Genomic DNA, 72,089 nt, shown 5'->3' with positions numbered 1-72,089 from the left:
CGTATGAACATTTAGAGTAGAGATGTCTCTAAATATACATATCTCACATTTCTTTTGAGCTACTGCAATTCTGCTTTGCTTATAGAGCACAGTTCCCTCTTTGATGCAAGCATGACATGATGGGAAGTCCTTTGCCAGTCTCTCCCATGTCACACAATTGATTCCAAAGCTCTTCAGAGACATCTTGAGAGCGTCCTTTATTGCTTCTTCTGACCTCCATGTGAGTTCTCTCCATATAACCTTCTTATGTGAGTTTTCCATAGAATATTCTTTTAGGCAAATGCACACTTGGCATTCAAATAACATGGCCAGTCCATCCAGAGTTGCTCTCTCTGCAGCAGAGTTTGAACGTCTGGCAGTTCAGCTCAAGAAAAGACCATAGTGTCCAGTACCTTATCTTTCCAGGTGATCTGCAGAATCTTTCTAAGACAATTCAAATGGAAGTGATACAATTTCCTGGCATAGTGTTGGTAGACTGCCCAAGTTTCACAGGCATACAACAATGAAGTCAGCACAATGGCTCTGTATACCTTCAGTTGGGTTGGCAGTCTTGATACATCTTCTCTCCCACACTTTTCTTCAGAGCCTCCCAAATACTAAGCTAGCTCTGGCAATGCAGGTTGAGGATAACTGACTAGCCTCAAGCCCATGGGTGAATTGGAGGATGTCTACCCCAAGCATGTGAAGACTTCCCTTGGCAGAATGGGCAGATGTGAACAATTTTTTCCAATGACCGTGAATGTAGCTGAAGCAGGCACTGTGGAGGGCTTAGAGCTTGATTAGACATTGAAGGCAGCAGGTCATCTACTGCATCCTGAGATACTGCCAGCCATCTTGACTTTTGTCTTGCCACTACATTCTGATGGCTCGGGAAGAAAGTAAAGCCAGTGACTTCAAGCAACCCAGCCTTCACTTAAATGCAATTTAGTCTCAAGTCAAAAGGCATCACTCATATGACTGTGTACTCAATGCAGCCTCTGAAGCTGAGATACCACAGAGCATGGGTCAAGTCTCTGTTGCTTGTACTAATTTTGGTCTAACAATTAACACCACGAAAACACAGATTCGCCAGCAACCAGCACCACAGTATCCATCCATGGAATCACTGGTTACTACAAATGGAGAAATTTTGAATGCTGTGGATAAACTCACTTACCTTGGTAATTGTTGTTTTTTGTCCTTCATTCTCAATGGGTTCGAGATCTGTTGGTTACCCTCAACCTGGTTTAGCCTGTTTGCCAAGACAGTTTACTAGGGTGTGGTATAAAAAGTTGAGTTCAAATCTAGCCTCAGAAATGTGCTATGTAATCCTAGGCAAGCCTTAGTTTCTTGATCTCTGAAACTAAGATAGTAATAGTGTTTACTACATAGGTTTGTGATAAAGATCAAGAAGAGATAATTTATGCAAAATGCTTTAGAAATCTTAATAAATGCTACCTATTATTATTTATCATTTCAAATGACCACAAGGATTGTGTCTAATTCACAGCTTCAGCAAGAGTGCCTGTCTTTCCACAATGCTTCTAACATTAACTGACTCCATCTTTTGTCATTATTTCCAATTTGCCAGGGACGAGGTGAAATCCAAGAGTTGTTTTATTTGGGCATTTCTCTTATTAGTGATTTGGAGTAAACTTTCACATGGTTGTTAATGATTTGCTATTCTTTTGAGAACTGTTCATTTATGTCCTTTGTCTCCTGAGGTAAGATAAGAACAACAAAAAGGTGTTTTAAAACTCTTGTGGCTTTTTAAAAAGCTGAATTGGTAGAAAAAAGAAAAAAGACAGATGAAAGAAAGGACAAGACCTTTACTTCAAGTGGTTGGGACAGGAAAGTTTGACAACACAGACAAGGCAAAGCTGTTAGTCTTATTATTTTGTTTCTATTTTCTCTGCAAAGGAGAATGACCTTTACATAAACAACTAACAGGAGTGAGCTCCATCATTGGGTCCTGGAAAAACTGACAAATGTGATTGCTAAACCACTATATGCAACATGTTAAAGATCAGTCATCAAAAGAGGTTCCATAAGTTTGGAACAAGCTAAATGTCCAGATTTTTAAAGAAGGAAAAGGAATGAACTCTGCCAGCTAACAAGAAGCTTTAATGTCTACAGCTAGAGATGCGTTCCCAGCACTTGGGGAGCTGCTAGGAAGTTTGCGTTCCTATCTTCTTGAGCTGGAACGCAGAATTGCATTTCCCTACAGAAACAGCATTATAATTTGTGCTTCAGTCATCCAGTACCCCCCATACTTGGTTTAGTTCCATTAAGGAATACCCGGAATTTTGTGGACTAGCTTGGAGACCAAGCTAGATCCCATGTATAACATTATTTTCCAAGTCTCCCCATCTTAAAAAAAAATTACTAGATTCTACCATTTACTCAAGAACTTATCCAACATTTCTCCTTTTTTTCTCAGCCAAATCCCTAGAAAAAGCTATCTACAGTCACTTCAACTTTCTCTCCTCTTATTTGGTTTTCCACTTTTTAAAATGTGTCTTCTGACCTCATAATTCAACTGAAACCACTCTTTCCAAAGTTACTAATAGTCTCTTAATTACTAAATCTGGTGGCTTTTCCTTGATCTTCAACTTTCTTGACCTCTTTGACACTGTTGGTCTTGACCATATTTGACACTAGCAAATTACCTTCTCCTCCTGGAGGCTCTCTCCTTTCTGGTTTTTTTTATTTCACTGCTTTTAGTTTTCTTCCTATCTGAATATTCCTTCTCAGTCTCTTTTGCTGATTCGTCATCTATATCTCAATTTATTTTTTACTGTGGGTATACTCCAAGGCTCTCTTTTTACTTAGACATTATCAGTTTCCAAGGATTTAATTATGACCTATATATACAGGAACAGATGCATATACATATATATTATATATATATATATATAAAATACATATTATATATATATAAATAATATATATTATATATATAATATATATGTGTATGTATAAAATATATAAGCATGAGTGTGTATGAGTGATCTGATAATTAAATATGTGTATGTATGACACATATCTACATATATGTGTGCATGTATGTGTTTTGTATATGTGTGTGTATACATACACACACGCACACACACACACACATATGTATATATCCAGCCCATCTCTTTCTCCTGAGCTCCAATCCCAAATCTACAACTCTCTATCAGACATTTTGAACTAGATGTCCCACAGGAACCTCAAACTCAGGAGGTTCCAAACAGAACTAATTATCTTTTCCCCCAAACCCACCCCTCTTCCAAACCTCATTATTTCTGTTGAGGGTACCATCATCCTTCTAGTCACTCAGGTTCACAACCTAGGTATGATTCCATGCTCAATCTCCATTACCCCACTTATCAATCAGTTGTGCAATCCTGTTTCTACCTCTGCAATAATGTTCCCATCTGTTAGCTCCTCTCCACTCATACAGCTTCCACCTAGTTCAGTCTCTCATTACCTTTATCCTGGATTATTGCAATAGCAACATATTGCTATATATAATTGCACTTTCTAGACCAAGTATCTCTCCACTCCAATCTATTCTCCACTGCTAAAGCTGCTGAAGTCATTTCCTAAAGCCCATGTCTGATCACTCTCATACTCAAGTAAACTCTAGTGGTTCTTTATTGCCTCTAAGATCAAATATAAACTCTTCCATTTGGGTTTTAAAGAGTTTTCTAACCTATCTTTCCAGCCTTTTTGTATTACTCCCCTTCCCTCACCAAGTCAAGTCACCTCAGTCAATCCAAACTGTTCCTCACACGCAACATCCCACTTCTCATTGCTATGTCTTTGTACTGGCTATACCCCTTGCATGCATTTCCTTCTCACCTTTACCTCTTAGAATAATCCCTTGTTTCTTCAAAACTCAGCTCAAGTTCCACCTTCTATATGAAGCCTTTCTTCTCCCTCCCAATTACTTTGAGTATATTGTATCTGTGTATGTGTGCAATATACAACGTACATGCATGCTTACACATATGTACACACAACATACACATGTATGCTTACACATATATATGATAAAATATAAGCTCTCAAGGGCAGATATTGTTTGATTTTTGTCTTTGTATCCTCAGCACTTAGCATTGGACCTGGTGCATTTGATAAATACTTGGTTGATTGATTCCATACAAAAATGTGTTCAAAAATTCTAAACAATTTCCTCACAAATGAACTTATAGAGGATCTCTTATTTCAGTGCTGTGGACTGCTTGAACTCCCTTACACTGCTTTTTGATATATTTATATTCTCTCCCCAGATAGACTGAAACTATCACATATGTGACTTTAGACAAGGCACTTTACCTCAGTTACCTCATTTGTAAAATCAGAGAGTTGAGGTGGATGATCTCTAAGATCTCTTCCAGGTTTCAGACCTTCCATCCTTTGGATCTTGGTATCTCCCATAGCCCTAATCCCATTGTCTTTTACAAATACAATAAGGGTAATCAAAGGAATCTCCCTGGTCTGTTGCACTTGGGAACTTCCCATGGAACTGAGAGGCTCGTTGGCTTCTTTTGGTGGGCTCCATGCTTGAGCCCTTGCCCAAAGCATATTTAGAAACAGAGGCTGGATTCCACGGTCCCCATAGCTTGGGGGGGCCATGCAGAATATAATTGTTGACTGAAACAAGTTCTCTTACTGTCTCTCTCTTTTGAATGTGGCTTGTCATATGGCTTGGGACTCCGCGCTTGCGTGATTTCTAGCAGTAATTAGAGCAGTGGCATGCACATGTACTCAATACATATGCTTGCCCAGATGAGTATGAGACTGGATCTCAAACCCCTGGCTGCCTCTTACCCTTTGTGTTTCTTTTCCTCAGCACAAGTGACCAAATGGTAATTCTGAGAGGGGAAGCTTCTAGCCCTGGAGGCTACCTCGTGAGTTTGAATGGTCAGGAGCTCCTGACTTGCCAACCAGAAGCAAGAGGTACTTCCTACAATTAGATGTTTCTCAGAGCAAAAGATGTCCATTGTAAGGAAGATAAGCTATTCCCTGAGTGGTCAGGATATCTGGACCTTGAGTTGATGCTTGGAGAGTAAGATTCAAAGTGAATGTGGAATAACTGAATAATGGTTCTATTTGTCTCAGGAATTTTTTCTATCAGAATACAATAGAGGTGATGGGCAATGTGTTTCTGTATCTGTTTATGGGTTCCTGTGGCTTCTTTGTGATTGGTTACTACTTCATGTTCTAAATATTTGATGGTGTATTCTTATGAGTCTTTCGTACGTCAAGCATTTCTTTCATGGTGGAAGAAATAAATAACTGTCCCATACCTGATATCTACTACTTTGTACATTGAATACTTTTCTAAAAGGGACATCTGCTCATTCCTTTTGTGAAGACCCTAGACATAAGCTATACCTAAGCTTCTGCTTAAAAAATTTCCCCAGAGTTCTACAGTGGGCAGCAGCAGGGGTTATAATAAGCCAGAGAGTGTAAGAAAAGCCTTTTCTCCTCTCTTTGGGGTCAGGGTCCCCCAGGACTGAACCTAAGTTCGCTTGATCTCAAGAACCAGAGTACTTTGTGGAAAAGGGCCCTTTAGGCCTCAGGTAACAAAAAGAAATAATTTAATATTAATGTTCTTCATTTGCTTCTCTTATCCTAAAAAAGCCTTTCACATCTACTCATGAATTTCCTATTTCTCTAAATGTGCAACATGGAGCTGGCAATAGGCAAAGCAGTATGTCAATTCTTAACAACAGATAATAGAATCCAAATGGGTTAGATCAAATGAGATACTGTATATAAAGTGTTTTGTAAATCTTAAAAGTACTACATAAATGTCAGCTAGTAATAGTAGTAATAGTAAGGGAAATTAAAGATGTTTTCAAGGATTAGGAGATGGTGGTAAATTCCCAATGTTTTAAGACTGACATTGTGCTGTCTCATAAGCTGTCCCCTGGTACAACTCTCAGACTGAACACTGGGCAAAGGGAATAATAAGTGGGATGATTCTAGGTGGAATTACATAGATTTTAAGAGCTGGAAGGCCTCATAAAGACCATCTAGCTCAATCCCTAATTTACAGATGAGGAATAGTTTTATCCCTTACTGTTAATCCTTGAGATGTGCTGGAACATAGGAACCTAGGTGTGCATAGAACAAAGTGGTAGGTATTGACATTCTTTAAATGATCTTTAAGGAGATTATAAAGTGTTCTTTGGTTTTTAAATTTGGGATGCTCTGAGGAACTACTTTTAATAAATATACAAATAATGCTAGTGGACGTTCTTTAAAGCAAATTATTCTTGGCAATACATCGCATTCCTATTTAATCCACCGCCTTCTGTGTCAGGTCCTGCCCAATGTCCTTCGGGGAAACTTTGACTTTGATTCTTTTGTTATTATGACATTGCATGAGTTACAGTTTAAATAACATCACGGGGAAAATGGTGAATGAACTTTTGTAGCAATGAACAGCTTGGAATTATTGAAAGTGCTAGTGATTCCATAGGCAATACCAGTCTAGGATGTGTGTGTGTGTGTGTGTGTGTGTGTGTGTGTGTGTATGTGTATGTGTGTTCAGTCAACTATATGGGTCCCTCTTTCAATTGAATGTCATAATCTGGGCAATACAACTTTTTTTCATCCACTTAAGTTTTTGAATATTAGCAAATGAATCTCTCTCTTTTTCTTTTTTTTCTTTCTTTTTTTCTTTCCTTCTTTCTTTCTTTTTTTTTTTTTTTTGCTTTCTAGTGAGGCAATTGGTGTTAAGTGACTTGCTCAGCCTCACACAGCTAGTTATGTGTCTCAGACCGGATTTGAACTCAGGTCCTCCTGACTCCATGGCCAGAACTCTATCCACCGAGCCACCTAGCTGCCTCTAGGTGAATCTCTTTTAAATGAATTTGGATTTCATTGAGGAGACTTCGGAATGTTCCAATGCAGATAGTACAATATCACCAGCAAATAGGAACATTTGGAGAATCTGGAGATAGGAAATCCTTCCTACTTAGATTCCCTGCAGGACATCCTCTAACATCCTGAGAAACACCTGAACTTAGGTATATTGCTTCCCTATTTTATACTTGGCACAGGAGCGTAAACTTAGACCTGGAAGCCTCCCCTGAAATCCCTTTCTAGTCTTCTTACATTTAACCTTCCCTTCACCTCCATGTACTCTTTGATCAAGTGACACTTTGCTTTTTCATTTTATCTCTCAGCTCAGAGCATTTTTTTTCCTGGCCAAACCCCATGCTTAGAATGTTCCTCCTCTTCATCTTTACCTCCTACCTCCCTGGCTTCCTTCAAGGTCCAACTGAAATCTCACCGTCTATAGTAAGCCTTTCCCAATTCCTCTTACTTCTAAAGTCTTCTCTCTGTTGATTATTTCATTTTTATCTGATACATAGTTTCTTGTACAGATTTATCTCTGTCCTTATATTGTAAGCTCCTTGAGAACCGGAACTCTCTTTTTTTTTTTGGTTTTGTTTGTTTGTTTGCTTGTTTTGGTGAGGCAATCATGTTTAAGTGACTTGCCCAGAGTCACACAGCTAGTAAGTGTCAAGTGTGTCAGGCCAGATTTGAACAGAAACTCTCTTTTACCTTTCTTTGCATCCCCAGTGCTTAGCACAGTTCCCAATGCATAGTAGGCACTTCAATAAATGCTTATTGAGGGGCAGGTAGGTGGCCCTGTGGATAGAGCACTGGCCCTGAAGTCAGGAGGAACTGAGTTCAAATCTGGCCTCAGACCAAACACTTGACACTTATTAACTGTGTGACCCTGGGCAAGTCACTTAACCCCAATTGCCTTAAAAAAATAAATAAATAAAAATAAATAAATGCTGATTGATTGATTGACTGGTTTAAAAGAGAAATAAGAATAAGAACTGTGAATGCAGAATTTATGGTCTACACAGCAGATTTACTTGACAAAGTAGAAAAACTTGAATCTATGGTTGCAAATCCATCAAAGGAAGTAAGAGAGATGATAAGTGATTGAGAATTCAACTGCATGGAAGTAAAAGACAATCTGAAAAAAAAAGAGGCAAAAAACAACTTTGAAAGAAAACATGATCTCCATACAGTCAAAACTATTGATCTCAAAGACAGGCTGCACAGACAATCTAAGGATTACAGAACTTCCAGAATAACATAAGAAGTCAAAAAATCTGAATACTATAATGCAAGAAATAATACAAGAAAACTGCCCAGAACTTCTGAACACATGAAACAAAGTGCCAGTTGAAAGAATCCATAGATCACCTCCAGGAAAAAAAAAAAAAACAAAAGCAAAAGCAAAAACATGCTTCAAACTCTAAAACACACTTGAGAGAGCTGTAGAAAATTTGAAGAAGGATGCCACTCTGATAAATTGGATAGTGAATCAATTATAAATATAAAAAGGTTGCCATGCTGCAGTGAAGACCCAGCTCTAATCATCTAACACAAATTTGTAGTGGATTCAGTGGGCAGGGTTTCATGATTTTCTCCAGCTCCATTCAACGGCATGAAAATGGGAGTGAAAGTAGCTGATCATGGGAGTAATCCAAGTTTGGGGCTCAAAAGGGCATGATAGGATAAAGCAGTAAGGGACTTGAGAGTAGAAGATAGTATGAAGTATAAACTATGCCAATTTTCCTCTCTGTATATTTGGTTGTGTAGCTATTCATCCCATCCACAACTTTCAAAGCGCCATTTGTGCTTCTTTGCATGGCATATTGGATATCGAATTGGTAGAGTCCAAATGTTTCATTTATTATCATTTCTGAGAAGATTTCACTCTAGAAACATCAGCAGATCTTTTTCATTTCACATTTACTTGCTGTTCATCCAATTCTATCTGTAATTACTCTTAGGATGACCTGACTTAATTGGATTTCATGTCAAACTCTCTATAACCTTGTTTCCCCGTTAACAGTTGTTTTTTGAGAAGCAAAAGCTCATAATATTCTATCAGCCCTCCCTGAAATGTTTTTTAAATGACCTTGTATTCTAAGCCAGGGTTGCTTTTGCCTGTCATCTCTCTGCTTGGCAAGAAGATCAAGTATTTGCCATCTAAGTTTTGCAGAGCTCCCTCGGCTTCTCCACAGTGGCAACTGCTTTGCATCAATTAAACTTTCCTAAGAAATGATGACTGAGTTGTATCCTTTCATTTATTTCCTGGTCTTCATTGCCAAAACCTGGTTTAAGAAGAGAGGGAGCTTCTGCAATCACATGCATTGTCTTCTAATCATTATTCTGTCTTCTAAGTCGATATTGATTTTGACCTTTGCTCTAACCAGTTGATACACCCACCATACATTTTTTCCATTATGATTTGAGTCACTTGAAATTTTGATTCTTTTGATAATTAAGCATTTTATGATTCATAATCACATGGAGTCCCTTGCAGAATAGCAATGCTAATATGCTTTGGCATCAGTGAGAAGCTTGCTATCATTATTACATTATTATATTATTTTAATGACATATTAACATATTCAATAATATTATTAGCTTTAATTAGTATTAACTATGTTTATTAACAATAATATTATTAATTATCAATATATTAATACTTTATTCTATTCTAATATATTATATGCATTATTGCATATTGCATTCATACTAAAAACCAATGGTGTTTTCCTATAGTGCCTTAAGGAAGACATTGAACCTCTCAGATCTGTGAGAGATACTAGGAAATTACATGCACAGATATCTGGTCTTCTGTCTTAAGCACTTTGCTGGCTCCATTATATTGTGAGCTCCTTGAGAGCATAATTTTTGCCTTTTTTTTTGTATCAGCCCTTAGCACAGTGTCTGTCATATAGACACTTAATAAATGTTTGTTGACTAGCTGTCTACTGAATCTCTGATGTACTACCTAGTTGGCACCAGCAAAGACTCTAGGTTTTTATATTCTAGAAATAGTCCTCTGGAGAGTTGGGATGTGAATGTGCTCAGTTACTCCCGTTTGAGGATGATTCAAGGTAGTCAGGACCTTGCACTGGAACTTATGTTGACTTCCTATTGGCCACTGGCTTGAATCCAACCTATCAGGCTAGCTTTCAAAACCCTTCAATAATCAGCTCCTCTATGCCGGTCTCTCTCGCTTTATCTCCGTTTACTCAGGTTCTGCTGATTATCTCCAATATTTGACTTGGTAGTTTTCACTTTCCTGTCTTTGTTTCTCTTGATCTAATCTGGACCTCTCCGGTCTATTCTGCCATTAACCAGACCTTCTCCCTCCCCTCCTCCTCCTCCTCCTTCTCCCTCCCCTGTCATGTGTCTCCTCCTTGCTCTCCTGGCCCGGCCAGCACCAAGCCACTTCTACCCCTTCTATCCGTGGAAAGAGAGGGGATTCATGAGGCAAGAAAGCCATTCTCTTTCTATTTTCTCCCAGCTCCAGCATCTCCAGGGGTTGAGGTTCGGGCTAAGGACAAGAGTCTTACTCCCTGGCTGTGGAATTTCCATTGAGGACGTTTTTGTCTACAGCAGTTGTTCAGCACAACTTATTTTCAGAAGTTCCATAATCCCCGAGGGTCAGGGGGTGGCATTGTGGGACTATATTGGGCAAAGGAGGTGAGCCAGCCAAGGAAGGCCTGGCTGGTGGGGAGGGAGGAGGGAAATGAGCTAGCAGGGGCCTTCTGGAGAAGGGAGGGCTTCAGAACTCTGGGGAAATGTAAGGCCTTTCAGTCGAGGTCCTTAGGGGAGAGTACCTACCGGTCTTGACATGAGTAATGATGCCTCCAAAGAAATCTTGGTACTATTCCTGATTCACACATTCATGTGCAGAGGGATATGGCTATAGTATGAAAGTATTTTTCTATTTTTTCCTCAGTTTATCCCTGTGCACCAAGAGCACCTGTTGTTAGACAAACAATATCTGTTTCTCTGTTTCCACTCTTATTTTTAGTCCATTCCACTCTCCTCCTCCCCTCCCCCCACAAGATGCTATGCATTAAAATTGAGCCAGGCATGCAGATCTTAGGGTCTGTCATAATTTCCATTATCAAAGGGAAACATCTGGCTCACCTATTTCCCTTGGTATGGGGCTGTCCTGTTCCAAATTTATACAGAGACATGCAGACTGCTTGAAAGCCTCTCTCTTTGTCCACTCCTATAGGTCCCTTCCCATTCCTAATCCACCCCCACCATCTCCACCCCGCAAAAAGTAAAAGAATCCAGAAGTTTGGCTCCATAACACTGCTGACATGCCTGGCTAAGTCAACTGTGCCTTTACCTTATTTCTCATGGCTCCCTAAAGGTCTCCTCTGCAGGGGCGTGGCACAGGGGGCAGGGAGTAGAAAGAATATTGGCCTGTGTCAGTTGGTGTGAAGATATGCAATGTTTGAAAAGCCCAGGGTACTTTCCTTTGAAATTTGCCACCCATGGCTATAACACACAATCAGCTCTGTCAACTTAAAGGCCAAGATGTCAGAGGAAGCCTTTTGCCCTCTCTCTCTCTCAACAGCTGAAGTACTTTTAACTGTCTTGAACTCAACACCTCAGTTCAGCTGCTAAGGCAATGGGAAAGGGTGGCAGCTGGTTCCAGTTGATTAGCCCTAGAAGGTCCTTTGAATGAAAGGATGCCTATCTCCCTAAAAGATTAGAGCCAAGATTTTTGGTCTTTCTGCAGAGAAGGGGCACTTTCCGTTGCCCTGAAGCTTAAGGTTTCCAGGGACTGGGATGGGTGCTTTGCAATATTATTGTTGTTGTTTGTCCTTTATTAATTTATTAATTTATTTATTTATCTATTCATTCATTCATTCATTTATTTGTTTGTTTATTTATTTATTTATTTTTAGGTGATTGGGGTTAAGTGACTTGCCCACGGTCACACAGCTAGTTAAGTGTCAAGTGTTTGGTCTGAGGCCAGATTTGAACTCAGGTCCTGTGCTCTATCCACTCTTCCACCTATCTGCCCCGTTTGTTCTTTATTCTTGAAGAGGGCCATGACATCAGGGAGGTGATGTCAGGACATGCAAGTGAATTGAATTTAAGTGAGGGAGGGCTGTGCACAATCACCATGTCAGACAAAGTCAGACATGTAGAGATTGAAGGGAACTCAGAGGTTGAAAACTAGCATGGTTGACTATGGAACCTATGAGCAAGATTTTGGGCAGGGGGGGATGTTTAACTAGATTATGTTGTTACCACAAAAGATTTAGTCAAAATCCTGTTGCCATCAGCCTCAGATTTCTACTGTCCCAAGTAGTTGCTACTGTTGTTATTCTATCTAATGGGAATTGACCAAGGGGAGGAGGAAGGCATGACTTCTAGGCAAGTGAGGTTGGACAGAAGGAAGGAACAGAAGCTATGCAAATGAATGTGGCCACTTAGACTCCAGAGAAAGAGGAGATTGGGAATCCAGTCCAATTCAATTATTGAACATCTTTTGTTGGGATCTCAAAAATGATCCTGGATCTAAAAATTTGAGCTTCTGACCTCAAGGAGTTATAGTCTAGCTTGGTTGACAAAACTAATCCAGATCAAAAGATTAGGGAATAAGACATGATGGTAGTTCACTAGGGCTGAGCTAAAAATAACAAAAAGCACAAAAAAGGTCATCTAGTAAATGCCCTGTAGGGGCAGCTAGGTAGCAGAGTGGATAGAGTGCTGAGTCTGAAGTCAAGAAGACTCATCTTCATGAGTTTAAATCTAGATTTAGACACTTACTAGCTGTGTGATCCTGGGCAAGTTACCTAACCCTGTTTGCCTCAGTTTCCTCATCTATAAAATGAGATGGAGAAGGACATGGCAAACCACTCCAGTATCTCTGCCAAGAAAACCCCAGATGGGGTCACAAAGAGTCAAACATGACTAAAAGGTGACTGAACAATAACAAAAGTGCCCTGATCAGTCAGGAAAGGGAGAAATCAGTGCTGGCTGTCATTATCTAGAGAGATTTCATGGAAAAGGTAGGACATGAGATTGCCTGGGAAAAACAGGTAGGATTCAGAAAGTTCATTAAAGGGGAAGACATCGGGGGGAATGAGGTAGGGAGAGAAGGTGGAAATGAGCATGGCAGAACCTCAAATGAAGGGCTGAAAACAGAACCAAGATCTCTTGACTTCTGGTCCAATTCCTTGATGATTCTACCATTCTGTCTTCTGTTAGTGGTAGAATATTTTGGGGCAAAATCATAGGATCATAGATTTAGAGCAAAAAGAGACCATCTAATCCCTCCCTCTTATTTTGCAAATGGGGAAACTGAGGCAATAAGGATTAAGTGATTTGTTCAGCATCACACAGTTAGTAAGTGCCATAGGTGAGACTTGAACCCACCCATGGAGTCAGGCTTTCCTGATTCAAAGTCCAGTACCCTAGCCACTATATCATACTGCCATTCACATTCTAATACAGGGTGTCCCAAAAATTTTGGTGCAGTTTTAAGATGTGCTGTATTAACTTATGTGTAGGAATACATGTGCGTGTACATGGATTTGCTAGTTTTATATCTCTCTGATTATTAACAAGTAACTGTCTTTAAGAATGTAAATGCTTTGCAACCTGAATCTGCTCAGTTTTTATCAATGTATATACTTTTTGGAAATTGGAAACCCTAGAGACCATATCTGTGCTTTTGCACATATACTCAGTTCCTAATTAGATAAGAACTGCCTTTCCATTTTGTGGGATTATCCAATGCATGGGGGGTTTTGGGGGGTTTTTTTGTTGTTGTTGTTTTGATGAAGTAATCAGGGTTAAGTGACTTGTCAAGGGTCACACAACTAATAAGTGTCAAGTGTCTGAGGCCAGATTTGAATTCAGGTCCTCCTGACTCCAAGGCCCAATGCATGTTTTGTTCCTTCTCTCTGTCTACTATTTGTGTCATAGAATCATAGAGCTGTAGGGTTGGAAAGGAACTCAGAGGTCATCTAGTCTAGCCCATACCCAAGGCAGGAATTCTGTCTCTCATGTCCTCTACAAGGGATCATTTCATGCTTTGCTCAAGGACTGCTAATGATTGGAAAACCATCACCTCCCAAGAAGCCCCATTATTTGGAGCAGCTTTCATGATAGAATCATGTAATGTTTAGAATTGGAAGGGATTTCACTGACCCTCTAGTCTAAACTTAACCCCTCCCCCCAACCCCTTGGTTTAAAAAAAAGTTTTTATTAATATTTTCTTTCTTTTATCCTCATAGTTATTCCCCTCCTCTTTTCAGAGAGCAGTTTCATTTGATAAATAATGTTTTTAGAGAGAAAAAAAGTTGGTGCAACTGATCAATATATTGAAAAAGTCCAAAAACATGTGCAATGTGTAATATCTGTGGACCTCCCACCTCCATGAAGGGGTAGATTGGGGGGGTCTTCTTATCTCTCCTCGTTCAAGTCCTCTTTGATCTTTATAATTTTGTTATATTCACTTTTGATTTATTAGTGTGTCGTCCTTCTTTCCACTGACATTGTTGTAGTTGCTGTGTAGATGGTTTTCTTGGCTCTGCTCATTTCATTCTGCATCAGTTCATATAGATTTTTCCATACTTCTCTGTATTCATCATACACATTTCTTACAGCACAGTAACATTCCATTCCATTGATGTACCGAAATTTGTTTAGCCATTCCCCCAATCAATTAATGTACATCTACTTTGTTTCCAATTTTTAGCTATCACAAAAGGTGCTGATATAAATATTTTGGTGTATATGGGGACTTTTTTCTTATTGTTGACTTCCCTGAGGTACAAGCCCAGTAATGGAGTCTCTGGTTCAAAGGCTATAGATATTTTAATCATTTTATTTGCATAGTTCCAAATTGCTTTTCAAACTAGTCCTACCATTTCACAGCTCCACCAACAATGTATTAGTGTGCTAAATCCCTGTTATAACACAACTGACAAGTGGTTGGGCAGCCTCTCACTTGGAGACCTCCAATGACACAGCAAGCATTCACTCTGGAGGCTGCCCATTCCCCTTTCCCAATGGTTAGGAAACTTTTCTTGATACCAAGCTTAAGTTTTCCTCTTTGCCACTTCTGTCATTACTTCTGGTTTTGCTCTTTGGGCCTAAACAGGACACATCTTATCTGAGAGGCAGCAATACATGGTAGGTAGGACACTGATTGGACCTGGAATCAAGAAGACCTGGGTTCAAGAAGACCTGGGTTCAAATCCTGTCTCAGATGCCAGATGTGTAACCCTGAGCAATTCGCTTAATCTTTCTTTGTCTGTTTCCTCCTCTATGAAATGAGGACATTGGACTTGGTAGCTCCAAACTCTCTTCTAGCTCTACATCTTTGACCCCATGACCCTACTTCCTCTTCCATGTGACCACCCCTGAAATGCTTGAACATAACTCCTGTGGTCTTCTCTTTTCTAGGTTAAAAACTTGCAGTTTCCTCAACATCCTCAAATAACATGGACTCAAGGCTCAACACCATGGTGGTGCTTAGTATAATCTGCACAGTCACCATCTTCTTACACTATGGCTCCCCAATGTGAACACATTGCTCTAGATATAGTCTGACCAGGCAAAATGCAAAGGGATTGTCGGCACATTTTTTGAAAAATACTTTTATAATGAACTTAAGAATCATCAACAAACATGAGCATTCCAATATATTTAGAAATATGTGTGTGTGTGTGTGTGTGTGTGTGTGTGTGCGCGTGTGTGTGTGTGACAGAGTTTACAGGGATATGTATATGAAGCTCAAGCTCACTTTAGCTTTTGGAAGCTCCTGCAGCATCCTACTGACTCATATCAAGCTTGCAGATCACTAAGACCTCTAGGTCTTCTTTAGACAAGCTGCTGTCTAACTGAGCCTCCCTCATCTTGTCCTTGTGAAACTGATTTTTTTAACATGAGGGTAAGACTTTTTATTTTGCCCTAATAAATTTCATCTTATTAGATTCAGCCCAGTGTTCTAATCGGTAAAGATCTTTTTGAATTCTGTTACCCAGTGAACCAGATATCTTTCCCAAAGGTGTGTAACCTCCAAATTTGATAAGCATGCTATCTAGGACTTTATTGAATTCATTGATCAAAATCCCTAGGGCACCTGAATGGAGGCTTATTGCTAAATTAACAATGACCCATTAGTGACTACCCTTTGAGTCTGGCCATCCACTAATTCGAAATCCACCCATCCGTTTCTATCACCTAGCTCACATCTTTCCATCTTTTCATGAGGTAACTCATGAAATGTCTTGCTAAAATCTAGGTGAACTATGTCTTAGAATTCCTTTGATCTACCAGTTCAGTAACCCTGACCAAAATGGAAACATACTTGGTCTGGCATCACCTGGTCTGGATGAAACCCTGCTTGTTTTGTTAGAAAATTTTGTCTCATAATGAGAAAAAAATCTTCCTCCTTGTAACTTTCAGTCTTTGGTCCTGGTTTTGCCCTGCAGGGTCAATCAGAAGAAGTCTAATACTTGTGCACATGACAGCTCTTCACATATTTGAAGACAGCTATCTCTGTCCCAGGGCTATTTTTGCTAAAAGGAGCAATGCAAAGCCTCCTATGCTGCTATTTGTTATCAGGTCTGGATTTGAAAAAAAGGCTTGTTAGAAGAAGAGGTGGGATGTATTGACTGGTGTAGCAAAAAGAAAGCCTGCCAAGAGCTGAGTCACTAGCTAGTTCTATCCGCTTACGAAAGCCACTTCAACTCACAGGGAAAATGAAGAAGTTGGACTAGTCAGGGGTTCTTAACATGGAGTTTATGAACTTTTAAATATACATTTCAATAACTTCAGTATAAGTGGTTTCCTCTGTAATCCTATGGATTTTATTTCATGCAATTAAAAACATTAGTACGAAGAGAGGTCCGGGGTCTTTATTAGACTGCCCAGAGTCCATGACACAAAAAAGGTTAAGAATCACTGGACTAAATGACCTTAGCGAGATGAGTAGGGCAGGTTTTATTTTAGATACTATGTTATATTACATTATATCATATCATATTATATCACATCACACTATACTATACTATACTATACTATACTATACTATACTATACTATACTATACTATACTATACCATACTATACTATACCATACCACACTATACTATACCGTACCCTACTGTACCATACCATACCGTACCATACCATACCATACCATATCATACCATACCATACCATACCATACCATACTATACTATACTATATCATATGATGTTCTATGATCATTTTGGGGGCAGCTAGGTGACACAGCGGGTGATGTGCCATGCCTGAAGTCAGGAAGACCTGAATTCAAATTCAGCCTTGGATACTTACTAGCTGAGTAACCCTGGACAAGTCACTTAACTTCCATTCGCCTCAGTTTCCTCATCTGTGAAATGGAAATAATAATAGCATTTACTTTCCAGGGCTGTTGTGAGGATCAAATGAGATATCTGTAAAAGCGCTTAGCACAGTGTCTGGCATGCAGTGAGCGCTGTATCAGTGTTAGTTGTTATTATTATCATTGTTATTCCCATTTGACAAACTGGATCTCAAAAAAGATCAAGTGATTTTGCAATAAAAACAACAATAATAGTGTTAATAAAAGCTAGCATTTGCATAGCAGCTCAAGGTTTGCAAAGCGCTTTACAAATATTATCTCCTTTAATCCTCATAATGACTCCGGAGATAGATGCTATTATTATTCCAATTTTACAAGTAAGGAAACTGAGGCAAACAGAATCCCAGGGTCACACAGTTAGTAAGTGTCCGAGGCCAGCTTTGAACTTGATCCAAATACCCTCTGGCTTTGTGTTTCAGAGTACATTTCAGTTGATCTGTGAATTAATTCCCCACCTTATTCTCACTGTCCCTTATGTGTATAGATAGCTAAGAGTTAGGGTGTACATTTAAACCCTAGGCTTGTCTGCTGGGCTGGGGGGAAGGCAATGTGATGGCTTAAGAAGGATTTTTTTAAAAGTCTTTTTAAATCCCTCTCTACAGCGTGTGCTGTTCCCAGAGGTAAGCAGCTGGCATAGCATCTGCTTTCAGAAGCAAGCGTCCCTGGGACCCCATCCTGGCTGACTCCCCTGCTAATCTTATTCCTTTTAAGGGTGGGAGCCACAGACCCAAAAAAAGAAAAAGTTCCAAGGCATGACTATCCCGGAGATGGAGAGCTGGCTAGCTGGCTCCCCCGGGGGACACTAAATTTAGACCAAATGTTGAACTTGAATATTCCTTATAAACCAGCTGTACGTTTAAGTTTCACAGAGAACTACCTCTTAGAAATGTTAGCCACTAGAAGGGACCCGGACTTCATCTTGGCTGGCTGTTCCCGAAGGCAGTGAACACACCTGAGAGGGACTCAAAATTATGCTTTGTTCCAACAATCCTTGTTATTTGGCTTTCTCTGATAAGGGCCATTCTGTGCCTCAGTTTCTTCAACCCTAAAATGAGGGGGTTGGACTCAGTGGCCCCTAAGATCCCTTCCAGCACTGATCCATGGTCTCATGTCACCCCTTAATCTTCTCCAAGCTGAACACTGCTGGTTCTTTAACCAATCCTTATATGGAGCACTGTGGTTGTTCTCCAGTTTGTCACTGTCTTTTGAAATGCCTTTAGTGCCCCAACAGCCTTTAAGTTCCTTATTTGTCTAGCCTGGGTCACCTAATCAGTGTCAGAGCTGGGAATAGCATCTAGGCCTTCTGATTCATGCTTCTGTTCTCTTTCGGCTAAATTGTACTTGACTTGATGCATTTAGCCCACAGATATTTACCGGTGCCCACTACAGACAAAGTACCAGGACAGCCATGAGAGAAAGTATAATTCCACAAACCCAACGGGTACGTGGGTTATTCATTATCAATAATAGTCTGCCGCCCCTCTGCTTCCACCATGCAGCTTTCCAATGCTTTTGATGAGACCTCCACTCTTCCATTGTTTCTTCTCTTGCCTCTTCTGTTGACTCATTGTGGTGTGGAGGGGATGCTAAGCTAATACAATCTGAGCTCAGTCAGTTGGTACTAAGCCAGAATGGCTTCGAGTGGAGTTCTGACAACAGACTGTGTTTCTGTCCAAGGACTGGCCCAGCTAAATGTGGAGAGGCCCATCCCCAGCTGTTTGGACAAGGAATAAATCTTTTGTATGTGGCAACCCATGTGAGAGACAAAGACACAAAATGGCTCTGGGTCCTACAGCCAAAGTGATGGTGGTGGAGTGGTAGAAATGGGAACCAAGGGTACGAAAAGCCACAGTTATTAAATGGACACTAATGTAGCTGTTGGTACACAAAGTGTACGCGTTCCAACAAAAGATATACAAACTACATTTGGAAATGTTCTGTGTACACATATCACAATTCAGTAAACAAACAAAAAATCAAAACAAAACTTCAATGGGTCCTCCTTTCCCTTCGTTCCAATTTCATAAGTGTATAAGACCAAGCATTTATTTAGAGACAATTGTGAGAGTTAGAAGATTTGATGAAGGCCTGCCTCCAAGAAGCTTATGGAGTACTAAAGGGGAAAAACACCATAGCAAATGACTGTAATGCGCAGTATTACAGGATATGTGCAACAGAGAATTGCAAAGTGATAGATGAGGTCTGAGAGGGAATCATGAAAGGTTTCCAGGAGGAGGTGGCAGAATTTGAGCTGGGCTTGTTTATTTTATTTGCTTATGTGATAATTGGCTGAACATTAAATATAAATGTTATTATAAACATTAAGTATAAAATGTAAACATTATATATAATTTATTTTTTTAATATACAATTTTTAAAAAGATGAGTAGGAATTCAACAGGCCAAGATGGGGAAGGGATATTCTAGGTATAAGGAGAAGCATGACCAAGGCCCACAGGGATAGAAGGACTATATATATTGGGGCAGGATCGGATGGAGAGGCAAAGATTAGTTCGGTCTGGCTGGAGTGAAGTGTTAAGAAGATAATATAAGCTTGGAAAGGCAGGGAAGGTGGAGCAAAGTTGTGTAAGGCCTTGAACACCAGACAAGGAGCATGTACTTTTCTCCCTGTCAACAAGCACTGGGCACCTCCTAGATACAAGCACTGTACCATTTGCAAGAATATTTGGGTCTAATGCTAGCTGCCCTCATGGAGCTTACATTCTAACAGAAGAAACAATATGCACATTGATAAGTATATATAGAAGACATTCCAAACAGGTATAAGGTAACCTGAGGGAAAAGGGAGAGAGGCTCATCCAGTGGAGGGATGCAGAAAAATGTCATTCAGTAGATGGTGCTTGGGCTGAATGGTGAAGGAAGCCAGGGATTTCAAAAGGTGGAGATTAGAAGGGAGTGCATTCCAGGCATGGTGGGGCACCTAGTGCAAGAGGCCAGTCTGGCTGCACCAAAGAAACAATATCAGTGTCACAAGTAGTAATAATGTAACAAGTCTGGAAAGGTAAGATTGGGCCAGGTGGGGAAGAGCTTTAAAAGACAAACAGAGGAATTTATAGTTATCCTTGTAGGAAGTGGGCAGCTAGATGGCACAGTGGATAGAGCACTGGGCTTGGAATTAGGAAGACTCATCTTCATGAGTTCAACTCCAGCCTCAGATACTTCCTAGCTGTGTGACCCTAGACAAGTCACTTAACCCTGTTTGCCTCAGTTTCCTCATCTGTAAAACTGAGCTGGAGAAAGAAATGGGAAACCACTCCAGGATCTTTGCAAAGAAAACTCCAAATTGGGGTCATGAAGAGTCAAACATGACTGAAAATGACTGAACAACACGTAGGTAATAGGGAACCACTGGAATTTACTGAGCAGGAATATTACATGGTCAAGTCTGAGTGTTAGCATATCAGGGCCCTGCCCAAGCACCACTTAATGGTTATTTTTTGGGTCCTCCTGGCTCAGAGTGAATATGAATAGTGACTGTTTTTCTTTTGGCCAGTAACCCTGAGAGTCTCCCCTCCAAGTGTGATTTTTTTTTAGAGGGGCCACCCCTTGACTCACTTCTTAAAGAGGCATGTTCACTGAATGGGTGTTGCCTCACTCAAAATGAAAACCTGAAAAGACCTTAGCTTAAAAGGGCCAGGGTCTCCCAGTGCATCCTGAGCTATCTCCAGTCATCCTGATGAATATCTGGCCACTGGACCCAGCTGGCTCTGGAGGAGAAAGTGAGGCTGGTGACCTTGCACAGCCCTTCCTCACTCAAAACGAAGTCAATTATAAGTCATGTCATCATCTCCCTGATGTCATGGTCCTATTGGAGAACAAAGAACAAACAAAAATAACATGGAGGATGAGATGGAGTGGGGAGAGATTGGAGGTGGGGAGGTCAGTTAGGAGGCCATTGCAACAGTCCAGGTAAGAGATGATGAGGATGATGTTCAGAAGAGTGGAGAAAAGTATTCTTTTTGTCAGAGTCCTTTATGTTAAGATATAAAGAGGACAAAAAGCTAATAAGATTTGGCAACTGATTGAAAATGAAGAGTGAGGGAGAGTGAGGAGTGTAGGATGGCACCAAGTCTGTGATCCTGGGTGACCAGGGAGATGGTGGTACCCTCAACAATAACAGGGAATTTGAAGAAAGGAGTAGCTGGGGGCGTGGCAGGGAGGTAATGAGTTCTCTTCTGAACATGTTAAATTTCAGACATCCATGGGGCATCTAGTTAGAAATGTCCAGTAGGCAATTGGTGATATCAGTCTAGAACTCAGGAGAAAGAGTCTAGGAACAGATTTAGAGATCTGAGAGTCCTTTGTGTAGATATGATTACTGAACTCATGATGCCACATAGTTATGTCACCAAGTGAGAAAGCATAGAGAGAAAAGAAAAGAGGGCCCAGGACAGAACCTTGGGGCAAACCTATGGTTCAAATATGTAAGCAATGCTCTGTGAACAATTGCACATTTTGGAGATAAGGAATGACATCATATCACAGACCTGCATAAAGCAAATTATTCTGTAAGTGATACGCAGGATGGATGCAAAGAGTGGAGGCTATTGCAAGAGGCAGGTGGGAGATGATGAGGACCTGCCCTAGGGTGGATGAGTGATGCTTAGAAAGTCTATTAAGAGGACTAGTTAACTGGTCACATAGGAAAGGCAAGGGAGAAAAAAGAATTATAGGAAACTTCAGGATCACAAACATGAGAGACAGGTCATACTCCACTAGAATTCAACTCAATTTAACTAGCATGTATTAATTATATGTCAAATACTGGGGACACAAAGGCAAAAATGAAAGTAGTTCCTGCCCTCACGGAGCTTATATTCTGATAGGGAAGACATAGGTGGGGAGAACACAACATGAATCAAATGAAATACAAAGACTCTACAGAAGTAAATGCAAGGTAATTTCATGTGCGCAAACTAAGAGGGATCGAGACAGGCCTTGTGTAGACACCTGAGTATGATACCTTAAAAGGGGCCAAGAATTCCAAGAGGGGAAGAGGGAGAGCATTTCAGGCATGGGACACAGTCCATGCAAATGGCTTGGAGATGGGATCATGAGTTCTATTGGAGAAAGGGATTGTGTCTTAATTAAATTTTATATCTAACTGAATTGAATATTGATGCCTAAAAATGCTTGTTGAATTGAATTAATCCTTTTGAAGATAGAATTATGTGAATATCTTTTTTTTAATTTTTAATTTATGGAATACAACAAGCATTTCCATGACATAGTACAATAAAAAGATGATTGCATATAAAACTACAAATCTACTATCCTTCCTTTCAAATATACAACAAAATTATCATCTAAATTGCTTTTTGTTTCTTCCTTCCCTGCCTCCCTGCCCTAGAGATGACTACCATAGGACATAAATAGGTATATGTATATATGTGTGTGTGTGTGTATATATATATATACACATATATATGTATATATATGTGTATATATATATGCACACATACATACATATATATATACATACATATATGCACACATATATACATGCATGTGTGTAAAATTATTCTAAGTGTACTTCTATTTATCAGTTCTTTCTCTGGATGCAGATAGCATCTTTCTTCACATGTCCTCCATAGTTAATTTGGTCATTTATGATAGTCAAAATAATCCATTCACTTTCTTAAAACAATATTGTTGGGGCAGCTAAGTGGCACAGTAGATAAAGGTCTGGCCTTGGAGTCAGAAGGACCTGAGTTCAAATACGGCCTCAGATACTTTACACTGACTAGCTGTGTTACCCTGGGCAAGTCACTTAACCCCAACTGCCTCACCAAAAAGCAATATTGCCATTACTGTACACAGTGTTCTCTTGGTTCTGCTCATTTCACTCTTCTTTATTTCATGCAAGCCTTTCCATGTTTGTCTAAGATCATCAAGTTCATCATTGCTTATAGCACAATAGTATTCCATCACAATCATATACCACAACTTGTTCAGCCATTTCCCATTTGACAGGCATCCCTGCAATTTCCAGTTCTTTGCCACCACAGAGAAAGCTGCTATAAATATTTTAGAACATCTAGGGTCTTTTCCTTTTTCCTTAATCATCTTTGGAAATAGAGCTAGTAGTGGTATTGCTGGGTCAAAGTCAATTTAATAACTCCTTGGGCATAATTTCAGATTGCTCTCCAAATGGTTGGATCTGTTGTGAATATTCTTAAACCCTGTGGAAAGTACATGATTGTTGGAAAGGGCTGCTCAAAACCAGCCCGTTATTGTAAGGAGGACACCTGGAAACTTCCAAGACAATAAGGAACATGCAAGTATATCTCATAGACTCAGAGCTGGAAAGGACCTTTGAGCTTATGAAGTTTGGCTCCCTCATTTTATAGATGAGGAAATAAGTCTAGAGAGGGCTAGTGACTTGTCCAGAGTCACATAATTAGTAAATATCTTGAGGCAGGATCTGAATCCAGGTGCCCAGGGTGGGGTGGGGGAGGTGTTTGAAAACAAAGGGAAAGTTGTTTGGGCTATCATGGTTGAAGAACTGGACAAATAAGGTTGAATCATCCCAGAATTATTGGGACAAGGTGCCAGCATGACACAAAGGACCTTTTGAGCAATGCTTATTGGAATTTTGAGAAGAGAACAATCCTGTAAAGCAGAATTCTTTTCTGAAGATTTCATGCACTACCCATTATCACACAAGTCCTCTGTTTCTCCATGAAATATTGATGATGGTGATAGCTGATATTTATATAACGCTTTCAAATTTGCAAAAGACTTTGGATACATTATGCCCTTTGCTCCTGACAACATTCTTGGGAGGTGGGTGCTATTATTACAGATGGGGAAACTAAGGAAACTAAGTGATCCCCACATACCCTTGTCAGCCTAAGTCTAGAAACTATTGACTAGGTACATGTGTGAACATACGAATGAATGGGAATGGGAATATGAATGAATCTCTGTGTGTATGAGTATAGCTACTGAGATTAATGAAGCTTAATTGACAGACTCTTGATTAAGGGCTTCATAATTAAGATTCTTATAAGCTAATAAATCTTTGAAAATTAGGATTCCATGCCTGCTGCTCTTTCCTAATAGCTAGCTCCCTCCTCTGGTTCCTTCTATTTATTGGCACAATCATAGCTTGGGTGGCATTGCTGATTCAATAAATTAATCTCTATGGAGCTCAGTTTCCTCATTTGTAAAATGAAGAAGTTAAACTACATGATCTCTTAGGTCCCTTCCTATCCTTATATCTGATGTCCTCTATTCTTGCCCTCTTTTACACATGTGCATACCTACATATGCATCCATAAAGTACACATGCATCTATACATACAAACATACATGTATACATGGTATTGGAATCCAGGTCCAATGCTCTATGTACTGTAACACCTAGGTAGTAATAATAATGGCTAACACGTATATAGCACATCCTTATAGCATTTGCTAATTTCCAAGGTATACATGCTCACACTGAAAATATAACACTCAGCTCTTAGAAGCAAGTTTGAGCAGGCTCCAGCATACTTCTGCTCATAACCTTCTATTCCTGAGGGTTGGAAAATGGTTTAATCTGGACCATAGGTATTAGAGGCATTTGCTATTTCATGTGAGGGAACTAGGTGGCATACATAATACATAGAGAGATGGATTTGGAGTCATGAAGACCTGAGTTTGAATCCTACCTTAGACACTTAAGTAGTTGTGTGTCCCTGGTGCAAGTTACTTAACCTCTGTTTACCTCAGTTTCCTCTTCTGTAAAACACAGTTGAAATCACATTCACAAAGGACTTTGCAAACCTTAAAGCACCATATAAATGCTAGCTATCATTATTAATATATTTGTCTGCTGTTTACTCTATTTTAAGTAAATTGTCCCTTTTTTCACCCCTTTTGTCATGCGATTAATATGGTCTGGTTACTGAGGAAGATATCCAAAAAGGGAAGATAGGGGCTTAGAGCCAGCATCAGTTATAGATGGTGAACCCAAACAGGTTTTAAGATGTTTAAATAGCTAGGGATACTATGTGGGTTTAAATCTTTCAAAAATAGTTTTTGCAGTCACCTTTTTCCTCCTTCTGGAATCCTTGACAGCTCAGGGTCCCTGAAAGTCTTAACTTTATCCTTGGCCTACTCTCTATCTTGTTCAGTTCTCATGAAGGAATATTCAATAACCACTTATTAAGGCAGATTCTACCTTTTTCTACAGCTTAGCTTCCCCCCTCCCCTTTTGTTGTATGTTAGTGTGTGTGTGAGTGTGTGTGTGAGTGTGTGTGTGTGTGTGTGTGTGTGTGTGTGTGTGTGTGTGTGTGTGTGTATGCTCTGACCCATAACACCAGTGGCCATGAGGCCTCAATTGCAGTTACTGTCTTTCCTAGAGTCCATCTGCATCGTATCAGCCCTTTCCCTCAGTCAGAAGCAGTTTCCTTCTTGTTTCAAAATCTTGACTTCCCTTTTGGACCACCCCCTAATAGAACCGGGGACAAAGTAGTTGCTCCTTCTGCATTTTAAAATCAGGTGCCCTGTGAGTTGCTATCAATAGAAGACTTTGAGCCTGCATTGTGGCAACTGCATTGTGATGTATCACAAAACGAATACTCACATGCCACGGGGAACAGTTTTCTGACATTGATAAAAGCCATATGGAAGTCTCTCTCTTTGAGTTGTGTCCAGAGCAGCTATTTGGTATCTGGTTCTACCCACCAAGTTTTTATTTCCTATTTAAAGGAGTGCATCTGTGGAATAGAGATAACTGACTGACCTCTCCTGGACCTAACGAATGATCGTGCAGGGGTCCAACCTTGCCACCCCCAGAGCTAAACTTTACAGGAAGTTTAAGGATTCCATGAGTTGTAAGTGAGGAGGAAATACATTCTATTTATACCCTCTCCTGGGTGCTAACTTTGATTAGAGGAGAAAATGGAGAGACCAGGAAGTGGGTGAGATGCCTGAGGGTGGGTAGAGAGGAGTCACAACCAAGGGTCTAAAATAGGAGTTTTTAACCTAAGGTCCATTACCTTGCTTTTTAAAAAAAATTTCAGTTAACTGTATTTCATTATAATTGGTTTCCTTCGTAATCCTACATATTTTATGGATTTAAAAATATTGTTCTGAGAAGGGCTCACCAAACAGCCCATGACATAAAAAAGGTTAAGAATCTCTAGACTACATCTCTGGACTCTGGCACGAAGGTCTGGCTAGAAGCACCAGAAGACACATTTCAGAAATTTTCCTGGGGCAGCCCTGCATAGTTGGCTTGTGTTGAATTGCTAAGAAGTAATCAGAAATGATGTTTTCTATTACCACTCTGAGAAGAGGAGGCATAAATTCTGAGCAAGTAAGAGTCATTCATTCTACAGATTCCTTGAATTTCTGTTTTTAGAACCAGATTTGGCATATCTGATCCTCACAGGACTGCCCTACTGTGGGGTCAAAGGTCAGGTAGGGGGATGGTAGACCAGCTGAAGGGCAAAAAAGACCTTCAGGAGCCAAGCTTAGCATCTATCAGGACTTGGAGGTATATTCAGAGAACTCCCAGTTGGCTATTTAGATCCATGTGAGTTAGGAAAGAATGTGAAGTGAAACTGGGTCACCCATTTGGGGGTCAGCCTAGATCATTCCCTCACTCCTCCTCACCCACCTCCAACTTCCTGGAGAGGCTCCAGAATTCTCCCCCCTCCTCAGAGATCACCATCTTCCTTACTATTACCCATGCTGATAAGAATTTCCCTGGAACTTCATGGACCTCCATGGGAGAATGACTGAACCAACAGAAATAACCATGATACCGGCAATGTAACATAAAATGTAAGAACCTGATGTAAAGACCCTCTGATAAAGACCCACCAGGTAAGAACTGGCTGAACTTCTAGGTATGTGACGCTTTCTAGCTTCAAATAACAGCTCTATCTATGTACGGGACCACCCCTATCCAAGCAGTAAGAGTACATCAGTAAAATATCACAGAGAGCAAACAACCCCTTGTCCTAGGACCAATGATTAGATTATAAAGAGTTGAGAAGTTTAGCGGAACAGCGGGAATGAACAATTTTTTTCCCCCTAAGAATTTGGCAGGGAAATGGAAGAGAGATATAGGATGATAGCTTGGTTTCCTCATTTGTAAAATAAGGTTGTTGGACTAAAGGATCTCTAAGGTTCTGCAAGAGTACCTTATGAGTCTATGACTAGGAAATGCTAGGACATTACCAAGAAAGGCTATGGAATTTCCTTACCAGAGAGTCTGGCCCATTAGAATGGGTGTGTCTTGAGGGCAGAGGCTGTTTTTTGTTGTTGTTGTTTTTCGCCTTTCTTTGTATCCCTAGGGCTTAGCACAGTGCCTGGTACATAGTACGTCCTTAATAAATGATCCTAACCCGCTATCCTTCCATCTCTCCTTCTACTTCACTCCTTCTTAACCCAGTCTTTGCTCTTCCCATGACCTTCAGTCTCTCTACCCACTGCCCCTCTCAGTTTCCTAATCAATCTCCTCTGCTCTGGTTCTACTTGCTTCTGTCTTCACATTTTCATCTTATAGTTGACACATTCCACTATATATTATCCTTTGCCTTTGAACCCCTTGGCCCCTGTCTGTTCCACTGTTTACCTCCTGCTGATCTTCAGACCTATGTCAACACCACTGTTCACCTTCTCCACTCTTACTTCCATGCTGCTGAATGCCACTCACCTGTACTGACTGGGTCCGCTGTAAATTTATATTCTCTAATCTTGGCTGGAGACGTGTTCCTCCATGACAATCCCTTTATTCTTTCCTGATTGTTTCTCCATTACAATCCCTGAGTGACTGTTACAAACCTTTTCCTTTCTCTTTATGTTCCTTTTGTCTTCCCTACCCCTTGCCTCACTGCCCCAACATATGACTTCACTTCCTATTTTGCTGGAGGAAAAATGGAAGCAGTTTATCATGAACTCTGTCATCTACCATACTCCACAGGTAAGATGCTTTTATATTTCCACCTACCCTCGCCTTTGCTCCATACTTCTGGTTGGGGCTAATTGCCCCACTTATGTCTATGATCCCATACTGTCACACCTCCCCTAGGAACTTGACACATCTCTTCATTTTCCCCTATTTTATTTAATCCTTTCTTGTTATGTGTAAATGTATGTGAGTCCCCTCCAGGTGTGGTGCTGGTAAATATTTAACAACTGGATCTCCCAGAAAAAAAAAAGTATACATGACATACCTTTGAGTTTAATCACATTATTAACATTTTCTCTGACATTTTCTTAAGTCTAGACAATTAACAAAACAATAAATCAAGCCCTGATTTTCAATAAATCTATTAATAAACACTTATTAAGTGCAAGATTCTGTGCTAAGCATTTAAAGAGTGAGGGGACATATTCAGCTTTATTTCCCATGACACATTCTTTCTGCACTACCATGCTCCCAGTCATCCAGGCTCACAACCTAGGTGTCATCCTCAATTCTTCACTCTTTCTCAACTCTACTTCCATCCATTCTGCTACTGGTCCTATCAGTTCTCTCTTCAAAACATCTCTCTTGTATGCCTGCCTTTCTCCTCTGACCCTGCTACCACCCTGGTATGTGTCCTTAAGCCTGAACTATTACAGTTGCCTTTTGGCTGATCCTCTCCCCACTCCAGTCCATCCTCCACAAAGCCACCACAGTGACCTTCCAAAGCATAGGACTGATCACGTCACTCTGTCCCCTATTCCATAAAGTCCATTGGTTTTCTATTACCTCCAAATCAAATATAAAATCTCCTGTTTGGGTTTTAAAGCCCTTTATAACCTGAACTTCTCCTAACTTTTCAGTCTTTCTTGTACCTTACTCCCTTAAACACACTTTACAATCTGATGCCACTGGGCTCCTTTCTGTTCCTCAGACAAGATACTCCATCTCCCAACTCTGGGCATTTCCTTTGGCTGTCCTTCATGCCTAGAATTCTCTCCCACTTCATGTTCTCCTCCTGGCTTCTCTGGTTTCCTTCAAGTTTCACCTAAAATCCCACCTTCTGCAAAAAGCCTTTCTCTATCTCCCTTAAAGCTAGCGCCTTCTCTCTGATATTCTCCCCAATTTATCCTACTTCTATCCTGTTTGTTTCTATGTTGTCTCCCTCACTAGCCTGTGAACTTCTCAAGGGCTAGGGATGTTTTTACCTTTCCTTGTTTCCCGAGCATTCAGCACAGTGGCTGCCACATAGTAGGTGCTTACTAAATGTTTGTTGACTAGTCAGGACTGTGTCTTCAATCCTCCAAAACAGTATAGAGTGAGGCTGATGACTTTGCACAGCTCTGCCTCTGCCTTTGCTTAAATCCAATTCATACGCAAGTCAAGCCATCACCCTCCTGATATCATTGGTCCTCTTCAAGAACAAAGGATGAACACCAATAACAAGGCACATAGTGGGTGTAATATAAATGATAGTCCCTTCCCTTATTTTACAGATGGGGAAACTGAAATTTGAGAAGTTAAGTGACTTGTCTGCCATTTAGAATGAAGGATGAACAACAACAATGAATCCTATGCTCTAAGACATTGCTCATCCCCTCAATTGAAATGCCTTTCCCTCTTTTTTTCCGCCTGCCTAACTGAAATCCCAGATTTATCTTTCAAGTTTGCTTCCTTGGAGCCTTTTTTTAGTTTCTCTGTCCCATACTGAGCTCTCTCTTTCTTGAACTCCCTTCAAGGCTAGAGTTGGTGAACCTGTTTAGCTCTTTATTGTTCTTAAACGGTTCCATGTTTATGTGATTTCTCTCTTCCATCTAGATATCTGAAGGCCAGAAGTACTTCTTAGTCCTCTGTATCCATCTAGGTCTGGCAGGGTTTCTGAGCTCATGGTAAGTACTCACTAGGGACTTATCAGTCAATTGAGACAGAAGCCCATGCGCTCTTCTTCTGGCCCTTATCCTTTCACTAGGAGCCCATCACTGAAAGAACATACAGAAGAAAAGGATGTCAGATCAGCTTTTATTAAAACAAATGCATAAGTCAATGCCTTTCTCCTTGCTAAAAAAAAAAAACTATCAAGGGGAAGCCTCACAGAGTGTCTAATTCAAGAATAAACAATTCATAAAACCAGAGACAGAAAGAGAAAAAGAGAAACTCCCCAAATTAAAAGAGCATCAAGAGATAAAGAGGAATTATAACACCTAAGAGTTGCATTTGAAGCCAGAAATGACTAGTTCTTTCTTTATTTGGTTAGGCTCATAAGCCCTGTCTTTCCACCCTACCTGACTTATGCAGACCCACTTAGGCACTTAGGCTAAAAACGTAGTAGGAGTGGTGGGTGGGCAGAAACGCAGAGCATGTCTTTCCTTTCTGAACACCAGTGTCCAGTTTTGAAAGTCCTCCTCCATCTGGTTTGATAACCACCCCCAAGGGATGGCCTAAGTAGGCAGATTTGTGCAGCAACAAGAAAGCTTCTTCCATAGACCACACTGGATCTAACAAGTAGGTGGTTTAGGAGAAAGAACAGAACTTCCATATCCCCAGTCATGGCCCCTTCCAACAGGAGTACAGGACAGTCTTGTTACTGCTGTCCTCAAACCAAACCTCTTCGGGGAGATCACAGAACTGGACACCTCCACACAGCTGGTGATCTGGTACCTCCCATGGGCACCAACTTGAAAGTCTTCCAGAGAAATAAGGTGGAGAATGCAGAGTGGACCTTTTCAGTGTGTTTTCTCCACCTCTCACCCCTACCCCACCTCCTGCCAACCTCTCTTTTTGGTTCATAGCAATAGGATTTGGATCTATCTCTGAGAAGTATGATGCCCCTTTGGAATTTGTTTTCATAAAGATGTGGAGATACCCCACTGGTGATCAGTATCCCAAAGAAGGATCACTGGTGGAAATATGACTTCCTACATGTATTCCTATTAACATGACCTTTGGTTCTTAAAGAGGATGGGGCATGTGAAGCAGTCTAGAGTAGGGAGAAGAAAGAAAAGCCTCTAACAATTGATTGAGATACAAAGGAAGTTGTAATGTGGGTGGTTTCCAAGATTCAAGTAAAGTCAATTTGCTCAGTAAACTAGTGCAGGGGCAGGCACACTGGTAGAATGAACATATCCCTGGGTAGACAACATAACCAAGAAAATATTTCCTTCTGATATCACAAAGTCAGGCATTGGTGTAGAGGCACTTGCAAAAGTGAAGCTGTTGTCCAAGATTAAGGGTCCAAGAGCCTGTTTTTAAGTCAGGAAGAGGAAAGAGACACACCAAGACAATATGTGGGCCCTAACCTCTACCCAAAGGTGCAGCCTTAGGGAGACAGCACCTTGGGAAACCTGGCTGATCAAAGCTGCCCAGGCTCACGCTTTTGGCTGGGATCTATATGGGATCTATATATGGATCTCACAGACCAACCTCAGCGGGAATAAATAAGGCTGAGAAAACTTAAAAGACTTAGTGGGTCCAGGCATTTCACCAAGACTTAACTATGGTGGTACTTGTAAAGCTCTGGTAAGCATGGGGATGAGGGGGCCAGCTGAGGTTCTGAAGGCTACTCTGGGCCCTCTTGCATGTTCTTAGCAAAGTGGGCAAACAGCATGCCCTTCCTATGGTGGTATAAATCAAAATCTTGGAACCCTGAATGATTTTGCAAAGTATCCCATCCCACAATCACTCCCCAAACCCAATCTGCCCCACTTCAGGCCTCTTGAAATGTCTTTATTGTGTACCTTCAGTGTGTGTGAAGAGAAGGAGGGAGCTCCTTTGATGGCCCCCCACAAGCACTACGGGTATGATGCCCAGCTTCTCCCCTTCCTTTATGGTGCCTCATTTCTGTAGAAAAGAGCAAGGTTATTATGACCAGAGCTCTCTCAAAAAACCCAGCAGGGCAACCAGGAGAGGAAACCGAGGACCCCCACCCAATGCATAGGCCCAACCTTGACATACTTCCCTACTCCCAGCCCTTCCCCCCTCCCCGACCCCCGACTCCACACGCCCCTTGCGACCATCCTGAGCACGATCACACCGACAGGTCGTCTGACCTGGCCTTGCTGCTAGCCTTGCTCAGGCGGCGCTTATCACTGTGGTAACTATGGGGGAGGCGGTGGGCGTTGGAAACCCCATTAGCCACCCCGGGCTCCTCGGCGTATTGCATGTGCAGAAATGCCCTCCCTGCGGCCTCCTCCCGGCCCTGGACTTGCTCGGTTGCCAAGTTGTCTGTATTCTGCCGGGAGGCAATGTTATTGCTGAAATGGCTGCTGTAGAACTTCCCACTGGAGTCGCCCTTTACACACTCATTAAAGTCTGGGGGTGGCGTGCAATTCTGGACCCCCTCGGGCCGAGGAGGAGGCAGGATGGCCTCCACCCCGCCAGGGCAAGCCTGGGTGAAGTGGCGCTTGGCTTTCTTCCAGCCCAGATGGTAGAGTTCAGCCAGACTGAGGCAGAGGGACAGACCCCCCACAGCCAGCATGAATATGATGAAAACGTTCTTCTCCGTGGGCCGGGACACGTAGCAGTTGACGGGGTGGGGGCAGGGTTTCCGGCGGCAGATATGCAGGGTTTCCAGGAAGATGCCATAGAGGAGATACTGGCCCACGATGAACGCCACCTCCATGGCGGTGCGGATGAGGATACTGCAGATATAGGTGTTGAGCAGAGTACCCTGGAGGATGATCCTTCCGCTCAGCTCCTCCCGGCAGGACAGTTCAGCCTTCGCTGCCTGGTACTCATAGGCGTCCGTGCCCTTGGACTCCTTGGCCCTCTCCGCCTCCCTCAGCTTTCGCTTCTCCTCCATGCGAACCGTATGCATTGCGTGGCCCATGTACACCAGGGACGGGGTGGACACGAAGATAATTTGCAGCACCCAGTATCGGATGTGGGAGATGGGGAAGGCTTGGTCGTAGCAGACGTTTTCACAACCAGGCTGCAACGTGTCGCACTGGAAGTCGGCTTTCTCGTCCCCCCAGGAGGACTCTGCTGCTGTGCCCAGCACTAGCATGCGGAAGATGAAGAGGACAGTCAGCCAAACCTTGCCGACCACTGTGGAATGTTTGTGGACCTCTTCCAGGAACTCCCCGAGGAAGCTCCAATCACCCATCTCTCCTCAGGCTGCAAGGAAGAGCACACGCACCTCTGTAGACAAGAGAGAAAAGAGAGGACGGATCTGTGAGAGCCAGGAGACGTTCAGAATATGCTTGAATGAGTCATTATCAGTAAGACTCAAAATCGTGACTTACTTATCATTAACATTGCTTCTATTTCAATAATTAACAATAATTCAATAATAATAAGTCCCTTTCTCCTGCCTCATTGTAGAATGAGGGTGATAGTGGATTTCCAAAGGTTGTACCAACTATGGGCAAACTGGAAAGACTTCAAGTTGGAAAGGCTTCAAGTATGGGCCTGGTGATAGGTGTCCTGTTTATCTTTTGAGGACCTGTTCAGTTAGCTGAGTTCAGAGAGACTTGTTTCCAGAAGCTTAGATATGAGGTGATGACATTTTTTTAGTCACGGGGAGTTCTCAAAACCATCTATGAAGGTGTAGACCAGTCAAGATTTACATCACTGGAGAGTGTACTCTCACGAATGAAATCATGGATCCTTGAAGGAAGATGATGAAAGCAACAAAAAGTGGGTAAGCCAGGCAGCTCTCTGCTTGCTGGTAGAGAATACCTCAGAGGATGGAAAGGTTTGGGTGGATAATGGACCCAGATTCTAGGAAGATGAGCAGTAATATTTATATAGCACTTTAAGGTTTTCAAGTGCTATATATGTACATACACATATATGCATATGTGTGTAGATTATATATGTATAAAATTTACCCCATAAGGTTGTTGTGAGGGATCAAAAGATATATCTCTCTACATATCTATACGCACATATATATACAATATACATACACACATAACATATATGCACATATAAACACATATCATACATATATAATGTGTGTATATTGTATGTAAGCATATAAATATATATCAAGTGAGAGATATATCCTTTGACCCCCAACAACAATCCTGTGAAGTAAATGCTATTATTATCCCCGTTTTGCAAATGAGGAAACTGAGGCTGACAGAGTTGAAGTGACTTGCCTGTGGTCACACAGCTAGAAGTGTCTGAGGCAGGATTTGAACTCAGGTCTTTTTGACTCCCTGTATCCAAGACTCCCAACTACATCACCTCTTTGCCCCCAAAGCATCAAGAGTTTTGGCTGCTGTGGGTGAGAGAAGGGAAGGAACAATGACAGATGTGCCCCAGATATCGCAGGGAAGGTATAGGGAATGTTGGAACATGGCCTCAGGAGTGGTGCTGTTTGAGAGAGTAGCCTGAGAGGGGTCATTGAGGAAATTTTTAAAATGTAGTTTTCCCATCAAAAGTGTACTCTGGTTGTGTGTTGGAAAAAGCCTAAAGAGGGAGTGTAGAAGGCATTGGAAGTGAGGTCAGAGTGTAGTCAGGTCAGTCAGTCAGGCAACAAACATTTGGTAAGTGTTTACTCATGTCAGGTCCTGTGCTGTGAGTGCAGATAGTGTCCTGTTTGGAACGGATGTGAGAGTAAGTGATTTAATGGGCAGTAATGCAAGCACAGAAAATGAAAAGCAGATTACACCTTGGATCCGAGTGTATGTATAGGGATAGGGCTGTGATTTGGAATCTAGTTCCTCTCCCCCCTCATTTCTCCTGTCCCTCACCCTCCAGCACATTCACACACAACACAGACCAGCCCAGAGCAGAGTTAGCTGGGACGATCAGATTCTACCTTGTGCCACAGAATCTGAACTGGGAATTTCAGAACTCTGTGGGATTTGTTTCTATAAATATTAAGTACCTGCTGGATACAGAACATTGTGCTAAGCACTGAATAACATAAAACTCAAACTTTTTCACCCACATACAACCTGACAGGTTGGTGTATGAGATGCTCCCCAACAAAAAGCTCAGTCTGAATGAAGCAATGAACAGACACCAGCGCTGGCAAGTCAGTTGAGAGAGTTGTGGGTCTCTGTCTAAAGCACTTAAAGGCTTACCAGCAGCACACCAGGAGTGACTGCGAAGGATGTGGGGAATACAATTATTTGCAGTATCTGAAAGCTGCCTCTTGCTTTGGATTTGAATTTGTGGTATTGCACACCTTGGGGATCATCGGGTCCTGTTTGCTCATTTTGACAAATGGGGAAACAGATGCTCTGAGCACAGTGGCTTGCCCAAGGCTTCCTCACACAAAGATAAAAACTGAGAAGATAAGCTCCCCTTCCAAGGGCACAATACTAAGCTGATTTTTCAAACTTGTCTGAACCCACAACTGTTAAGTGCACCCCAACAGAGGTCCTATGCTGATCAAAGGGGCAAGTCTACCCTGGTTCCTCCCAATCCCCTTCCCCTACCAGCCCAGTGATCTTTCCACCGTGTCACATTCAAGAGGAGAGAACGATTATTTCCAATTTTTCCTGCATTTTGCTTTGTTTGTATATAGCTGTCTATTCCTCTGGATTTGAATTCGTAGTATTGCACCTTGGGGATCATCAAATCCTGTTTGCCTGGCACATAGCTGTTGTTCAGTTGTTTTTCAGTCATATCCTACTCACTTCATGACCACATTTGGGGTTTTCTGGTCAAAGATACTGGAGTAGTTCGCCATTTCCTTCTCCAGCTCATTTTATGGATGAGGAAACTGAGGCAAAGTCAAGTGACTTGCCCAGGGTCACACAGCTAGGAAGGGCCTGAGGCCAGATTTGAACTCGTGAAGATGAATCTTCCTGACCCCAGGCCCAACACTGTATGTCACTGGCACATAGTAGGACTTAATAAATGGTTATTGACTGACTGTTCTGACTTCCTCTGACATGCTAAGCAAGCTGAGTTAATTCCTCCTCATATTTTCCAAGTTATCTCACATCTATTCCAGCATCATGAAGGAGCCTTTCTTTGGCAAGACAGTATAACCAGGAACTCTTAGTTTAACACTTACTTGTATTTACAAGTGGCAACCTTGACTTTCCCATTCTTTAAATGACCAAAAAAGTGGTTTCACCACCCCACCGTTGGTGTTGTTGCAGTTTCTTCCCCCCTTCCCCCCCAAACTGGAGACATCATTGGACATTGTAGGTACAGGAGCATAATGTTTGCGCAGCCTGAAGAGACAGAAACTGGTATCAGGAGGCCCGGATTCATTTCTTGGCTCTGCTATTAACTATAAATGCTTATGCCTTGGGAATGCCTCCCTTCACTGCTTCTTCTTCAATTTCCCCAGGTAAAGATAGAACCAATAATAATGGGTCATCCCTCAAATACTTATATGCATTTCTAATTCTCAAAGTGCTTTGAAATTCTTTCTGAATTCCTGTGAGGCAGCGCATTATTAACAGGAGTTGCTCACTTTAAGTAAACTGAACATCTGCCCATGTGGATTTCTATAAAAGATAAATTAAGGGGTGCTTTGCTTAATAAAATTCTGCTGCACAAATATGAAACCGCTTTTATCATTGCAAATGCTTTCATCTCTCTGGTCCTGGGGGATCCTCACAACTCTGAGTCAGAGAGTGGAGCTTACGCCAACTCAGAAATCCATGAAGGCCACGGAGCCAGTGAGTTGTCCAAGAGTCCCACAACTACTGTTTGTTGTCCTACTCCATCCTCCCACACCATCGGAATCCTTATCCAGTATTCATGCCACTAATCCATGGCTGCCTCCCTCCCATCCCCCACCCAGACCCCTTTCTAGAGGGAGTCTGCTGATTCCTCAAACTATCTAGGTCCATGATTGTTTTTCTTTTGGTTGGTTTTTACCTTCGAATAAAGGAAGGCAAAAGGCATTTATTAAGCACCTACTATATACCAGTCACCATGCTATGTATCTGACAAATATCTCTCTTGATCTATACAACAACCCTAGAAGGTAGGTCCTAGGTAGTGCTATCTAGTGAGCCTGGAGTCATCTCTGGGCCTAGAGTCAGGAAGACCTGATTTCAAATCCAGTCTGAGGCGCTTACTAGCTGTGTGACCCTGGGCAAATCACTTACCCTCTGTTTGCCTCAGTTTTCTTATCTGTAAAATGGGGATAATAATAGCACCTGCCTGCTGCGGTTGTTGTGAGGATAAAATGAGATAATATTCATAAAGCGTTTTGCACATAGCAGGCACTATATAAGTGTTAGATATTATTGTTATCGTTATTTTACAGTTGAAAAAACTGAGGCAGCAGATGTTACATGATGAGATTTGAACTCAGATCTTGCTGACTGACTACAGGCCCAGCACTGTCTCCACCGCGCTGCCTAGAGGACTTCTAAGGAAGCAGAAGATGGATCTTTAGTTAAACTGATGTAGGGAATTCTTGCGGTGGAAATTTCCCTCTCTAATGCAAAGCAATAGCTCCTTATGATTTAGTCTTAGAGAACTGCCTAGGGGACTGAGTGGCTAAGTAACTTGCTAATGTTTACACTGACAGATTGGTCAAGGAGAGGACTCGAACCCAGATTTTCCTGATACCAAAGTCCACTTCCTGCACACTATGCCTCTCAGGTATACTTATAGAATAGGATTCCCCACCTTCTAAGAGCTTATTGCTTAAAGAAAAGCAAAATGAGACCGACTCCGTTTGCCAGATGGGTGGACTGAGGATCAGAAAAACAAATTGGTTTTTCATGGGTCATACATTCACTTAGTAGAACTTGGAAAAGAACAAAAAAAAGAAAGAAATCATAAGATGCGAGAACGCTGGATTCAAAACTGGAAAGGAATCACTTCAGAAATCACTTTGTCAGAGGCTCATGGATCGAGAGCAGAAGGGACCTTCTGGGTCATCTGTTCTGACCTCTTCCTTTCACTCCTCATGAGTAAACTGAGGCCTAGAAATGTGAAATGGCTTATCTAGTGTCAGAAAAAGAGAAGGAAAAAGCAGAGCCAGGATTCTACCCCTAGTTTTGACTCCCAATCCCATTTTCTTTTCCCCTATGCCCCAGTCCTTTCTTCTGCTTGCTGAGCAAAGCTGTCATTAGGGGGAATTTCAAAGTCATTATACTCTACTGGGGACAAAGACAGGGTGGCTCATGATCAGACCCCAGTGGTCCACAGAGAGTTCAGGAAAATCACTTCCAAAGCTGATTAACTTAACTGCTTTCTGTTCAATAGGAAGTAGTCCATTATTTTTTAAAGCATTTCAGCTGAAAGAAGCTTTTTGCAGGGGTAAGAATCATCCTGCCTGAAGCAGCAGCCCATGCCTACCACTTTTTTCAACCTGTTATAATTGTCAATAAATACCGTATCGTCTTTTCCCCATCACATCCAGGTAAAACGGCCAGCAGATTCCGCCGCTGGACTCAGCACCAGCCACTGGATGGGCTGGTAGCTCCAGTTCATCAATTTTTCATCAGTTGTGAAGGTCTATTGTTCACCAACATCAGGGAGATGATTGTGGCAGAAGTGGAGTGTGAACGACGCCAGCATTTGACAAATAGCATCATAGGGCTTAATCATATAATAATAACTTGGAATCCTAGAGACTGGATGGGTCTTTCTGCTTCACATCTCTGCCCTCCCCAGCTGCCAAAATGATTTTCCTAAAGTCTGACCATGTCGCTCCCCTACTCAATAAACCTCTCTGGCTCTCCATTCCCTCTCATATTAAATATCTGTTTGGTACTTAAAGTCATTCATGACCTCACCCCAACCCACCTTTCCTCACTTGTTGGACATTATTTTTTTTTTACTTTTTTTTTTGTTGTTGTTCCTTGCTATGCAATGGGGTTAAGGGACTTGCCCAGTAAGTGTCAAGTGTTGGAGGTCGAATTTGAACTCAGGTCTTCCTGACTCCAGGGCCAATGCTCTATCCATTGCACCACCTAGCTGCCCCACGGGGTATACATTATTCCGCTTCACAAAGAACTATGGTCCAACCCAACTGGTTCTCTTGTACCTCTTCATACGTGGCAGTCTATCTCCTGTGCCTTTCCACAGGCTCTGTCCCTCCAATATACTCTCTCCTTGCCTCTGCTGTTTAGAACACCAGACTTCCTTCAAGTTCAAGCACCGTTTCCTACATGAAACCTTTCCCGATTCCTTAAGTTGTTATTGTGTACACTCCAACTATGACTTAATCTAACTGTAATGGGGTGGAGACAGAGGGTGGAGAGACTGACAAATGAGGTTCCAGTTCTGGGAGGCTGCACACAAGGATGATGCTTGCTATTAATCATTTGCAAAGCACTTTACAAATATTATCTCATTTGACACCCTCCCCAGCAACCCTGGGAGGTAGGTGCTATTATTTTGCTATTATTTGACCCCGCCCCCCAGTTTACAGACAGGGAAACCGAGGCAGGGAGAGATTAAGTGGCCTGCCCAGTCACACAGCTATTAAGTATTTGAAGCTGGATTTGAATTCAGATCTTCCTGACTCAGGTCCAATGCTCTATCCCATTGTGACATCTAGGTAATAATAATGACAATAATACTAACAGTAACATTCATATAGCACTATGGGCCAGGCACCATGCTAAGTGCTTTATAAGTATTACCTCATTTGATCTTCTCAACCACCCTGGGAAGTAGGTACTGTTATTATATCTATATCTATTATATCTATATCTATATCTATATCTATATCTATATCTGTATCTGTATCTGTATCTATATCTATATCTATATCTATATCTATATCTATATCTATATCATCTATATCTATATCTATATCTATATCTATATCTATATCTATATCTATATCTATATCTATATCTATATCTATATCTATATCTATATCTATATCTATATCTATATCTATGTATCTATCTAATCGCCATTTTACAGATGAGAAAACAGAGGCAAACAGGGGTTAAGTGACTTACCCAGGGTCACACAGCTAATAAGTGTCTGAGGATGGATTTGAACTCATGTTTTCCTGACTCCAGGTCCAACACCACCCACTATGACACCTCTTTATCAAAACAACAATAACAACAACAATCTTTGCTTCTTACCAGTGGGTCTTGGGCCAAGACCTAAGACATAAATGTGCTGCATTTAAAAGGATATTGGGAGCCAGCATAGAACTGGGTTCCAATTTTTGTCTCAGATGTTCGCTAGGTAGGTGACAATGGGTAAATTCTTGAACCCCTCTCAATCTGGGTTTCCTAAATTGTAGAGAAGGGATACGAAGACCTTTCTTATTCATGCAGCCCCTCACTGGGCTGCTGCTGCACATTCAAAGACCTCATGGCAAACCTCAAGTGATAGATAGACGTCAGCTGGCTGTCATTAGCGGGATCTTGGCTGTTAGGGCTCGGCTTCCCCGCGGAGCAACGCTCTGCTTTTTAAAAAGCGCCAGCCAGGTACCTCACGACCTCCCCCAACTCTTCCACGGCAGAGCTCATCTGGGCGCCCAGACCCCAGACGTTCCTGCGGACTTTCTTGCTCTCAGACAGTGGTCAACTAATTAATGTCCCCAACCCAACTGTGGATAATGGCTTCAAATAGTATCTCCCCTGGGGTTATTTGCATTTTAATAGAGGATTCTTGAATAATAACAACAATGCTAATAGCTTGGCGCTTTTTAAAAAGATTTACTGAGAACAGACCTGTGAGATGAGCAGTGCAAATATTATTATCCCCACTTTACCTCCCGTCATCAGCACCCCACTGCCTGGATAGGCATCTCAAACTTACCATGTCCAAAATGGCACTTCTTACATATGCCCTTGAAACCATTCTCCATCTAAACTTTCCTATTTCCCCTACCACTATCCTTCTATTCATCTCCATTCTCAACCTTGGGAGCGTCATTGGATTTTCGCTCTCTCTGGACCCCGGGTGATAGGAAGGATCACAAATTTGGAGCCAGGAGGGAGCTTAGAGGTCACAGAATTCGACTCTCATTTGACGTATGAGGACAGAATGAGATTCTGAGATCCAGAAACATTAAGGGATTTACTCAAGGTCACACAGCTAGTAAAGAATCTGAGATGAGATTCAAACTCAGGTCTTCAAAGTCTTGTGGATTCTACCTCCATAACATCCCTCACAGCCTATTGAGAGGTACAAAGTGCTTTCCCCAAAACAACCTCATAAAATAGTTAATCCAAGTATTGTTACCTCCATTGTATGTATGAAGAAACTGAGGCTGAGAGGTTGTAACAAGGAGCGGGATTACTCAACTGAGGGGTAGGGGAATGAGATTTAAGTCTGGACCCCAAAGGGCAACTAGGTAACACAGTGGATAGAGGACCTGGAGTCAGGAAGACTCATCTTCCTGAGTTCAAATCCAGCCTCAGACGCTTACTAGCTGTGTGACCCTGGGCAAGTCACTTAACTCTGTTTGCCTCAGTTTCCTTAACTGTAAAATGAGGTGGAGAAGGACACAGCAAACCACTCCAGTATCTTTGCCAAGAAAAGTTGGACCCAACTGAAAGACTCCTGATTTTTCTACTATATCCTGGGGTTATACATCTTTAGTGATGGAATTTCAGGCACTGCGTTGGAGTGGAGAGACAACTGAGTAAGGTATGTAACTCCCTCATAGCAATCTATGTGGGCCTCTGCTGCCCATTCACTATTCACACCACTGACTGCCTGGGTCTCCTCATCACTCATGGGGGTTGGGTACAAATCCAAGCAAGCAAGCCGGTGCCTATCCTCAGGGAGCTTACATTTTAATGGAAGAAATAGCATATGAAGGGCAGCTAGAAGGGGGTTTAGGGAAAAGAAAGGGTAATGGGGAAATCACAAAGGAATCTGGGGAGAATCCAGGCTTGAGTGGGGTGAAGCATAGCTGGGCCCTTTCCTAAAATGGTGGTTCTCAGGAGGAAATCATCAATGCAGAGAGGAAAGCTCCAGGTAAGCAATAAGACTGATGAAGAAGGAGGAGGGTTTCAGAAAGGATCCAGGCCTGAGTGAAGGGCTGGGGCCCTTCTTAAAATGATGGAGAAGGAAGCATTCTTTGGAATATCTCAGTATCACTGGCCCTTCTAATCCAAATTTCTTTTGCAGTTACCATTCCAGGCCCACCTCGAGCTACTTAGGGCCAGGCTTGATAGTGGTTCCACTTGGTGCTCAGACAGATTCTTAGCTGCACTTAAGGGCTGGGCTGGGAGAAGAGGGGGAAGGGTCATGAAATTTCTCCCTACCAGCTATCAGAGGGTTTTGTCCTGCTTAGCCTGCTGCAGAGAGTAGAGATAAGAGCCCCCAAGATTTGCAGAACCAAGAGAAAATGCTCCCCTCTAGCTAGAAGCCCTACTTGGTCAGCAGGCTACTGGCTTCCCAGTGCCCAGCAATAGCTAAAGCTCCTCTGAGAAAGTGACAATGAGAAAGACCAGCTCTAGGAGCCCAACAGAAAGCTGAGGGGCTGTTAATCTGTGATAGAGCTGGCTCTCCTGCAGCTAGAGAAACAAAGGCTGTATCTGCAGGCCCTGTGGCCTGGAAGTGGCAGGGCCTGGAAGAATTCCCAGATAAAAATTCTCCTGGCAAGTTCATCATCTGAAAGACAGAGCTTCCTGGAGAGGATGGGAAACAGCGTTTAGGAGAATCACAGGAGATGAGAAATCTGTGCTTGAAGAGAGTCTGCTGCTGACAGCCTTTACCCGCACCTGAAAACCCAGGGGCCCAGAAGGGATCAGCCCAAATGATGCCGTTCTGGGAAAGATGAGTGGATGATAGCAGACATTCCCATAAATAGCCTCAAAGAAGTGGATGAACGAGTGTTAGAGACCTGGGTTCAAGTCCAGTCCCTGACCCATACTTCCTGTATGCCTCTGGGTAAAAGACATCCTCTCTGGGGCATCCTCTAGGCTGACACAAGGGTCAGCAAAGTAAGGGCAGCCTACTGCAGGGCAGCTAGGTGGTGCAGTACGTAGAGTGCCAGCTCTGGAGTCAGGAAGACTGTCTTCCTGAGTTCAAATCTGGCCTCAGACCCTTATTAGCTGTATGACCCTGGGCAAGTCACTTCACCCTATTTGCCTCAGTTTCCTCAACTGTAAAATGAGCTGGAGAAGGAAATAACAAACTACTCCAGTATCTTTGCCAAGAAAACCCTAAATGGGGTCATGGAGACACAGACACAACTGAACAACAACTACATGGTGAAATTTAAGAGCAATGGACCTTGGTTTGAGTTCCGATTCACTTGCCAAGTATGTGACTTTTAAAAAGTAACTTCAACTTTCTGAGCCGCAATTATCTGTAACATGGGCAATAATAATCTCTTCAACACCTCCTCTCCCATTCCCCCCACCCCATTGTTGCAAAGATCAAATTAAATAAGACAATAGAGTGAAAGAATACTGGGTTTGAGGAAAACCTGGCTTTGAATAGTGGCTTTGCCATTTACTGCCCATGTGATCTGGGGCAAGAATCTTAACCTGGCTGATCCTCAGTGTTCTGTTTTGGAAAACAAGGAGGTTGTATTAGATGAGCTCTAAGGGTCCTTCTAGGTCTATTATCCTGATACAGATGCAAAATGTTTTGTTACTGTCGTATACTACAGTAGATAAATTTAGCCTGTTATTAATTTTATTATCATTATTAGAAGAGTACAGAGAAGGCTTCTACACATTCATTACCTGAAATTGAAATTTTATTATTAGAGCTTTATTACTCAGGTTCAAAGTAATATCCTTCGTTGGTTTAATACAAAGTTCATTGGATGGAGACCATGTGAGTCAGGAGACCACGTGTCTTGTCTCAGTTGGGTCCCTAAGTAGCTGTGTGATGTTGTAAGCTCCCAGTGAGAAGCTTCCATTATCAATGAAATTGAAGGTCCAGACAAAAGAAGACATAGAATGATGATCCATTGTTAACCCTCGAAGGGACCTATGGGGATTCCAGTCTTACCCCTTCTTACTTGAGAGTTAAGAAACCAGTGGCCCAAGGATGTCAAATTACTTGCTCAATATCATTATGTTAAGTGCTTTACAAATGTTATCTCATTGTACCCTCACAACATCCCTGGGTGGTAGGTACTATTATTATCCCTGTTTTACAGTTGAGGAAACTGAGGTAGACAGAGGTAAATGATTTGCCCAGAGTCATACATATACTAAAGTATCTAAAACCAGATTTGAACTCAGCTCTTCCTGACTTAGGGGCAGCTAAGTGGAGCAGTGGATAGAGTCCTGGATCTGAAGTAAAGAAGACTCATCTTCCTGAGTTCAAAGCCAGTCTCAGACACTTATTGTCTGTGTAACCCTGGGTAAGTCACTTAACCCTGTTTGCCTCAGTTCCTCATCTGTAAAATGAGCTGGAAAAAGAAATGGCAAGCCACTCCAGTATCTTTGCCAAGAAAACTCCAAATGGGGTCATGAAGAGTCAGGTATGACTAAAACAACTTGCTGACTCCAGGCCCAGTTATCCATGGCACCACCAATTTCCAGGAACCTGATGATCACAGCTCTGCCTTAGATGGATGGCAAATAACAGAACTGGGATTTGAACTCAAATTCCCTAAATAACTGTTCTTTTCACTATGCCACATAGTCCCTTGGACATAGTAGAGATTTAATAAGTGCTTTCAAATTAATCTGAAGGAAAATCTCTACTGCTGTGCTGCTGGCAAATGTTTAACAACCAGCTCTCCTAAAAAAAAGTACCGATGATTTCCAAGTTTAATCAGCACTACTAACACTTTCCTCACTGCTCTCTTAAGTCTAGACAATCAACAAAACAATAAATAAACTCTGATTTGTAGCATTGCCAATTTCCAAGGTGTGAATAAATTGAACAACGTCTCAGGCTCCAGCACAGCCCTCTGCCTGTTCTGTTTGAGACTTTTATAAATTATATGAGTTAAAGCATAGATAGCAGGTTTTTAAAATTAAACAATGGCACAAAGCTGGACAGGATTGTTTACACAATGGATCCAAAGGTTCTTGACAAGCTAGAGACTGGTCAAATCAAATAAAGTACAATTTCAAAGGAAAAAAAGGTAAAGACCCATACTTGGGTAAAAAACAAAAAACAAAAAACAAAACCAACTACATAATAGGCATAAAATCAGGAAATGCTCATGTGAGAAAGCTCTGAGGCTTTTGACTTCTTGTAAAATTGACATTTTAGTGAACCACTGGGAAGTTTAATTGTAGAAAGAAAGAAAGAGAGAGAGAGAGAGAGAGAGAGAGAGAGAGAGAGAGAGAGAGAGAGAGAGAGAAGAGAAGGAAGGAAGGAAGGAAGGAAGGAAGGAAGGAAGGAAGGAAGGAAGGAAGGAAGGAAGGAAGGAAGGAAGGAAGGAAGGAAGGAAACATCAGTATGTGGCCAAAGTAAAACTTCTTTCTAAAACCTCATTTGGTCCTCTCTCAAGGATGCCAGGCTGCTTTTCAGGAAGGGCATGGGGGATTCTTTAATTGACTTCTCACAAACATTGGTATACATATATAACAACATGATCCTCACAATAAAGTTGAAAAGCAATGTTATCCCTATTCTGCAGATGAAAAAAACTGAGGCTCACAAAAGTTAAACAACTTTTCTAAAATTCCACTGCTTGTAATGCTAGGACAATGACTAAAATGCAGTTCTTTTGACATCAAATCCAGTGCTATTTTCACTATATTATCCCTAGCATGGTGGTAGGGATGAAACACAGCACTGGACACATAGGTGATATGTTTGTTTATTTCATTCATTCAACAAATGTTTATTATTTGAGTGTCTCCTAAGTATACAGCTCTTTGGAGGATACAAGGATGAATAAAACTCCTTCCTACTCTTAGGAAATATTGTCTAATTAAAAAGAAAGAAAGGAGGAAGGAAGGAAGGAAAGAAAGAAGAAAGGAAGATAGAAAGAAAGAAATATAAACAACAATTTGATAACTGATGAGGTAGGCAACCAATCTGACTCCATAGAGAGGGGACTCTAGGTTATTAGGCTCTGCTTTTCCCTTTCTAAGAGTAGTTAGCTTTCCCTTTCCTTAGCTGGTGAAGGGTCCTTCTCCTTAGCACTCCAAATGTGGAAAATTGTGGAGAGTTCACCAAAAAGGAAAAGTGAGTGAGAAGATAAGGAATTTAAATGGTCTGTCAACTCTTCTGCACCCACACATTCTTTAACACCTCCAGAGATAACATATTAAGTCTGCTACACACACACACACACACACACACACACACACACACACAGATGCTAGCCTTGAGGGAGGATGTTTTAGCAGAAAAACAAAGAAAAAAAGGAAAGAAGAAGGGAGGAATAGGATGAGACAGCAGGAAAGAAAGTGAGAGTATGAAAGTATGAGGAAGAGACAGAAAAGAAGCAAAAACAGTGAAAAGAAAAGGAAGAAGATAGAAGAAAGAAAAGAAGACAAAGTACAAAAGAGTGTAACCTCTTCACGGGGTGCCTTGCATGGACCTCTATAGTATAGTGGCTCCTTCCACAAGACATGAGCCACTCACTCACAGGGCTGGTTTGCTTATGCCAATCTTCCTTCACAATGGCAGTTTGGGGTTCCCAGAGAAGGATTACCATAATACAACTATATTTCAGACTCTCTTGGGGTACAAGGGTAACCCTTTTGTGAGGGGAGTACAATCTTTCTAATCATTATTGTAGCATTTGAGTCCGTACTAGTGTGTTTTCCCTCTCTCCAAAAGTGGTCACTCATAATGATGACATCATTCACTGTTCAACATAAAACATTTACTTAATAATAAGGTAAAATCAACAATAGTTGATATATCATTTACTTAAAATAAAGCAATGTGGCAATAATTAATATATCGTTGTCAAACTATAAATCTGGGTCACACTCTCCTACCAGTGCAAATGTTATCCGTAGGAGAAAGTGGGTGCATATATATAGAAATCTATGAGGGAGTTACATGAGTGTGGATAATTCAGATGCTCAGGATAACTTGTGATTCTGGATTTCAGTCCTGGACATCCGGGATTCCTTCATAAACAATCTATACCAGAAAAAGATGCTTCTCCGATAAATGTTCACCTTTTGTCCTATTATAATGTTAAGCAGTTCCCTTAAGTCAGAGAACTGAAAAGTTCCATAGGCTGTCCCTCTGGGCAATTTAGACAGACAAACCAACTCACTGATTTTATATTAACCAACCGGCTCCCAGTGTTTTGCATCTGCAAAGCAGAGTTTATAGCAAAACCCTATTGGGCTGGCTATCTGGGCAATGCAGCTGAGCCCAGTCAGCCTTCAACTCCATAGAATGTTGTTCATTGTCCGATTGTTGTCAAGTCTATTCAAGCCCTTGAAAAGCCTTTTCCCCCCTTCTGATTCTCCCTGTCAAACCAGTGATGGCAGTGGAGAGCAACCAGAACCCCTGAGAGGCTCCATCTTCTGCTTTCTAACCTGCTCCTTCCATCTTTCCATCTTCTGGTTTTTCAACATACCTAAAAGACTCAAATAAGAGTCTCTTGATATTTAGTGACTTGCCTACTTTATGTTAGTTATAAAAGCAACAATCTTTATTTAATCATCCTGTAGTTTCTAAACAATTATTTGATTTACCATTTTATCATTTTTACCTTCTCAAACTCTAAAAACAGTTAAAACAAGCAAATGAGCAGAAGGACCACAATATCCTGTAGTCTCAGGCATTTCTCTGTCTTCAAATATATCCTATCAGTTCTCTCTTCAGTCTTCCTAGCAATCTATTGAATAGAAAAGTGGTAGGGGTTTTTTCACACTTAAATAATATTATTTTTTCCATAAACAAAAGCTCTGTTCTTCTACCCTTTTCCCCATCCAAATTGTTTACACATGAAAGAGTTAATACTTTATATCTTTCACGCATTGATTTGTATTTTTCTTTATGCAAAAGCTTATTTTCTGCTACCAAAGTCCATTCTCTGCCTCTTGCGGTGAGCATCTCATATTTGAAGGGGCATAACGCTTTACAAGAGGAAGGAGAGTGGGAAAGGGGAGAAAGGCTGGAAAGAGGAAGGAAATCAAAGGAAGGAGGAAAACAGAAAACAGGAAAAAAAGAAGCAAAAGAAAGGATAAAAAGATGAAGAAGTGAGAATGTAAAAAGGAAAAGAGGGAAGAAGGGAGAAAAGGAAAATAGATTAAAATAGAGAAGAGAATGTCAGATTATTTCAAACTTTTCTGAAGAGGTAAAATGAGCAGAACCACAAGAACAATTTATACAATAACAACACTGTAAAGACAAAGAATTTCAAAAGACTTAAGAACTCTGATTAATACAATAACCAACCGTAATTCCAGAGGACAAATGATAAAGCATGTTACTTACTTCCTAGCAGAGAGGAGATGGATTCAAGATGCAGAATGAGACAAGTACTTTTAAACATGATTAGTACTGGAATTTGTTTTCCTTACCTATTCATATTTGTTACAAGGACTTTGTTTTTTTCTTTCTTTTTTAAAGGTGGCAGAAGGGGAGATTGAAGGAGAGATGCTGGTTAATTGAAAGGAAAAAAATTGTAATTATCTGGAGGTCGTCAGTCACTAATCTCCTATCTTCTATAAGTTTCACATTCAATGTTCAGTCTGTCATGTCTTATGAGTTCCTCAAAAAGAATTTAAAAAAAATTCCTGCCAAAGGATTAGATACCTGCCATGGCTGCCAAGAGGGCTTACTCCTAACTCACTTAAGACCTCAGGAATCTCACCTAGAATAAATAAGAAATATTTACAGCAGTGGAATGTCTTAGAAACCCAGGAAGGAAGTTATTAGGGATGATTCTTCATCAGAGGAGAGGGAAGCTGGTTGGAGGAAGGCTGTGGTGGTGGGGGGGGGAAGATTCTTGCTGGTCCTAGAAGTAGGAAATAGGAAAGACCTTTCATCTTTGATTCCGGGGCTTGCACCCAGATGCGGTCCAAAGGAGCCCCAAATTGCTACCATCTGAAAATGTGAAAAGGTCCAGAGACAGGTGTTATTGATCGCATTGCTACTCTTCAGGAATTACCCTCAATCTTTGCTGAGATGCCAGAGACACATGGAAGTCTTTTTTATTACAGTATCCACCACCATGCTTGTTTGGGTCTTCATCACTTTTCACCTGAACTATTGCTTCCCCAATACAGTCTACCCCTTCTCCAATATATTTTCAACATAGCTTCCAAATGGATATTCCTAAAATGCAGGTCTAATCATGTCACTCTCCTGCTCAAAAAGCTTCCATGGCTCCCCATTATCTTTAGGATAAATTTAAACAGCTCTGTTTGGTATTTTAAGCTCTTCACGTCCTGGCTCTGGTCCATCTTCCCACGATAATTACACATCCCCTCACACATGTTCTGCCTCAGCTAATTTGGCCTCATTGCTGCTGTTCCTTGTTCACAACATTCCATTTCTCAAATCCATGCTTTGTATAAGCTGTTCCCACAGTTGAAATCCTTTGCATCCTCTTTCTGCATTTACGTAGCTCCTACTACATGCCAGGCACTGTGCTTTACAAATATTATCTAATTTAAGACTTACAACAACCCTGTGAGTCAGGTACTGTTATGATCCTCATTTTACAATTGAGGACTATGAGATAAAACAAAGGTTAAGTGACTTGCCCAAGGTCACAAGCTAGGAAATGTCCGAGGCAGGATTTGAACTCAGGTCTATCGTGACTCCAGGCTCAGGGCTCTATTCATTTTGCCACCTAGCTGCCTCTTGGAAACCTTGGCTCTCTTTGAAGCTCAATTCAAGTATCAAGGAATCTTTTCTGAGAACCCCATCATTAGTTTCATCACAGTGTATTTATTTTGTATATGCCCTGTATTTAATTATTTGTGAACATGTAGCATCATAGTATATATTTGTTTTGTATATGTCCTGTATTTAATTATCTATAAACATGTAGTATCAAACAGATTTTTGGTTCCTTGAGGGACGGAGGCTATTTTACTTTTTTTATGCATCTGCAAAGTCTAGTGAGGAAGAGACTGGACCTATGGGAACTGATTGGTAAGAAAACTCCCTGGACCAATGCAGATCAGCACTTTTTAATGCAACTTATAATCTTAATGAATTGGCTAGAGCACAAAGAGGTTAAGTAACTTGCCCAGGGGCACGCAACTAGTATGTGTCAAGGGTAGCATTTGCCCCCAGGTCTTCCTGACTTCAAGATTAACTCTCTGTGCATTGTACCATGGCTGCCTCTATACCTGGCACACAGTAGGTACTTAATAAATGCCTTGATTGGCTGTCTGATGGTTGAGCAGGCACCATGCTAGGTGCTGGAGACGCAAAGACAAAAATGAAAATGTTGAGACTCTATTCTGACAAAATTCCTCGATCAAATTCCCATCTCTTCTTCAGTGGTATGATGATGAAACATAGTTTGATGATATAAAATCATCACCTGTAAATTTATAATTTATGTTATAAACAAATTCTGGCTTCATCTCATTACGTGTAGGACCCTGCTCTCAAAGAACTTATATCCTACTGAAGAAAAACAATGTGTACAAAAATAAATAAACATAAAATATATATTTGGTGATTTGATGTGGAATTCAGCAGCAGAACACTAGCCTGGGCACACCAGAAAAGGCTTTGGACAAAGTAAAACTCTTAGTGCGGACTACAAAAGCACTTGTCTGGAATCCTCAGTGAAGCTGGGGTGGTATGTGGGATGGGGACAGAGGAACTATTCCTATGTACAATGATCATGAAGCTAGCAATTATTTATTGGATTTCTTTGTTATTGCTCCTCAAGGAGCTAGCCCCGTACCTTGAATAAAGCCAAAAATGAGATGCAGGCTTCTTATTTCCTAGTCCAGTGTTTCTCCCTGTTGTCCCTTTATGGAGCCTGGAGTTCCAGAGGAAACAATTTCAAGAAGTCTCAGGATTAGTATGTACCCAAAGCCTGAGCTGCTCCTTCTATTCCACACACTACAATTCATTTTTTGGTAACCCCCTCCCCTTTTCACCTCAAAATGGAGGACCAACCCTAGCCTTCAATGATTTTTCTGACACTTTTAAGTCTCAGCAGGTTAATCGATTGACAAGTCTTTTAATTGAAAACCTACTATGTGCCCAGTACTGTGTGAGTGCCATGGAGAAAACACTAGAAATGATGGATATGTTCCCTCTCTTCTAAAAATTTTAAATTGTTTTCTGTCTTCCCAACTAGATGATAAACTCCTTAGAAGAAAGAGATAGCATTTCTGTTTTATCTTCCAGTAGTAGACATGCATATAACTACCTCAATAAGAATTTATTGAATGAATGAATGAATGAATGAGAAGTCCCATATGAGGAAGTCCCATTAATACTTCTAGATAGTCATGGAGAGAATCATATTCTCCTTCTCTGGTTGGGAAGAAGCCTTAGGAGACCCTGTCATTATATCCTTCAGGGCAAGACATATCAGTTCTTAGATTTCCAGTTAAGAAAAGCTTAGATTTGGTATCTACAATTCAAAAGAATAGAAAATTACTCCTTATTCTGGGATAGGGAGCAGTATTAAGCCTAGTTTTGCCTCTTCATATCAAGTAGTTTCAGGGCCCATTTTATTTTATTCAATTCTGTTAGCATTCACTGATTACCTTCTATGTGACTACTTTGGAGACTACAAAGAAGTAGAAGACAAAATTGTTCTTTGAAAAGAAATTTAAATCTAGTTGGAGAGATAGAATATGCATGAATAAAAGTTATATAACAGTAGGAGATAATATGTTAGCACAGCAGGGAAGGCAATACAGCTGAATGATGGGGGATGGAAGTTATAGATCAAGAGCTGGGAAGAAAGAAGCTTAGAGACCAACTAGCCCAATTACATTATTTTATATATGAGGAAACTGAGTCCCAGAGATGTTAAAGACTTGTCCAAGGTCATACTGGTAATAAGTAGCACAGCTGGCATTCAAACTCAGGTTCCATGACTAGAAGTCCAGGGCTCCTTCCATTGCTCCATGTTGTTTTAAGGAATATGTGAGCCTTTCTCCCATATTAATAGAACTAGACCTGAGCTAACACCAAGACCCTGATATTGAGAGTGACAGAGGAAGCCATGTAGGAGGCAAGCAACCTGTTTGGAGGTTATTCAACAGGTCAGCAGTGGAACCAGCCTGAGAATACAGTACTCATGGTGCCTCCATGACAGTTGTGATGATTCAAGACAGAAGGAATCCACTAGCTTTCCTTCTGCCTCAAAGATCTATTCACTTTGCAGAGTAGGCTTGGCTACTGCTATGAAACACAGAGATAGAGATACCACAGCTACCTCAGTTCCCTTCTTCACTCTGCTTCCTGATATCATTGGAAATCTCATCTAAGTTTGCCAAAATTAGATTATAAATCCACTCGATAATAACTGCATCAGAATTGATATCCTACCATAGGTTTTCAATGATATCTGGAAGATTTTTGGCTCTCAATAAAAATTATTATCCATAGGAATGTTGATGATGACAGCAGTGATCTGAGACATTGTTATAAGCCTACTAACTACAAGGCAGGATTCAATGGGAGGCAAGTTCATTGTAGATCTCCAAATAAGAGGGTTCATTCACTCGTTCATTCATTCATTCAATAAACATTTATTATGTTTCTACTATATACCAGGAACTACGAAAGGTGCCAGGGCATAGAAAGACAAAAATAAAATTGTCCCTGCCATCAGAAAGCTTACATTCTAGTGGGAGGAAACAACCTCATTCACAGAAAACTAAATACAAAGTGGATGCTGAGTAGCTACAATGCAATTCCATTCATTCATCATTCATTCATTCGTCCATCGAGTAACTAGGGGACCATGATAGGTTTCTTGTAGGAAGTGGCACTTGATCTGACTTTTGAAAGACGGTTGGGATTCTACGAGGCGGAGGTGAAAAAGGAGTGCAGAAAGGGAAAACAGACTGTGCCAGGGCATAGAGAGAAGAGATTGACTGTTGTATCTGAGGACTAGCAAGTAACCAATTGGGCTGCAATATAGGGCTCATGAAAGAGAGTAATATGAAATAAGCCTGGAAAAGGAGACCAGAGACAGATGGTCAAGGGCATTGAAAGCCCAACAGAGGAGTTTGCATCATATCCCAAAAGCAAGACAGAGCCGTGGGAGTTTTCACGAGCTAGGCTGTGACATAGTCAGATGTGTGTTTTTCAACAACATAACTGTGTCAGTCAGCTGTGTGGAAGATTGATCAGAGTGGGGCATTACCTGAGGAGAGCAGACTAATTGGGAGGTTACTGCAATCATCCAGGCAAGAAATGGTAACAGTCTTGAACTGTGTCAGTGGTGATTATTGGAGAGAACAGAAGTGGGCAGATGCAAGATGCGCTGTAAGACCTGGCAACTGATTAGGGATGAGTGGTTAAAGAAGAGTTAAGGATGGCTCCAAGCTTGTAAATCTGAGTGACTGAAAGGTTGATGGTGCTATTGACAGAACTAGGGAAACTGGGAAGAGGGTAGGGATTGGGAGGGAGAGATAATGAATTCCGTTTTGGATATTGTAGTTTAGAATGGTTACAGCATGCCCACCTGGTGATGTAGAACTTGAGTTCAGAGGAGAAACTGGGACTGGATATATGGATCTTGTGTATCTACTCAAAGATGAGGATTGGACCAATGGAAGCTGGTGAGACCACCAAAAGACAAAGTGTAGAAAAAGAAGAGAAGAGGGCCAAGAACAGAGCTCAGGGTACATCTACACACAGTAGGGTGGTCTGCGGGTGATGATCAAAGGAGACCAAGAAGCATCCAGACAAATTGGAGGAAAACCAAGAAAGAGCAATGTCATGGAAACCCAGGGTTAAGTGTCTAGGGGAAAGGGATGATTGACAGTATGAAATGCTTCAGAGAGATTAAGAAGGATGAGGACTGAGAAAAGGGCATTGGATTTGGCAATGAAGAGATCATTGATGCAGATTGAGACCTTTTTTGGACACAGCCAATGCAAAAATTTGTTTTGCTTAATTATACATGCTTTTAACTGGGGTTTTGTTTTTCTTGCTTTCTCAAGGGGAGGGGTCAACAAGAGGGAGAAAAGGAGGATCTTCATTTGAAAAAAAACAAAATTTGATTTAAAAAGAGAGATCATCAGTAACATTGGAGAGTTCAGTTTCTATTACCACAGTGCCTAAAGACAACCTCACACACACAGTAATCCTATGACATGAAAAAGCTTTATAATAAAGCTCTGAGCATATTTATAATTGTTTCATTTCATATCTATCATGTTTAATGTTTTTCTTTTTATCTCTGCTATTTTGTCTTTCAAAATAGAGAATAATGCAAGTAGCTTGGTTTGGTCTACAGTCATGCCCACCAGCCTTCATTGACCATTGTGTATCTCACCTCCTTCATAGCGACTGAGTTAGGGTTACACAGCAATTAGTAACAAAGTCAATTGGACTCACACTCTCATCACATGTCCATCTTTCAGCACTTTTTGGCTTAGAATCAAAGAATGCTTTAAGGGAGGTTGCTGCTCCTTGTGTGTTTTTGAGACAAAGACTAGGAAATGCAGATAACTGAGAAATGAATAAAAGTTTGTACTTTTATTTTAGGCAAGGATTCTTAAGCTGGGGATCCATGGATAGTTTTCAGGGAATCTGTGAAGTAACCAACTGCATCTCTTATTTAACCCATTAACTTAATAGCTCTGTGGCCATCATCTCCACTTTTTCCTCAAGCAAAATTTGGATTCCATCAATGAAACCATCCAAGATACTAATAGGTGAAGTTTCATCTTATCTTCTGGGAGGTCAGGCCTGCACCTCAAAACCATTTTGCTGTGTATTCTTTTCCCTTGCCCTTCCAGCTCCCCTTTATGCCTTCCATTAAAATGTAAGCTCCTTGAGAGCTGGAGCTGTTTTGCTTGCTTGCTTTTGCATTTTGCAATTAGCACAGTGCCTGGGACATAGTAAAAATTTAATAAATGCACTGTCTGGATATCTGCCTACCTACCTACCTGTCTGTCTGTCTATCTATCCATCTATCTATTTATCTATCTATCCATCTATCTATCTATATCTATCTATCTATCTATCTATCTATCTATCTATCTATCTATCTATCTATCATGACAAAGGTAACTATTTTTCAGGGGCAGCTAGGTGGTGCAGTGGATAGAGCACTGGCCCTGGATTCAGGAGGACCTGAGTTCAAATCTGGCCTCAGACACATAACACTTACTAGCTGTGTGACCCTGGGCAAGTCACTTAACCCCATTGCCAAAACAAAAAAAAATGCAAAGATAACTGTTTTTAATAGGAAAAGTTATTCTGCACAGAGCTTAAGTAGGGTTGGGGTAACAAGGATCCTGCCACTCTTTTGGCAATATAGACTTTGTACCCAATTAGCAGGAATAAGTCATTGAAATAAGAAGCTACCAGATGAGAGACTTCCTTCCCCTAATTGTCACACTTCAGGCGAGCTCTCGTCTAGGCCAATCCCGTTCCCATCTGTGGTCTCAGAGTGTCTCTATAAACAGTCAGTGTCTTAGGGTCTCTCCCCTGTCCTCTGCAACAGAATTTTTCTTACAAAGTTGATTCGAGGGTGTTTCATGCCTCTTATTGTAGCCATGTTTTGTGACACATGGGCCAGGTATCAATAATCATTAGTTATGACTCTGATGCCAAAGGAAATGTCATTCTGGATTTTCTGCCCAATATGTAAGAGAGGGGGGAATACACTGGTATGGTAGGCAAATACATGAGTAATTATGACACATCATAAGACCAGTGGGTATGATTCTTGTGTTTGGGTTCATTGATTGAGTGGCCAACAAAACCACATGAATAATCTACATTCCTCGACTGTTTCCACTAATCTCCTGTTAGACTTAAGGTATTTCCTTTTTAGCGCATGCCTTTTTTGGCTCATCATGTCTTTGGATGTTCTATTTACATATTAACTAAAGTTGGGTCCCTCAGTAGTCAGGATTCTCAGACTCCTCCACCTGTGTGATCATTGGGTTAGAATTTATATATAGAAAATCACTTCCCTTTTTAGCCACTTAGGTTGGGGTGGTGTTTACTGTTCCCTTCTGGGTTCCATGCCTGGCTACACAGCAGACTCTAGCATTCTACCGATGTCCAAATCTGTAGGAGAGCAAAAGCAGAAATTATGGCACAGCAGGATTCCCTTCCAAGCTATACTGCACATTACTAGCCTCTCCCACGTTCTCCCATCAAGCCCCAACTGGCCAATTTGCTGTTCCCTGAAGTCTGAAATTCCTCATCTCCACCTCTCCAAAGCCCCAGCCTTCTCTAAGACTCAGCTCATATAGCATCATCTGGGACAGTGCTTCTGAATCTGGCATCCATGGATAGATTACAGGAAATCTATGAAGTGGGATGGGAAGAAAATATTACATCTTTATTTTTCACTAGTCTCTGAGGGTTAGCATTGAGAGCAACAGCCATTGAATTATCAATGAGAGCAACGGCCATTATTCTGAGAAGGGGTCTATAGGCTTCACCAGACTGCCAGAGGGGTCTGTGACACACAAAATATTGCTTTCTCTTAACAGGGGAAGCCTTCCCTGATCTCTGAATTGACTTGGTGCAGTGGCACATTCCTGTCTCTGATCAGACTGCTTTTAGATTCTTTATCCTACCCCAACTTGCTTATAATTTTTTCTTTCTTTTAGCATAGGGCCTGACATATAGTAGGCACTTAATAAATGTTTGCCAACTATTACATATATCGTAAGGAAATATTTGCGATAGCTCCATTCTTGCTCATCAATCTTCACTGGTATTTCTACAAAGGTGGGTAAAGGAGTAGAGCTAGCCTTATTTGGAAGTGAAATAGGTGGTTGTCTACATGGAATGACTTTAAGGTCAAATCAATAGGACCCGGGTTTGGATTCCACCAAGGACATTCAATATCTGTGTGACTCTGGGCAAAGTCATTTTACCTCTGAGCTTCATCAGTGTCTTCATCCATAAAATGAGAATGATAATAGCACATACCTCATGGGACTGCTGGTTGCAAGCCTTAAAATGCCATATGACTGTGAACTATTATTATAATGAAATCCAAATGAGGCCTTAGTTGTTTGTCTCCCTGCTTAGAAGGCTACAGCTTTTCATTCTCCCAGAAGAAATTGCCTAGAAGCCAAGGGATGGAGAATCTGCGACTTTAAGGCCACGTATGGACTTCTAGGTCCTTAAGTGTGACCTTAACCTGCAGCCTTCTAGGTCCTTAAGTGTGGCCTTTTGTAAAATTTGGATTCAGTCAAAGGCTGCACTTAAGGACCCAGAAAGCCACATGTGACCTTAGGGTCACAGATTTCCCACCCCTGCAATAGTCCATTCTCCACATAGCACTTAATGCTTGGACTTCACAATGGGAAAACCCAGACAATGAGATCTCAGAACAGCTCAGAGAAACAAAGAATCTGGTAACTTGAATTGTCCCCAGTTTTTCCTGTAAAGGTAGATAACACAGCATGAGGTCAGTTTCTTTTGCTGGTTATTCACTATTGGAAAAGAAATGATTGACTCCTAAAGGAACCAGGGCCTGTGTCATTCACCAGGAGCCTGTTGCTTTTGACAATGGTCAGGAAGGCAGTTTCCTTCCTCAGGAGTTCTGAAACTTTCCAAGAAAATTCAGCATCTCTCTTCTCGGCAAACAACCCCTTGTAGTACAGGTGAAACAGATGGGTGTTGGACCCTTCACACACACACACACACACACACACACACACACCCCTCCTTCAAATTCTTTCCTGTAGTCTGGGGATCTTTTTCATGGGGCAAATGATCCTGGGACTCAGGTCTAGGTCTTTACACAAAGGGCCAAATCTTCCATTCTCTTTTCTGATTGGTTCCTGTAGAGATGCCTACTTCACATCTTGGATGTTGCTTCTGTTGGCTCACTGGAGTCTTCTGGGGACACCTGGTTGTATTACAGACCAAAAGAGACTAGGATGCCCCCTCCCCATTCTCCAACCTTGCCGCCGCTCTGGGCTTCTCATTGGTAATGCTGGCTGGCTTAGCTGACTAGTTTTATTTTATTTTCTACTCAGGACTGTATAATTTAACTGTTGGCATACTGAGGGCTGGCAGTCTAACCCCCAGTTCTCTGAGACGGCCAATTATAAGGACAAAAGTGTCAATCTCCCCAATGGCAAGGCCAGGCTATTGGCAGGGACAGAGAAACAGACACATTCGTATTGCATGGAGACTCCCAGACTGGCTGCCCCCACCTACTTCATAGGCATCCTGGGAATGTTAATCAGACCAAGTTACCATCCCCTTAACTGACACCTGTCACCCCTTCCACTATCCTATATACAGCAATGTGATCCCTAGAGCTAAAAAGAGAAAAAAACCCAAACAAATGACTCTTCCCCCAGCCACCTAGATCTACTACTCCATTCATAGCTCCTGCTTGACTTTAGCCGAGGACTGCCGGTATAGGGCCTATGGTCTTAGGATTGGGGCTGGCACTCAAATTCTTATACAGAGTAGGAGGGGGGTTACAGTCAGTGTGCAGAGACCTGCTCTGCTTCAGGAGTAACAAGGATGAGGATGGGGGCTGAGGAGGGGCAGAGAGCTTTTTGTTTTATGGGGGGTTCTTTGTCTGTTTTTTTTTTTAATCCCAGAATAAACCCATCAAGTCTTTCTTCTACTAATTTATGTGAGTCTGGTCTTGGACCTGAAGTTCAGAAAATTAGGCAAAATTTTATCTGACATTGAGCACTGCACACCCTGACTCTCATTAGCTGTGTGACTCTGGACAAGTCACTTAGTACTTTTCAGCCTAAGTTTCATCTCCTGTAAAATGAAATGGTTAAATTGTGTAATCTTTAAATTCTCTCTCTCTGCTCTAGCGTTTTATGCATCTGTGAATCTATAATGAGGGTTGCATAGAAAAAGAAAATCCTAGAACATCAGCACTGGAAAGAATTTGAGAGTTCATCTTGTTCAACAACTTTCATTTTAAATATCAGAAGATCTAGAGCTGGAAAGGACCTTGGAAACCAGCTAGTCCAATCCCTTTACAGATAGAGAAACCGAGGCTTATCCCCTTGAAATGGGGAGAGTTGGTGAATTCTCCAAAGTCCCACAGGTAGTAGAATATAAAACTCCAGTGCAAATCTGGGTCCTGGGATTCCAAAATCCAGTATTGCATCCCCTCCATCACAGGTGTCAGACACACTGCCCCAGGGCTGCCCAGCCAGATTAAAATACAATTGGGAAATATTTAAGAAAATAAAAGTACAAAAAACCAATGTTAACATGTGGTTTCCTAAATCAATGTGCAGCCCACAGAGATCCTTATGTGTAACTCGGTGGCCCCCATTTCTATGTTTGCTTGACAGCAGTGCACCCACACCATAAGCTACCTCTATGAGGGGACTCATGGACTTGTCCAACAGCACACAGCCCATGAATGGCAAAGTATGGCGGTGTGCATCATGCCTAGAATATGCTTGGATGGAACCCAGAGAGCATAGTTGCATAATTTCCTCTTTTGTGCCTTCTCTGGCCCCCTCTACTACTCACCTGCTTTGCTAGTAACCATTGAGTCAGGAGGAGGATGAAATACATAGAGACAGGCTCCAAACTAGCCCCACTGCCTCCATGGTATAGCATGTAATGTGGTTTTTCCATGAGCTTCAAACGTCTTAGAACCTGAAATCTTCTATATGGGATCAGACTCATTTTGATGAGCTCAGGTTCATTCCTATCCAGGATGGGGAAAGCAAAATCCTTGAAATGTATTCTAGTAATCTTCAAAGGGCCCTTAGTTTTGAGAAAGAAAGAAAAAGAAAGGAAGGAAGGGAGGAAGGAAGGAAGGAAGGAAGGAAGGAAGGAAGGAAGGAAGGAAGGAAGGAAGGAAGGAAAAGAGGGAGGGAGGGATGGAGGGGGAGAGAGAGAGAGAGAGAGAGAGAGAGAGAGAGAGAGAGAGAGAGAGAGAGAGAGGAGAGAAAGAAAGAGGAGAGAAAGAAAGAGGAGAGAAGGAGAGGAGAGGAAAGAAAAGAAACAAAAAAAGTGATACTTAACTGTTAAGATCCCCTATAGTAAATTTCAGTTAACCAGAAATCTCTGTCAAGCAGAACCATCACACAAATATAATACTGCAATGCTTGCTATCCATGCTAGAGATCTTGAAGTAGAGGGAGATCCTGAAGGTTCTTCAAAATTCTCCAAGAGAAAGTTAATTAAGCTCAGCAGAGATTTAGTGCTCAGTGTTTAGTTTTTATGATATTTGAATTCTCTGAAGTCATTAATGTACCCATGGCATTCACTCATTCATCCCACAGATAGTTACTGAATGCCTACTGTGTCCAAGGTCCCATGCCCTGTGTTATGGAGGATGCTAAGAAGAACAAACATAGTCCTCAGACTGCTACAGTCCAGTAAAGAGGATAAACACATGTACATAAATAACTTTAAATGAGGGAGAATGTGAAAATTCAATAATGAAAGAGATACAACTTGCCATGGGAATTCAGAGAGAGATCACTCCCACTAAGGAACTGATACTTGAGGACCTCATAAGAGGGGTAGGAATTTTATTGGTAGAGTTGGGAGGGAAGAAAGAACCTTTGAGGTAGAGGGTGCAGCTTGAGCAAAGGCATCATGGTGGGAAACTTCAGGGCATGTTCAGAGATCAACAAGTTTCCTAGTCTGGTTGTACCACCTGGTGTGTAAAGGGTACAGCTTTCAATTAATCTGAATATTTAATTAATTAGAACATTCAATCCATTTCCCAAATAGGATAGATAGTAATGTATATTGAATCACAGAACTACAGAATTGGAAGGGATCTCAGAAGTCACCAAGTCTAAATTTTATGCAAAGTATGATTCTTGCCTATGACATCCCTGACAAGCACTCATCCAAGTTCTACTTGAAGACTTCTAGTGACAAGGAACTCACCACTCATCAAAGCAGACTAATGCATTTTTGGGCAGCTCTGACAGGATTCCCCCCCCCCTTACATTGTGCTGAAATCGATCTCCCTGTAACTTCTACTCATTGGTCCTGGTTCTGCCCTCTGACGTCGAATAAGTGTGATCCTTCTTTCATACGACTATCAGATATTAGGGAAAAAAATGATCATGTACCCCTACCCCCCAAGGCTTCTTTTCCCCAAGATAAATACTGAACAGTTCCAGTCATTGCTTAGCAACGATCATCCTTTTTTGCCTAAAAGTAGTTTTAGGGAAAGTGAAAGGGCTGGAGTGACTGTCCCAAAGAACATTGTTTGCTTTCAACCCACTACTAAGCAATTGTCTCAGAATAGATTTCACCCTGCTGACATGGTGGGTTTTTTTCCTTTGATTAATCAGATAAAAAAAAATTTGACCTCAAACCCTACATTGACTCATTCTGGCTTAGTGACGCTTGAAAGGGGATAACCACCGCTGGCTGGAAAAGTGGTGAGCGTAATACACCTGGCCATGAAAGACTGGTCTGACAAAGGCTCTCTTTGGAGAGCACCAAGAGAAAAGGGGAGCTGTCAGTCTTCCTAATCTATGGCTGGACATTCATGGAATCTCCAAATTTCAGAGCTAGAAAAGAAGGCAAGGGCTAGAGTCCTATCTACTGTGTGCCTAAACAGGAAGACAGACTCTACAACATCCTCAATGAGTGAACAGATCTGGCCATCTGTCAACATGTAGGCTCCATGATTTTAAAAAGACAAAAACAAAAACCAAAGTAAAACAATTTGGCTGTTATAGATGTAGATATGTACGCATATATGTATATATTTGATTTATATATGGATTTGTTTATATAATAGATATCTATATCTATATATCTATTTGATATCTATATCTGTCTATCTATCTAGGCAGCTAGGAGGCTCAGGGAATGGAGTGCCAGGCCTGGAGTCAGGAAGACTCCTCTTCCTGAATTCAAATCCAACCTCAGCCACTTATTAGCTGTGTGACCCTGGGCAAGTCACTTCACCCTGTTTGCCTCAGTTTCCTCATCTGTAAAATGAGCTGGAGAAGGAAATGACAAACCACTCCATATCTTCGCCAAGAAAACCCCAAAAGGAGTCATGAGGAGTCAGACATGACTGCAAAATGACTAAACAACTCTCTTTCTCTCTCTCTCTCATGCATGTGTGTGTGCATGTGCATGTCTATCCATACATATATAAGAAAATCTTTGGCTGAATCAGCTGTATTTCATCCACTGTATTGGTAGAAAAGAACTAGACAAAGTTGGATCCCCCAAATCTCCCGCCCAGAGGCAGGATCACTACACTAATTTTGTCATGTAGCCATTAGGTTTTTAAAGGATTTTGCCTCTCAGGAGCTCGGCTACAGATGCGCTATATTCTAATGTATAAACTCAGGGAGCTTCTGCCATGACCAGATCCTTGTATCTGCTCTGGAAGGGCTCTTCTTAGAAGTATACTCCTACTCATGAATTTCAAATCCAGGAATGGATCCCAAGTGCCAGAGTAGATGAGAAATAAACACCACTGAGGGACAAAACTATTTGCTTCATGTATTTTTTTTCTTTAACTCATAAACTCCTGAGACAGGGTCACACATAGAGAGCTGGAAGAGACTTCAGGGACCACTCAGTCCAATTTCATCATTTTACAGCTGAAGAAGCTGAGACCTTGGGAAGTTAAGAGGCTTGTCCCAAATCACACAGGAACTAAGCATCAGAGATGAGATTGAAACCCAGGTCCTTTGGTTCTGGACCTCTTTTCTGTCCACTGTGCTATACAATAGGCTACACCTAGTATCATCCTTTGCCCAGTAATCATAGCCCCTGCCACATTTTGAGGGCAAAGACTTAAGAATCACCCAATGTTAGAGCCTGGAGGGCAGCTTAGAGGTCATCTAGTCTAACCATCTCAACTTACAAATCAGGAAACTGAGACCAGAGAAAGTAAATAACTTGTCCAAAGCCCTAGTTATTAGAAGAGCTAGACTCAGAACCCACATCATGTACTGAGAGCCCTAAACCAAAAATCACAGAATGTCAGAACTGGAAGGGACTTTTGAGGGTATTTTGTCCATCCTCCTTGTCCTACAGATGAAGGATCAGAGGCCAAAGAGGGAAAGTGACTTGTCAAAAAGCCACACAATTAGCAGAGGAGCTGGGAGCAGAACTTAGGTTGCCACTGAAGCTAAGACTCAAGAATCACAGAATCATAGGGTGTCAGAGTTGGAAGGGAAGTTCGAGGTGACTTAGGCAACTTAACTCATTTTACAGAGGAGGAAACTGAGTCCTGAAGAGAACTGATTTGTGTTTGGTTACACAGATATTCAGAAACCCTAAATTCTTTAAAATTCCTGGTAAGTCTTAGGAGTGTCAGGAAACCTGGTGCCAAGCTCACTTTGTTATTGGTACACAGCCAAGTTTGGGACTATACGCCAATGGGAGGAAGTTCAGGGACAGGGCATGGCCTCCAAAGTCCTCCTGCATTAGACGGCACACAATTGAAAAGGAAACTTTCAATAGGGGCTACTTTATGCTTCCTCCGCCCGTGTTCCACTCTGTCTCTTTCCCACTAGCAGCTAAACGGCAGGTCTGATTTCTCACACGCCGCTGCAGCTCAGCAGGGACATGATACACTGCAGGAAACGAAGCAGGGAATATTTTTAAACCATCCAACATGCCTTAGGGGGGGAAAAACCAAAACAGGTCCATAGACACTCCGGAAGGCATTTCAAAAAGATTCCATGCCTAGAGGAAGCATCGTAAAACACACTCGGCTTTTCGTTTTTTTAAGGGAACTCTCCAGCTCAGCTTAAAACTGCCTGGACCTGAATCGTAACCTGTTTCTCAGATGCCTCTCATTTGCCTTCTCATCTGTTAGAGGTAGGCTTGAACTCCAAGTGTCTCCCACCATAATTTCTAGGGCTCTTTATAATAGTAAAGGTTAATTCCTCCATTGGTCCACCCAACCTTTCCCCTTTATATTTACCAAGAGTAATAATCTTCTAGGCATAGCAGCAGTGACAGAACATTTTTTTTAAATGGATAATAGGAACACTCATAATCCTATCCAGCTTGGAAATTGATTTCTCTCACCACTGGCCCATGCCTCATAATTCTCTCCCCCCCCAAGCCAGTGTCGTTCTTACCTGGTTTGCTTTCTCTTCAACTTTTCGTTTTCTTCTTAAAATTTTTTTCCTCTGTCTCAAAAGCTCTTCTCCAGCTTCTAACTGGTTTTTGCTCTTGTTCCTGTCTGTTATTCCTTTTTGACCCTCTCTTTTAATCTGTCCGTTTCTCTCCCTCCTCCCACTTCTTCCTATTCTTCCTCCCCCCACCCTTTTCCTCTCTTCTCTCTCCCTCCTTCTCTCTGTCTCTCTCTCTGTTTTTCTTCTCTCTCTCTCTCCTTCTCCCCTTCTCTCTCTCTCTTTCTGTCTCTGAAACTTTTCTCATTTAAAAAGTTATTCCCCCCCCTTTCTAGTTTCTCCTCCTTGCAAGCTCCCCAGAAGGAGACAGAACCCGCCTCTGACAGCTGAGCTCCCTGAGTCCTTGGAGCTCACAGCTCTGTGTGTGAGCTGAGTGCACGCCTCCCTTATGGCATGGGCAAGGCTTCCCTGGAGCCCCAAAGGCTAAGACCTCCTCTAGCTCCTTTTACCCCAGAACCTCCAAGTATACCTGAAGAATTTTGGAAGCTCCCCAACATCTCCCTCCTAGCCTTGCTCCTGTCAAATTGTGAAAATGACAACATTCTTTCAACATGCAGTTGTTAGAAGGCACCTGCTATATGAAAAACTCCAGGCTAGGTGCCGAGAAGGACACAGAAGAAGCTGTCAATGAAATAAATCAGTCAACAAAACATTTCTTAAAAGTGTTTATCATGTGCCAGGCACTGGATCAACAAATGTACGCCTAAAATCAGCTGGTCATGGAATGTTAATTTTCCAAGAGAAAGGTTAGGGGGCCTTTCTAAGCCTCCATTTACCAGGGAAGACAGCAGTCAGGGTCATTTGCCCCTAAAAATGGAACTAGATTTCAGTTACTGAGAGATCCTTCTCTCCTCCCTTCCCCATTGCATTTCTAGATCCTTGATTGAATCACTGATCATGGATGGATCAATAACTTCACACACATCATCAATTGATTCTGTTGTGATTAACAAATTGAAATGAAGTAAGCCAGTCACCAAGGATCCAAAGAACTCTAAAAATGTTAGAGGGCAGCTAGTCCAGCCTCATCCTATTACAGATGAAGGAGTGGAGGAGCAAAGGGGTGAATGGGTCTTAACCAAGGTGCCGTAGTGAGTGGCAAAGCAAGGTGTCCTAACCCCCAATCCAGCGATCTTTTCTAGGCTGTGCTCTCTCTTCACTACATGCTCTCCATGTAGCTTGCCACTTCATGGACTTGACAAGCCTACTGAACATTCTAGTGGTCCTTAGTCACAGTTGGGTAAACTGAGGAACTGAGAAAGAGAAGACATGACTGAACAAGAGAAAATAAATGTGTCCATGACAGTAGAATCCAGGGTTTTCCCAAACCCAGTGATTTTATTCTCATCTCCTTTTGCTCAGAAAACTTTGTCTGTTTCTGTTTTTGTTTCGCTTTCCCCTGATGGGCCACTCTTCAGTAAGAGAATTCAGTCCAGACTGTCAATTACGCAATTTGTAGTCCTGCTTACATAGCTGCCTCACTTAAAAAAATTTGTAAGGTCATATGTGTACATATGTATGTACATATATGTATGTATGTATGTATGTATGTATGTACACCTATATGTTAAGTATGACTATTTCTGAGGTAGCTAGGTAGTGCAGTAAATCATCAGGGTTACTGTGAAAATAAAATGAAATAATATATGTATGTAAAGGGCAGCTAGGTGGTGCAGAGGACAGAGTGCCAGGCCTGGAGTCGGGAAGACTCATTCTTCTAAGTTCAAATCTGGCCTCAGACATTTCCTTGTTATGCGACCTTGGCCAAGTCACTTCACCCTGTTTGCCTCAGTTTCTCATCTGTAAAATGAGCTGGAGAAGGAAATGGTAAACTAATATTTTTGCCAAGAAAACCCCAAATGGGGTCATAAAAAGTCAGACACAAATGAAATAACTGAACGACAAATTCATATGGAAACTGCTTTGCCAACCTTAAAGTGCTATATAAATGCTAACTATTATTATTATTTCTGTGCCCTGTAGAATCTCAGAGTTGAGAGAGCCCTCAGTGGTATTCTAGTCCAACTCATATCAGAGTATGGAATGGTTCCTAACCCCCTCACCATTAGGGTCACCTGCTTCTGGAATTGCTTCTGTTTATCAGTAATCTGATACTTTGGATGGAATTCTAATCTCATCAAGGTGAATAGTCCCTCCAACAGTACAGCTAGCATCTCCTTCATACTTGAGACCATGCTTTCCTGTGAACCCTCAACAAGTGTACATCCAACTTGCCAATGGCCTTCCTCTGGTTCCCTTGACGTTGCCTAGATACCATGGGACACATATGGACTGTCCATCAGTTATCCCTCAGACACCATACTTCCCAGTCTACTTTCTTTTCTGGACGTACATCTCTCTGATGACTTCCTTTATGCTGCTTCCCCTACACAGTTATGCTCTTGTGTGCTCCCCACCTTTTTAATTTAAAAAAAAAAGCTTTATCGATTCCTTGTATTTTTACTGGATTTACCCACCCCTCCCACACCACTGGAATTGAGCCTTCCTTTGTAATAAAGAAAAACCACAGAGCAAATCCATCAGATAGAGTGACTTCGTCTGGCAACATATACAGAGCACATTCTGCCCAGCTGGCCTCCTGGTCTGCAGGGAAGAGGGAGAGTTGTCCCATTAGTTCTTCTCCTTTCCTGAGTAATCCTTCATTTATCAACATTCTTCCTAAAATGTGGCTCTGAGAGCCGAACCCAGAATGCCAGCATGTTCCACATGTGATCTACATGGGGCAGAGTACATACAACAGGGATGTGGTACTGGATACTGGGGCTTTTATTTATGTGGCCCAAGGCTGCACTGAGGGGCAGTGTGGTGTGTTGGACAGAGAGCTGCTTTGGAGTCAGGAAGACCTCAGTTCAAGACCTGCTCTGATGGCCTGTACTGGTTGCTGCCGTCATATGTAAACTTGCTTTTAAAAAATATTTTAGTAATTGATCTTCAGCATAATGGTTTCCTTTGCAATCCTACATATTTCATTTTATGCATTTAAAAATTATTCTAAATAGGGTTCATAGACTTCACCAGGGGTATTCAGACACAAAAAATATTAAGAAACCCTGTTTAATATGTGCCAGGCACTGGGATATAGGCTGAGGATATAGAGGCAAAAATCATTCCTGCCTTTGAGGAGTTTACATTCTAATGGATGTATGAAGCTGGCTAAGTCATTGACCCTCACAGTACCCCCGGGACCCTGAGGCAGCTAAGGGGTCGGATAGGCTTTGGGCCTGGAGTTAGGAGGATTTGAGTTTAAATCAGCTGTGTGACCCTGGGCAAGTCACTTGGCTTCTGTCTGCTTCAGTTTCATCAACTACAAAATGAAATTAATAGCAGCACTTACCTTGTAGGGCTGTTGCAAATACAAATGAGATACTATTTGTAAAGTGCTTAGCACAGGGCCTAACACATAGTAGGTGCTTAATAAATATTTGTTTCAGGGGGCAGCTAGGTGGTGCAGTGGATAGAGCACCAGCCCTGAAGTCAGGAGGACCTGAGTTCAAATCCCACCCAGACCAAAGACAGGACACTTACTAGTTGTGTGACCTTGGGCAAGTCACTTAACCCCGATTGCCTAAAAAATAAATAAATAAAGAGTTGTTTCCTTCCCTTTTTCCCCTAGGCAAATCACAAAAAAGCTGTGATTCACAGACGGTACTGATCTGGATTGATAGAGGGAGTTTTCTCATCACATACTCCCTAAACCAATGAAATATTTCTGGTTTTTTTTAAATGATTAAATTAGCATTTTGTACCTATGCCATCCTGTTGTCTTATATTAAGTCCACAATCCCCTAAGACGTCCGGTTCTTTTTCATTCAACCTGCTGTTTGAGCCATGTCTTTCCCATCTTGTACATGTGCAGCTGTTTTTTTTTTTAAACTCATGGAAGACTTCAGATTGTCCCTCCACACTTCCACCCTCAAAATGCCAAATGAGATCTAAGCCAGAGAAGAAGCCTGGCAATGTGACTTTGTGCTTCTTTTCTATAATGGTCATTCTATACAGTAATTTCAGGGCCCATGGACCCGTGGGAGTGTCCCCAATACCTCTAACAAGGAGGCAGCCCCAGTGGTGGGAAGACTTTGAGATGGAACTGTCTAAATGCTGGGTGGCTGAGCTGCCAATGCATGACATTGTAGGTTTAGGGAGCAGTCAATGCCAATAGGGCCATTTGGCATACCAGAGTAGAATTTTCCATTTTCCATAGAAATTCTAAAAAATAAGATTCCTCTATGCGGGCAGATTGGTGGCACAATGGATAGAGTGCCTGGAAGGCCTGGAATCAGGAAGACCTGAGTTCCAATTTAGTCTCAGACACATACTAGCTGTGTGACCCTGAACATATCACTTAACCTTGTTTGCCTCAGTTTCCTCATCTGTCAAATGAGCTGGAGAAGGAAATGGCAAACCACTCCAGTATCTTTGCCAAGAAAACCCCAAATGGGGTCATGAAGAGTCAGATAAGAATGATACAATTGAACACCAGTATGCCCAAAGAGAGTGTAAAATCAGGAACAAGCATAACCAGCATCATCTGGTAGATTGAGAAATGGAGGGTCAGATAAATTAATGTAACTTGGTACAGAGCTAGGAATAAAACTTAGTCATATGGTTTCCTGGTCTAGTTTTGTGGTCCCTGAATCATGCCAGCCCTTGAAAGCCAAGCAGCTATCCAGTTACCACACTCTACTTAAGATGGCATTTTGTATAGGACCCAAAGCAAGGTTGCTTTCGCCCAGCCACCAATGGTTTGGTTTTATTCTTAGCTGATTTCCTTGCAAGGCTGAAATGAGGAGACTGACAAATGTAAAAAAATTTTCATTCTGGGAATCTCAGGGCATTTTCTTAGCAATATTGGAGTTGTACGTAGCCACATGGTCCAAACTACAGCCCTTAGAAAATGTCTGTTTTCCTTTCATTGCTTTATTTTCTCCTTCACCCTCTAGCTTTGATATTCAGCATAGGTTGGGTCCTAAGAATCAGGCATTCATGTCTGGATTTACACACTCTTAAAAGGCTGAGGAGAACTCTTACTTGTGGACTCCTGTGAAACCCTCCTCCTCCTAGCCTGTCACATTGCCATTCTGGGAAAACTCTGCCCTGGGGCCCTCCTCTCCTTACTGGCGACTCCCTCCCAGGACCGCCATTTGGGAAAAGCCCTAACTGTGCTTGACTTTACTCATATCAGGACACTGTCCTGAATGCTTCCTGTTCCCCCTTCTCACCTGGTTGGCAGGACCTTCCTGTCAGAGCTTGGTCTCCACTGGCCTTCCAGAAGCTAGGGTGCTTCTACAACACAGTGAAATATACCTAAGTCCTGATTAGTACAAACAATCAATCCCTTAGAGCGTCATATGTATTCAAGTCAGCACTATTCAAAGTTTGAATTCAAATTCAAAATTCAATTTCAAATTCACAATTTGCATAATTATGCAAAATATGTCAAATGGCTGTAACCCAATAGAAATACGGAGTGTGAATTCAAATAATGCAACCTATTCAAGGGGAATTCCTTTTTTACGTTAATTGGGATCTGGCTGAATCAGAGTAGGACGTTAGACTGTTGGTATACCAACCAATAGGTCAAGCATTTATTGAGTGCCAACTGTGATCTGAGCATTTTACTAGGTTCTATGTGGGACCAAATAAGGATCAGACATATTCCCTTGTCTACAAGTGCCACATGCTTCCAGTTGGGGAGACAAAACCTGTGCCTTGAGCAGACTCCCCTTCACATTCACCTTCAAATTTTTACCCCATTTCTACCTGTTGAAATATTCCTTCAAAGGCTAGCCCCTCCATCACATTTTCTCTGATTACCTCAGGTAGAAGCAATCTCTTTCCTTAAATGTCTCATGCTTCTTTCCAACTTAATCTGTTCCTAACTTGCAGTACAGTATTTTGTCCATCTCATCCTCCTTCTGGACTTTAAGTCATATGCAGACAGGAGCATCTTCTCTAAATCATGTGTCTCCTAACTATAGCTGGCATAGCTACCTCTGGGTAAGTGCTTCATAAATATCGCTTCCTTTAGGTTGGACTGACTCAAACTGTGGCAGGAGAGATTTCAATTAGACACCAGAAAGAATTTTCTGACAGGGGAGCTTGTTAAGTAGTATCGTGGGTTCCCCTAGAAAGTAATGCCATCTCCCTCAAACCCTTTAAAGAAATCTGGGCTGCAATGCACTCCTCTGTCCACAATGTCTGTGGCATAGTCTTCCCTAGAAGTACGAGGATGATATAGGAGACCTTTTAAAATCTGTTCCATCCTAAGAATCTCTGGTATCTCATTTTCCTTCCCAAGATACTTGGGTCCGGATGTTAAAAAGGCCATCTCCCCTTATGCCTTCTCAGCCACGCAGCATGCAGGTAAGTCCTCCTGTGGTCTAATTGCAAGAGCAGCAAATCCCCAGTGACTCACTGGGAGGGCATATTGGGTAATTGGAGCCTCAATTAGCCAGTTGAGGTCATGCTTTTCAGCCAGTGCAGTTTGGCACCCCATTGTAAGTAAAGACACAGACACTGCAGGCATAAGCAGTCCCCTTTTAAATCTTTTCCCTTTCAGCTACTGGCTAAATTGGACAAGTCGCTCTTTGCCAGGACACCCTGTTCCAAGAAACGGAAAATGAAAGGAACAGCCCACGTTGCCCCTGGTGTTCTGAGCGATTCTGTGACCCTTTCACTTTGTCTGGGTGCTGAAGACAAAGTTTCAGAGGTCTTACTGGGGAGACTGAAGGCACGCAGAATCTCCTGGGTCCTCTTGACTCAGGACTCTTTGGGGAGAGACTTGAGCTAAGTCCCTAGGAAGGAAATCTTAGCAAGCAAAATGGATCTGGGTTAATGGGAAGGATAATCACCCAAGGCCTGATTCTTTTCCCAATGGCATGGTGCTGGATCAGGCTATTCAGATCTGATTTGACTGAGCCAACAGCCATCTTTAACGCAATCAGGCTCTTGAGACATAGGTCAGCGAGCTCATCTTATGACGTTCTTCAAGACCTTTTCCAGAGGAACACACAGGATGACAGTTCAACCTCCATGCACACTATAAAATCATGACTAAGGCATTTCTGATCTCTTCATTCAGGAATGGGAGATTACTATAGATGGTTGGAGTCTTTCTCCTCACACAAATGATACAATCCTGCTTACTATTTTTTTTTACATTTTTAGTAGTATTTTATATTTTTTCAATTACATATAAAGACAATTTTTAACATTCATTTTTTATAAAATTTTGAGTTCTAAATTTTTTCCCACCCTTTCTTCCCCCCTCCCTAAGATGGTAAGCAATTTGATATAGGTTATATATGTGTAATCGTGTAAGACATATTTCCATATTAGTCATGTTGTGAAAGAAGAAACAGTTTGCAAAAAAAAGTTACAGTTTCCTGCTTACTTTTCAAAAGAAGAAATAATAAATTTGAATTGCCTCTGGGTTTTTTTAGAGGGGCAAGTGGTTGCTGTCATTTTTGTTTAGTCAATCAGTTGTGTCCAACTCTTTGTGACCCCATTTAGAGTTTTTTTGGCAAAGATACTGAAGTGGTTTGCCATTTCCCTCTCCAGCTCATTTTACAGATGAGGAAACTGAGACAAACAGGGTTACAAGAAGGAGGCTGTTCCTTGGATCGGAATCATTAATTGGCAAGATCACACAGTAGGGTAGGATTTATGGATACTTGGGTTCTAGAACTAGGTCTGCCACTATTGGATGACCTTGAGCAAATCATAAATTTAGAGCTGGAAAGGACCTTTGGGATCCCTCACCACTTTATGCCTGTTTCCTGTTCTGCAAAAATAGGTATTATAGTAATATTTCAGCTACATGGTAGATAGTAAATAGGCTTGAAATCAGGAATATATCATCATGAGTTCAAATCCAGACTCAGATACTTCCTAGCTGTGTGACCTGGGCAAGTCACTTAACTTTGCCTCAGTTTCCTCAT

General features: G+C 41.5%; 1 protein-coding gene and 1 pseudogene across 2 annotated transcripts; one reads left to right on the top strand and one right to left on the bottom strand.

Moving 5' to 3' along the window:
- Positions 1-30,155: 30,155 nt before the first annotated feature.
- Positions 30,156-64,469, bottom strand: GJA5 (gap junction protein alpha 5). Of its 2 annotated transcripts, none has more exons than XM_021003584.2 (2): positions 64,075-64,469; positions 30,156-33,286 (listed from the first exon to the last, which is right to left on the bottom strand). In XM_021003584.2, exon 2 carries the CDS (start codon positions 33,249-33,251, stop codon positions 32,175-32,177), a length of 1,077 nt encoding a protein of 358 aa, XP_020859243.1. In that variant the 5' UTR covers positions 33,252-33,286; positions 64,075-64,469; the 3' UTR covers positions 30,156-32,174. The 2 variants fall into 2 exon arrangements, with proteins under 2 accessions (XP_020859243.1, XP_020859262.1); XM_021003603.2 differs by lacking the exon at positions 64,075-64,469 and adding an exon at positions 36,126-36,819.
- A 6,037-nt stretch (positions 64,470-70,506) lies between these two features.
- The window catches only part of LOC110216634 (etoposide-induced protein 2.4 homolog), a 9,628-nt pseudogene continuing 8,045 nt past the window's right edge, over positions 70,507-72,089 (top strand).

Source organism: Phascolarctos cinereus, unplaced genomic scaffold, assembly GCF_003287225.1.
Source record: "Phascolarctos cinereus isolate Bilbo 61053 unplaced genomic scaffold, phaCin_HiC Scaffold_5;HRSCAF=322, whole genome shotgun sequence".
NCBI lineage: Eukaryota > Metazoa > Chordata > Mammalia > Diprotodontia > Phascolarctidae > Phascolarctos > Phascolarctos cinereus.
The sequence above is the reverse complement of the archived record's forward strand: the minus strand, read 5'-3'. Positions and strand labels throughout refer to the sequence as shown.

Coding starts and splice junctions, on each gene's coding strand:
- GJA5 (XM_021003584.2), bottom strand. CDS start 33,251: ATGGGTGATTGGAGCTTCCTCGGGGAGTTCCTGGAAGAGGTCCACAAA.